This window comes from Lactuca serriola, chromosome 8, assembly GCF_051521515.1.
Source record: "Lactuca serriola cultivar US96UC23 chromosome 8, Lser_US96UC23_V15, whole genome shotgun sequence".
NCBI lineage: Eukaryota > Viridiplantae > Streptophyta > Magnoliopsida > Asterales > Asteraceae > Lactuca > Lactuca serriola.
The window spans coordinates 251,194,470-251,266,558 of NC_136415.1; positions in this window are offsets into that span (position 1 = coordinate 251,194,470).

Genomic DNA, 72,089 nt, shown 5'->3' on the forward strand with positions numbered 1-72,089 from the left:
ATTTCACACTCATAATCATTGAGTAGCTCTACCCATCGTTGTTGCCTCATGTTAAGCTCATTTTGATCAAAAGTATGTTAGAGGCTTTTGTGGTCGGTGAAGACAATGCACTTGGTTCTGTACAGGTAATGCCTCCAAATCATTAATGCAAAGACCACTGCTCCTAACTCTATATCGTGACTTGTATAATTGAATTCATGGGCCTTCAACTATCTCGAGGAATAAGCAATAACTCTTCCTCACTACATGAGCATACAACCTAGCCCTTGATTGGATGCATCGTAGTAGACAACAAAGTCCTCCGTCCCTTCCGGAAGAGACAAGATAGGTGCACTGCATAGGGCCTGCTTCAATGTTTGGAACGCAGTGTCTTGCTTCTCTCCCCAACTAAAGGTTACACCTTTCTGAGTTAGGACGGTAAGAGGCTTAGCAATCCTGGAGAAGTTTTGGATGAACTTGCGATAGTAGCCAGCAAGACCCAAGAATTGATGGATTTCTGTGGGTGTCTTTGATGCTAACCAATTCTCAATTGCTTTAATTTTGAAAGGTTCCACATTTATACCTTCTTCGCTAACCACGTGACCAAGCAAGGTTACCTTTTTTATCCAAAATTTGCACTTTGAGAATTTTGTGTATAGTTTCTCCGCCCTTAGAGTTCCTAACACTTGCCTCAATTGTTGTCTATGATCTTCCTCACTCTGCGAATAGACAAGTATATCATCTATGAAATCTATCACGAACTTGTCTAGGAAGGGGCGGCACACTTGGTTCATCAGATCCATGAATACCGCAGGTGCGTTGGTTAGACCAAAGGGCATCACTACAAACTCGTAGTGACCATATTAAGTCCTTAATGTTTTCTTAGGAACATCACCCTCATGGACTCGTAATTGATGGTACCTTGATCTCAGGTCTATCTTTGAGAAGTAGCTAGCTCCTTGGAGTTGATCGAAGAGTTCATTGATTCGGGGTAGAGGATAACGATTTTTAATGGTGAGTTTGTTTAGTTCGTGATAATCTATGCACATCCGAAAGGACTCATCCTTCTTTTTCACAAATAATATCGGGGCTCCCCAGGGTGAGAAGCTTCGTCTGATGAATCCCTTGTTGAGCATCTCATTCAGCAGGCTGGATAATTCCTGCATTTCTGTCAGCGTTAGACGGTAGGGGGATTTGGCTACGAGGGTAGCTCCGGGGATTAAGTTGATTCAGAACTCAAATTGGCATTCAGGAGGAACTTCTGGAAGATCTTTGGGGAAGAAATCAAGAAATTTGCAGACTTCGGGGATGCTCTTGAGGTCTTTTAACTTCCTGCTTTTAGTTTACGACATGGGATAGGAATGCATGACACTCCTTTCGCATATATTTATGGGCCTTGATGCACAATATGATATGAAGGTTTGTACTGAGTTTATCGCCATAGATGATGAGGGATTCGACATTTGGTAGATTGAGGCGAATAGCTTTTTCGAAACAAAGAATATCTGCATGATGAAGAATTAACCACTCCATGCCGATGATGACATCGAAGCTCTTAATGGATATCGGCATAAGATCAATGGGAAAGGAATAAATCGTTTAGGGTAAGGGTACAACCTATGAATACATAGTTAGTGCTCTCTTTCTTTCTGTTAGCCATCTCGAGGGTGAACGTTTTGTTTAGAGTTTGGGATTTGTGTTTAAGAAGGTGCTTAAATGCACGACTAACAAAAATCCTCTCCGCACCACTATAAAAAAGAATGCATGCATAAGAGTTGTCAAGGAGGAACGTACCTGTAACTACGGTGGGATCAACGACTGCCTCCTTCTGTCCCATATTTAGCACTCTCCCAATGTTGCCAGCTGTCGTTGCTTTAGGGCAATTCCTCTTGAAGTGTCCAGTTTCACCACAACCATAGGAGGCTTGGCTTACTACATCTCCAGGATCTTGATTGGTTGGTTGGACTTCTGCTTTGCAAAAACGGGTTGTATGCCCCTTTTGCCATAATTATTGCATTGCATGTCATGGAAGGGTCCGTGATGATGGAAGTTACACTTACCGCACCTTGGGAGGATTCCAACATATATACTAGTAGGTTCTTTAGTTGTGGAAACAGCAGCAGGAGTGGTAGCAGCGTGAACTGTCACTATCTGTTTTTTCTTGGAGGGCTCTTGCAAAGGCTAGCCCTTGCGCTTGTTCCATAGCTTTCTTTCCACCACACTCTTTAGGTGGTTCGGGAGTGGCTGCTACGGGTCCATGGCTATCCTTGTGATCTATCAAAGTCTGTGTCAGGCGCTTGGCGTTGTTGAACGTGACGGGTTTAGCAGCCAAGATGTTCCCATGAGTTGGGGTGTCAATCCCCATATGTATCTCTAACCTTTCTTGCTCTCCGAGGTGACCATCCCGGGACACAGAAGAGCCAGGTCGCTAAACCTAGCAGTGTATGCAGCTATGTCGGAACCTTTCATCTTTATATTCCACAACTCTTGTTCCAGCTTTTGCATCTCGCCTCGCGGGCAGTATTCAACCAGCATCAGCTCCTTCAAATCGTCCCAACTCATGGTATTAGCCACTAGAAGAGTCATGGATTTGACTTGGCCGTTCCACCAAGTTAGCGCTCTATCGGTGAAGGTGCAAGCTGCAAACTTCACTTTTCTTGTCTTGGGGCAAGCACATATCTCAAAGATTGATTCGGTCTCGGGGATTTGTCTTGGGGTAAGCACATATTAGCCAATGGAAGAGTCAGGGATTTAACTTGGCCGTTCCACCAAGTTAGCGCTCTGTCGGTGAAGGTGCAAGCTGCAAACTTCACTTTTCTTGTCTCGGGGCAAGCACATATCTCGAAGATTGATTCAGTCTTCTCGAACCAACGATTTAGTGCGATGACTCCTTTGGTGCCGTCGAAGGATCGAGGTTTGGCGTTGGTGAAGTCCTTGTATGAACACTCCTTCGTGTGTCCGTGACTGTCAGCGAAGTTAGACGAGTTGGCGCCACTACCCGACCCGCTAGTGCCACTCACATTGATCTGCGACATGGCAACAACCACAACGGCTATCACTGCTGCCTGGAACATAGCATGATCGTACTGAGGAGGTGGTGGCGGTGGATTTGTTGGAGGATTGTTGTTCTTTCTATTGTACTTATTCTTCGGAGGCATCTTTCTCTGATAGATACAGTGTTTTATCAAGCGATTTTACAGAGGAAGTATACTAATACAAGTAAACAATCGCTAGAAAATAAATAGCAACACTTGGAATAAAATGTCTACAATTTGTTTGGCTCTAGATAAAATACTCCTCTAGTATTTTAGGTTGTATGTTCTGTTCTATTATTCACTTTTTGTATGGAGTTTGGTAAATTTTAGACTTGTCCCACACCACTATCACACCCAAACACATGTTGGTCGTATCTCAAATAAGTATAGTTGATCAGGCTATATTTATTCCAGATATAATTACATAACTGTCCAGGTTTAACAACAGTGTCCAACATCTAAATACCTTTGTTTTGTTCCTCTTGTGATATTGTTTCTGGTATGTAGGTATACTTGTATACTTCTTATAAAATACTTATATTTTTAAAAGTATACTTTTAGTTCAGAGCGCTTTGGCCCCTTAGTGTTCATAGTTGTATACCATGTAAGGTTTAATATACTTAGTTCACTATAAACAATAGCTCTGATACCAATATGTCTTTAACGACCAAAATTTTCAACCAATTTAAAACATTTTATTTCATTCAAAAACCATTAACTGCATATATCTTGTTTTCAAAATAGTTTAAACATCAGAGTATCCCCCAGAACCATATCACAAAGATCATAAAATATGAGGAGCGGTACGATCACTCCTTCGCCTTGCCACAATCTCCTGAAGTACCTGAAACAATACACTGAACTGTAAGCCCGAAAGCTTAGTAAGTTACCCCCAAAATAGCAACCACACATAAAAATACCCATAACATATCACAAATAGAACAACCATGCACATCGGGCCAACTATGTGACTGGTCCGCCCGCACCGGGCCTTCAGTCCACCTGGTCCACCCTCCGAGTCTAGCCATGTACATCGAGTCTACAATGTGATTGGTGTGACATCCCCAAAATCACGGCCAGAAAAGACCGATTTCATTTATGCTTTTTAAAATAATTTCAGAGTAAATCCTTTTGATTTAAAAGTGTTGCGGAATTTGTTCCCAAAACAAAACATGATAAAATAATATTCATCAAAGCATTTCATCAAGAGCTGCATTTTCATTATATAATTGAAACTCGGGATGTCATGTTCCGATACAGACCATAAAGCATAAACGATAACATTACAAGTCATTCAACAAATATATACATATATAGACTTGTAAACAAAACAACTCGATGATTCATCCATCTTACGCCCTTGCGCCACTTCCTGTAATACAAATAAAACTGAGTGAGTCAGGCTTGGGAGCCTGGTGAGCATATAGGGTTTTCAACCCACAATAAATAAATTATATTTAATTTCACCAACCAATCACTATCCCGATTACCCATTCCCGTTATCCTCACTTTACGTCCCTAGAATAACATCTATCTCAAGGGACCTAATCTAGGATTTTCATCGGGACGGACATTACTGCTAAGGGGTTTCCTCAACAATAGATATCCTAAAGGCAACCATGAGGGGGATAGAGTACACCGGTGAACACATCGTTCACAACACCTACAGGTTATGAACCTGCTAGCGTTCCACAAGACTGTCTAGAAAGAGTCTGTGGTCGTTATCCATACTCCGCTGAATAACTAGATCAACAACAACAACAACAACATCGAGGCCTCTCATCTGTTTATTACACACCAACTATCTACCCATGTTCTACCCAACATATTAGTAGATAAAAATATATATTTTCATACATAGTTTAAAACCTATATATCATTTTGATTCAATACATATTCCACAAAACAGATGAGGCACACCCACATAACACGTATTTCATAGAAAGTACATCAGATCTATGAGATAGAAGAGAATGAATATACATTCACACTTATAACAACAAAATTATACACATAAACAACAATATACTTAATACACTCAAACCATACTTGTATTATTATCGTGTTTATGAAAGTGTATCAACATTTAAGTGGTAAAGTATCTCGCAGTCGTAGTCCTTGAGTAATTCTAGCCAGCGTCGTTGCCTCATATTCAATTCTTTCTGATTAAAGAGATATTGGAGACTCTTATGATCAGTAAAAAGTTTGCACTTCGTGCCATAGAGGTAATGCCTCCATATCTTCAGAGCGAAAACTACTGCTGCCAACTCCAAATCATGAGTCGGGTAGTTCTTTTCATGCTCCTTCAGCTGTCAAGACGCATATGCTATCACCTTTTCTCTTTGGGTCAAAACACAACCCAATCCAACCCTAGACGCATCGCTATAAACAGCGAAGTCTTCAACTCCATCGGGTAGAGAAAGTATCGGTGCCTCGCATAGCTTCTTCTTTAGCTTCTCGAATGCTCCTTTATGCTTATCACTCCAAGCATAAGTAGCTCCTTTGTGGGTCAAAGCTGTTAATGGACTAGCGATCGAAGAAAAACCTTGGATAAACCTTCGGTAATATCCGGCTAATCCCAAAAAGCTTCGGATCTCCGTGGGACTTTTCGGTTGTTCCCATTTCATCACAGCTTCGATCTTCGCTGGATCAACCATTATCCCTTCTTGGTTAACCACGTGACCCAAGAATTGGACTTCACGAATCCAAAAATCACATTTGGAGAACTTAGCATACAGCTTCTCCTGCTTCAAAACTTCTAACACTTCTTGCAAGTGTCTTCCATGCTCCTCCTGGCTTTTTGAATAAATCAGAATGTCATTTATGAACACTATCACAGATTTATCTAGGAACGGATTACAAACTTTGTTCATTAAATCCCTGAATGTTGCTGGAGCATTGGTCAGTCCAAACGACATAACCAAAAACTCGTAGTGTCCATATCGTGTTTTGAATGCAGTCTTCTCTATATCCTGCTCTCTTACTCTCAGCTGATGATATCCTAACCTTAGGTCGATCTTTGAAAAATAACTTGAACCTTGTAGTTGATCGAACAGGTCATCAATCCTTGGCAACGGATATCTATTCTTTATTGTTACCTTGTTCAGCTCTCTGTAATCGATGCACATTCTCATACTTCCATCTTTCTTCTTCACGAATAACACCGGAGCTCCCCAGGGTGATGAACTAGGTCTTATGAAACCTTTGTCCAATAACTCCTGAAGTTGCGTCATTAGCTCCTTCATTTCCGTCGGTGCTAATCGATAAGGTGCTTTTGCTATTGGCGTCGTTCCTGGCAACAAGTCTATTCTAAACTCCACTTGTCTATCAAGCGGTAATCCAAGAAGATCTTCGGGAAATACTTCCGGATAATCACACACAACGGGGATATTCTGCATCACCTTCTTTTCCTTCATAGCATCAATCACGAATGCTAAGTATGATGTACACCCTTTGGTCAAACATTTTCTAGTTTTCATTAGGGAAATGATTCCAGAATTTACTCTGCGTTTGTCCCCATACACCATAAACGAATCTTTCCCAGGCGGGTTCACTTTAACTATCTTCTTCTTGCATAAATTTTCGGCATCATTGGCGCTAAGCCAATCCATTCCAAGCACGATGTCGAAACCATTAAGTTCGATAGGCAATAATTCCTCGTGGAACTTATTCCCATTCAGATCAATTAAGATGTTTTTCATACGATGGCTAACAGGTACAAACTTGCCACTAGCAACTTCGACTAGTAAGGCATTATCTAGTCTATCAATAGGCAAAGCTAGTTTTCTACCAAATTCATGTGATATAAACGAGTAGTTGGCTCCAGAATCAAATAAAATTTGGGCAGGCAATTCGTTAACGAGAAAGGTAACTGAAGCGACATCAGCTTCATCTTTAGCAGCTTCCAGTGTCATCTGGAATGCTCTCGCCTTTGGCTTTGGCGGAATGTTGGGTCTAGTTGCCTCCTTCTTCTTTGGGCAGTCCCTCGACATGTGTCCCTCCTCACCACAACCATAGCAAACCTTCTTAGAGAGGGTACATTCATTGGCATAGTGCCCTGGCTTTCCACACTTGTAGCACGTGGCCACTACCTCACATTTTCCCTGATGCTTCTTCTTACATTTATCGCACCATTTTGCTTCGCCTCCACTTCCCCTCGAACCAGACTTCGAGAACTTGTTTTTCTTGTTGGACCCTGAAGTTCCATCGAACTTCCTCTTTTCACCAACATCTATCCTTTCCAGACCCTTTTCCTTCTGCTGGGCCTCCACATTCTTAGCTGCACGAACAACCGTTTTCAGAGTAGTTGCCATCTTGACTGTCGACTAAAGTCGGCAGGCAGTCCATTAGCAAACCTCTCAATCTTGGAGAGTTCCGTTGGCACTAGGTACCGAAATAACCTCATTTTCTCAGTGAATGCAGTAGCATAGTCAACTATGCTCATCCTCCCCTTCTTTAAGTTTTGGAACTCATTGTTTAGATCAATCAGATCTATTTTTGAACAATACTACACCCTTAGTTGTTCCAAGAACTCCTCCCATGACATTTTCAGGGCTTCTCCTCGTGGCATAGTATCTGCCAACAACTTCCACCAACTCAAGACTCCAGTCTTCAGTTGTCTAACTGCAAAGACGGTCTTCTGTTTGTTGCTACAGTCGCAACTTTCAAATACCATCTCCATTTCGGAGATCCAATCCATTATCTCAACAGGCTTTGGGCTCCCAGAAAGACTTGGCGGCTTGGCGCCCAAGAAGTTCTTGTACATTCGCCCATCCTTGTTGTTACTCCTTTCTGGATCGTTCCTTCGTTCTCCTTGAGTCCCAACTTGACTCATAATGCGACTATTGTTCCCTTCCTCCGATTGCTTGGGAATGAATTCGGGTTCCTCAATAGGTATAATAGGTTCGTCCCTATTATCATGCAACATCTGTCGCATCTCATCCCTTTGTTTGGCTAACATAGCCCGAATCATGGCTTGCACCCCAGCCATTGTTATTGGTTCTGGTGCTGCTGCAACAACAACTATTTGCTCAATCACTGGCGGTTGATTCCTGTTTTCATCTGCGTTTCCAACGCCACTCCTTGTTCTCACCATTTTTGATCTACACACCGAATAAGGTGAAATTAGATCCTCATTCATGATAGATATTCAAATCATCCTTATTACTCCAAAACGTTTACATGCTAGTTCTAATATCGTATACATACGCTTAGAATTCAAAACACATAAACCTTCAGATCCGGTTGGCAACAAACCGTAGATCCGAACAAATAATATCATATATGGTAACATATAATATTTAGCACATAAAAGCATTTTAGGCAACTTTCCTAAAATAAACTAGTGCTCGTGTCTAAAATCCAACAGACACACATCTCAAAATTCCAATTAGCATTCTAACTTTAAGTCTAAAAATCCTACAAATTCCTAGTTCGCTTAAAGTAATGCTCTGATACCAACTGTGACATCCCCAAAATCACGGCCAGAAAAGACCGATTTCATTTATGCTTTTTAAAATAATTTCAGAGTAAATCCTTTTGATTTAAAAGTGTTGCGGAATTTGTTCCCAAAACAAAACATGATAAAATAATATTCATCAAAGCATTTCATCAAGAGATGCATTTTCATTATATAATTAAAACTCGGGATGTCATGTTCCGATACAGACCATAAAGCATAAACGGTAACATTACAAGTCATTCAACAAATATATACATATACAGACTTGTAAACAAAACAACTCGATGATTCATCCATCTTACGCCCTTGCGCCACTTCCTGTAATACAAATAAAACTGAGTGGGTCAGGCTTGGGAGCCTGGTGAGCATATAGGGTTTTCAACCCACAATAAATAAATTATATTTAATTTCACCAACCAATCACTATCCCGATTACCCATTCCCGTTATCATCACTTTACGTCCCTAGAATAACATCTATCTCAAGGTACCTAATCTAGGATTTTCATCGGGACGGACATTACTGCTAAGGGGTTTCCTCAACAATAGATATCCTAAAGGCAACCATGATGGGGATAGAGTACACCGGTGGACACATCGATCACAACACCTACAGGTTATGAACCTGCTAGTGTTCCAAAGGATTGTCTAGAAAGAGTCTGTGGTCGTTATCCATACTCCACTGAATAACTAGATCAACAACAACAACAACAACAACATCGAGGCCTCTCATCTGTTTATTACACACCAACTATCTACCCATGTTCTACCCAACATATTAGTAGATAAAAATATATATTTTCATACATAGTTTAAAACCTGTATATCATTTTGATTCAATACATATTCCACATAACATATGAGGCACACCCACATAACACGTATTTCATAGAAAGTACATCAAATCTATGAGATAGAAGAGAATGAATATACATTCACACTTATAACAACAAAATTATACACATAAACAACAATATACTTAATACACTCAAACCATACTTGTATTATTATCGTGTTTATGAAAGGTAGTATACACTCACTTGACCAGAAGACGATCAGACATCACTACGGCTTGTAGAAGTAGTAATCCTCAGCAGATCTGGAAGATCTCTACAAAAATCGAACTTCTTGCGGGCAGAGCTTTGGCTCGGAAACCGCACTTCTCGGGATCTTCGGGATCTTGGGACTTGCTTCGGGGCTCGGGAATGATACCGGGGCTTCGGGCTACTTCTGGCATTCAAATCGATGCAAAACGGGAGAGGGAAGAGAGAAAAATAGCAAAGGAGTCGGCTGCCCTCGCATCCTATTTACAGGGCTGGAGCCTCGGAGTACGCGGGGCGTACTGCGTTATGCGGGGCATACTGCCTCAGAATCGTCATTGCTTACGTACTCAAAGAGCTCGAGTGCGAGGCGTGTCATGCTTCACTGTACGCGGGGCGTACGCTAGTACGCTTGACGTACGCTAGGATGAGTCCGATGACTCCTCTTCGGATAATGCCGGATTTAATAATTAAATTTAATTATTAATTATTTAATAAAATTCGAAAATTCATATCTTCTTCATACGAACTCCGTTTTCGACATTCTTTATATCCACTTGAAGGTGAGACTACGCTCTACAACTTTTGTTTAGACTTCGTCGGCTAATTTTGACTTTATTTTTATTATTTATTTTTAATAGGCCGGGACAGAAAAACTTCGTTATAAATTCATAACTTCTTCGTTTGATGTCCATTCTCGCCTAACTTTTCATCGCTTCGATACCAACAACGAGATCTTCGATTCTCGTTTAGATTGCTTCGGCTAAAAACCGCTCGATCTCAAATCAAGTATTTCAGGCTGCATACCGCTAAGCCGAAACTTCGATAAATCATAACTTCCTCATACGAAGTCAGATTTGGGCGTTCTATATATATTCGGAAACCTCGTTTCAACTACTACAACATTATCCAAAGATATCAAGTTTATTTTACACTTAAATTTTGACGCTTATTTTTATTCTTAATTAATCAAACCACATAATTAAGCAATTAAGCACAAAACACATAATACTCAAATAATATACTTCTATTATTTCAAAACGGGTTACAAAGGTTAACCTAGACTATTATATCAACATTAACGACAGGCCCAGAAACACAGACGTTACAATTGGCCCGCCTACACCGGGCGTTCAATCCACCTGGTCCACTCTCTGAGTCTACAGTATGACTGGTCCACCCACACCGGACCTTCAGTTGGCCTGGTCCACTCTCCAAGCCTCGGCACGTCTAGTCCGCCCTCTTGGGGCCTTCAGCCTATCCGGACTGCTCGTTGGGCCTTCGGGATATCCGGTCCGCCCTGGGTATGTTGGCCTACAGCACAAAGCAGGACCCGCCTCAACCCAACCCTTGTCAAACAACCATGTGCACATAAAACAATTAATCACATAACACATCCTTAACCAGACAAACAGTCTAACAAATCACATAGCATATCAACATCCTAACCAGGATTCTGACCTAACCGGTCACTTGCATAACATTACCCTATATACCGGGTACCGACCTGAACCATGTCACTAACATAACACCATCCTAAATACAAGGATGCAGATCTAGCAAAACAATAAGATAACAAACAATACCCGGATTTCCATCCGATAAAGGGTCGGCCTTGGTGCCGTCGACCCTGTCGATATAGTGAGGATAACTCACCTGCAATTGCCAACTGAAGAGATAAGACCAAGCTGCTCCGACCACCGACACGAACTTCACCACATAACACTACCAAAGAACCAATTCTATAAATACAAATATTGCCAAAATACCCTTGGAAGTCAAACTGTTCAACTCCTGGTCAGAGTCAAAGTCCTCAGTCAAAGTCAACCTTCTTGGTTGACTCTACTCGCCGAGTCAACCCGTTGACTCGTTGAGTTCTTATACTCATAAAACTCCCATAACACGACTCAACTCGCCAAGTCGCCCCAAGACTCGTCGAGTTCAACGATCTCGGAATTCCATCCTGTCCAACTCATTGAGTTTCCAACCGACTCACTGATCCGAAGTTTAACCACAAGAGGTTAGGGTTCTGCGACCTGACTCGCCGAATCCAAGGCAATCTTCAACAGACTCGCCTAGTTGTTCTTCCAACTCGTCGAGTCCATGCTCATGTTCATACATCTCGTCGAGTACAGCCATGTGACTCGTTGAGTCTCTCCAGATCTCAATCCATACAGAGGCTTTTCGAGCCATGTAGGGGCTCCAATCCATAGATCCACTCTTCTACAATCTAACCCTCACATAAAGTGGCAAACTTTACTTGAAAACAAGGAGTTATAGGCCAAAAACACTATAGGTCTAGGGTTAAGGACTAGGGGGCTTCACCAACAACGCTTAGACAGGAGCTTTATGACATTTTGGACCATCACAAGCCTAGATCTGAGGTAGCAACCTCTGATCTAAGCCTCTAACTCGAAATAGCTCTCAATCATAGCAAAAATGCCCCTAATCTCGGATGATAATAGATCTAGATGCAAAAGACCCCAAGAAACATATTATTACCTCCAAAATAAGCTCCAACTGAAGTAAATCCCGGATCTACACCACTCCTTTGCAGCAAGCCTCTTGATCTTCAAACCCCTTTCCAAGATTTTCTCCTCCAAAGCTCTATTCTCTCTATTAATGGAGGCTCACTCGATTCTAGGTTTTCTGGATCTCAAAAGGGTAGCAAAGAGGTTGAGGGTGGGTTATAATGTGCTTTATATAGGGCACAACCCCCGGGATTAGGGTTTTCTCATTCCAGCACCAACTCGTCGAGTACAGCTTCCGACTTGGCGAGTTGGCCACTTAACCCGCAATTAAATCCCGCTACGACTCGATGAGTAGCATACCTACTCGTCGAGTAGTTTCCTTAATTTACACTAAGCACCCTTCAACTTCCTGCTTCTGAACTTGGGATGTTACACTGTCACACCCCCAAACCGAGACGGCAGAAACATTTAGGGGTAGAGGACATCATATAGATACAGTATCACAACAATTTCATCATAGTAATCAAGGTAAACACAGGCATTACATTTAATATATAAGATATATACATCTATTTGATACATAATTTGTATAGCGAAAAAGTATAACAAAAGTATAAAAGACATGAATCTATAAGCTCTGTCTTATGAAAAGCCTGCGGGCGTCCCTGTCTACTGATTCCCAGAGAATACAAGCAATTTTGAAAGTGTATCAACATTTAAGTTGGTGAGTTCATAAGAATGTTTTTGTAGTGAAAACCTATCTATGAATATTTGAAAATGTTTGTATGATTCTCAAGAAAATCCAATATTTTCTTTAGTAATGAATAATAGTTTTAACCCTAAGACCAAAATGTATGTTCGTTACTATGTTCTATAGTAGTATACAAAAAATCTTAGTTTGTATGTCTGGTTACCACCAGCTGTATTGTATAGTGTGTTCTGTATGAAAACCTTTGTATGAAAACCCTAGCTACCACCAGTATGTATAGTAGTTTTATTACTTAAAATAAAACCATGTATTTGTATTCCTTGGAATCCACCAATGTAATTCGTATTAGTTCTATTAATTAAAATAAAACTAATGAAGAATGAAATCCCGTAAACATATGGTTAATTTATACTGTTGTGAGTTTGGTATAACCATGCTTGATATCACCTAGTGACCTCTACGACATTCTTCAAGCATCGGAACGGTATGATATTTGTCACCCCAAGCATGTCCGCCTAACTGTAGCTAGTAGTTTAGGTATGGGATTGTCAGTCCCGAATAGATGTATTCACAAATATCACGTTCTCCCTCCAGGAGACTCTGGTTATACTGTGGTAGGATTTAGTTCCGTACCCCGAAGGGCACAATTGAAGTAGTGCCTCACAACCCTGTATTAACTAATTTACGTGTAGTGTTGTAGTGTTCTATTGTATTTGACACTGTATGTATACCTGTAGAGTAAAAATAATTACACTTAAATAATTATTTAGTATTGTACTCTTGTGTTCTCTTATGTTCAGAAAATAGTATTTTGTGTTGAATACCAAAATATACCTATTATAGTTTGCATGTATGTTATGTATTTGATTCACGTATTGTACTGAAAACTTTGAAATTATGGTTGTATGTTGAAAACTTCCCTTACGCTCAACATGTTACAAAAGGGATAAAATATATAAATATTTTATAAAATGTAGTGATCTCTTGGTTGTAATAGTTTCATAAGTTTCAATTCTGTTGAAATCATTTATATAAGAACACAAAATTTCCTTATATTTTTCTTGTATTCCCCCTAAAAGCGTTAAACACAGTAAAAGTGTAGGGGTATGAACTCACAGTTGATTATGTGCACGTGCTCGACAGCAAAACCGGAAAGATGACCCTCGAGTTGGAGTACACGGAATTAACAGTATCCTATTGATAATTAAACACATAATTCTATTTGAATCAGCGAAACTGTTAATTGAAGTGTTATAAAACACTTGATTTTGGGTTAGGAATGTTATCGAGACTTGTTTGAAGTAGAAAAAGAGGGTTTTCAGCCAAGGTTCTCGGCTCAAGGCTGTTTGCGGCCGTGAACTGGTTTTGCGGCTATGAACTAGGTTTGCGGCTGTAAACGCATTTGCGGTTGCGTGAAGATTTGAAGATCTTCTTGGTGTTCTTAGTGAAAATATGAAGATTTGAAGGTTTGTTCTTGAATATATGAATGTTCTTGGGAGGTTCTTAGGAGCAACTTGAGAGAGTTTTCTAGTGAAAAAGGTGAGAAATGTAGAATCTCTCCAGGAAAAAACCTTTATACCGGTTGGGTTTACGGCCAAGAATGGATTTACGGTTGTAAACGTTTTACGGCCATAAACGCGTGGTTATATGAGTTTTTTGATTTTCAAGGGAAATCTTCATTTTTTGAGCATTTTTGGTTCCGAAACTTATATAACCTTTAATTATATATTTTAGATTATTTTATAACCCACATGGACTTAACGGGACAAATAGAATTCGAAATTTTACTTAACTGAAATTGACTTTTGTTGACTAAAAAGTATCAGGTTGTCACACATAAAGAATAACAATTATAGAACTACGAGTTGCTAAAGAAAATATATTTTTTCATTCTTTTTCTAGAAGAAATACCACGCATATTTACAAAAACCAAAGGTTATCAAACATGATAGTAAATATTTCGAACATGTGAAAGAGGCTTTGATACCACTGATGGGTTTTGATGAGGCTAAAAACAATCTTTTTTATAAAAACAATTATAAGCGGAAAACATAAGCGGTTTTAAAATAACTATTATTTTAAGACCATTTTAAAACAAAACCACAAATGATCCAATTACATGATCTAGAAAGAATATAAAAAACACATAGGATGTTTAGATGACAAACTTTGAAGACTTTGATTCCATTTGACAATTGGGGAGTTGATGAAGATGGAAAAAGCCCAAAAGAGAGCTTCTCTATATGACCAACAAGATTAAGTCACTAAATATTTGTTGTCTCTTGTAAAAATACTTATAAGCCTTCAAGAACTTATCAAAAATAATTCCTAAAGGAGAAGCACTTGATAATGATCAAATACTTTCACTTGTCTTCCAAAGAAAGAAAGAGATGGAGAGAGGAGATACTCTCGGATTTAGCTAGCAAAAAGAGAATGAGATGAAAGATTAGCTTCAAAAGTGAAGCCTTGCATGCTCTTATATACACATACATGAGATCTAAAGGCCATAATTTAATTTAATATAAAGGTAAGCCCACTTTAAAGGTAAGGTGTATGTAAGATGAAGTTTGACATGCAACCACAGGCCTCCTATTCTTGCTCTTGGACTAAGAAAGAAAGAGAATGAGATTAGAGTGTTCAATACTTCATGTATTATCACTTAAATGTACAAGTTGAATCTAGTGATCTTTAATGTGTCCAAAAACTTATATACAACATATTAAATCAAACCATATGATTAATATATATAGTCATACTCTTAGAAAATATTGTTTTCATAAAATAACAATTTTCCAATTGTATATTATTTTCACAAAATAATAATATCTCGTAATTTCATTATATTTATTAATAATAGAATTCTTAATAAATAATCAATAAGTGACAACTTGCATAAGGTGTGACCCTATAGGATCATATGTTATTGGCAAATAGATTCAACAATATAAAAACATACCACTGTACTCCGTTATCACCATTTTCATTTCATTAAATCTAGAAAGTCCATTCCAATTGTCTTATATGTATAGGTGTGCAAAAATTTTCTTTCATTTTCTTTAGTAATTCATCCCAATTTAAACTCTTGGAGACTCATAATTTCAAATTATTCCACCACCTTTTTGCATATTGTGTAAACTTGTTTGCTTCAAAAATGGTCTATTGAGTGCCTTTGCATTGACATGTCACAAATTCCATCTCCATCCCAATATCCATGTGTGGAGAGAAATATGATCTTGTTTCCCATAATAACTTTGCATGTCACGCCTATTAAAGTCTCTAAAACTACACCCTTTTCTTAATCATTTCTTCCTATGTAAGGAAGCCTTTAAAGTCATCTCATTTTCCATGTTGTTGTAGGAAAAGCTAAAATTATCCTTACTTTTTTCTTTCATTACCTTAGCATAGATTCTTCTAATAATTTTTGTTAGCATCGTCTTCGATTTGTTTCTAGTGATTCTTAAACATCCATTGAATTTGTTAAACTGTTTTCTCTTATGATTTTGCAATAATGTATGTCATCATTGCTTGGAAAGTAGTCAATAAACATGGTGCATATTTTACTACTATAGTGTCACTAACTATATTTTCATCAGTGGTGGGTACAAAGTTATTTCTTGTATTTATCATTCTGAAAAATTCATAAGTTAGTCCTATGATAATGAATAAAAATCTAGAATTATTGAAACATAATTCATATATTATTACTCTTAATGAGCACTACATTTTAAGTCCAAGTACTAGTTTTTGGATTTAGTTCACTTAAACTAATGGTCCGATGTTGCATCTTATATGGAGTCTCATAAGATTGTGTACAAATCATATTGGAAAATGTATAACTTCACATAAATTAGAATTCCAATCTCCAAATTCACGATATGAGGAGAAATCAATTATTTTAATGGTGAAGTAGTGATGATTTGATGTTCTAGAACAAGATACTAGTGCTAAAACACATAAAAATAATGAGAATAGCTTAAAATTTAAGATTTAGTGATTACCCCAAATCCTAGCTCTGGTTTTAGAAGATTGGGGATGAGACATTACCTTTCTTAAGCTCTAAAACAATCAATTATAATTAAGTCTCTACTCCACCATCAAATTACATATCTCATCTCATTTACACCATTAAAATTGTTATGCTTCCCTCTCAATCTCTTAGATATAGTTTTTTTGTAAATAAGGGGGAGAAGAGCAGATACTAGCTTATATATCTTTGATCTTATAATAGCTTAAAACCCTTCTAGTTATTATTCTCTTACTTTGGTCACTAAATAAACTAGTTTTTTCAAATGGAACTTCTAAGGTTTAGACTTTTTCCCCCATCACCTAAAATTCTCACAAGTCCCTAATAGTTTCACTTTCTGCCCACAACTTTGACCAATTTGTCAAATTTAGTCATTCCTTATTCATTTTCCCTTTTAGTCTAAATTAACCATTTTCATTGAAATATTAAATCAAAAAATTTTAGTAACTAATTTAATTATTCATTTATTTATTTAATTAAGCTTTAATTTTCTTAAAATAAGACGTTACAACTTGGGCTATCTTTCAGCTTGCGCATTCAGAAAGCTTGATTATCATACATTTTGAGCTACCTTATTTCAAACCCAAAATCTACATGTTTCTCCAACATTCCTCCTAGAAACTTCCCCTTGACCCCTATCTTTTGTTTTTTTGGCTCAACCTGGTCTTATATATAAGTATCAGCTCCAAAACTCCTAACTTGTATTAGATTAGAGTTTAATTCCATATTAGCACTCCTATTATTTCTAATTACACTAATTGGTCTATGACATACTACCAAACATACGGTTTTTTTACATCCTCGGAATAAAAAATGTATCACACAATTTAATTTCTTTTGCAAAAGTAAACTCTAAACAGACAATTCATATCCCATAAATTGGTGCATGACTCATTTTATGTCTTAAGATAAGATATGTATTCAACTTATCCCAACCCATCAAACCCTTTATTTTTATAAACATGGCTCATATCCATGGAGTTGATTCACTTGGAATCATCATCATATTGTCAATAAAAATACTCTAGAGAATGCAGAACATTTTTTTGGATAAAAAAATTTCAATTAATTAAAATGTGACCATGGAGGTTGCTCCTTAAACGGTTATCCACCCAACTTGTCCATGCACCTTTATTGTTTAACTTCACTAGGCATGCACCAATTTATGACTTATGCAACAAAGCAAATTCTTTTTGTTGGATTTGTTATGACTACCGAACTTACACTTGTTGTCATTTCCGTTTTTTCCTTTAACTTTGTAGTTTTTTTACTTATTTTATTTAGAAATGGTTTCCAAGTTTAACAACAGGCATCTATTTATTTTGATACCTCAAAGAATGTTTAAGATCTTTGTAAGATGGTGGCAGTTTTGTCTAGTGTGAATTGACTCAAAATGCTAAGAAGTTAATTTTACTGTTTCTATGGCATTCCTTGAACCAACCATTTTATAATTCTTAACATCTATAACCAAAAAACCTCAACTAGAAGCATCTTCACGTGACTTCTGTAACTCCTCGCACTTTCAACATTTTGGTAGGTATTAAATGAATAATTAGATATACCATTTAAGATGTTGTTTTCAAACCTAATCATCATTCTATTATTTACTTACGTAATCATCATTCTATTATTAACTTTGGTTTTTAGTGAATACCAAAATATTATGTTCCATAACTTCTAGCATAGGGTACTTAATAAATACACCACTTTCAAGGTTATTAGAAGAAAGTGAAATTTCTTTTTCTAACATCTAAAATCGTTCCTTTCATATTTACAAAATTTAATGTGATTTCTTTCATATATTCATAGTTAACTCATGATTATAAATAAAACTATTAATTAATATTAGAAAATACACTCAGTTTTGACGATCAAACAATTAATGGAAATTCTAAGGCATGATGTAAGTTTCATTATCCTTAATTGATAATGTAACCTTAATCATGGGTTATACATATTTCAATATAAGATAATCCATAAAAGGTGTTTTTCGGTTTTAGACACGAAAAGGAAAAGCAACAAAGTATAATCATGTAGGATTATTCTAATATCTTTGGAGTTCCAAAAATGGTGTGTTATGAGTATATATACACATACTATCTACAAATAGGAAAATTATCATGAAAATAACGACTTCAAATGATTACCAAAATGTTTTGAACTTCAAAAGTGAATGGTAGATTGACTTTCCCACAAACCCTAATCAAACGTTTTTAACTGCATGGCAAATTGGGCTTCGACTTATACCATGTTGTCTAATAACAAGGATGGCCGAAAACACGAGCTAATCCATTTTGGTTGTAACACCCCTTTTCTAGGATGGATCAGCTAATGACTTAAGGGGATCAAAGATGGTTTTTTTTTTTTTTTTGGAAAAAACATGGTGCATGGATGACCACGACGTGGCATGGCTTTTATGGAACACACATTTTTGGAAAGCACCACGACATGGAAACATGATTGCCACAATGTGGGAAGTACTGCAACCAAAGCCCATGGATTTTTAGGGTTTCTCTCATATTTAAACACCTTAAATCTTGGATTACGACATCCCCTTCAGCCCCCATCTAACCATTTCGAAACCTAGCCTCTCTACCATGGTTGTAATCTTGGTGACTTGATCTTGAACTTGTTCTTCTTGATTTGGCGAAGCTTGTGAGGAAAGGTGTCACACCCACAAAGCGGATGGCGGAAACGTCCGGGGGTGGAACGAGAATTACAGTATCACAATAATTGTATACAATGAAACACAAGTACATAAACAACCATCATATCATATGATTATATGAGTTACATGAACTAAATGTTACTTAGTATCAAAATACATTACATAATTTGCAAGCTATCATATATAGTAATTCTCGTAATGATATTTGGTGTCTTGTCTTCAAAAGTAGCTCCACTGATCCGAGCTTAATTGTTTCCTGAGATTACATGCCATTTTAACGTCAACATAAAGTTTGTGAGTTCATCAGAGTTTAGTTGTAGAAAAATCCGATATTTTTCTATAGATGAAAAATCGTATCTCCGTCTTGTAAAAAGATTTGTATTTGTACGCATTTAGCGTAAAAGAAGAATGTATGTATGTAGTATGTATCCAAAAAAACATTTATAAATTAAAAGTTCCCATAACTTCTAATCTTATAAAAAGTGTGATGTGTCATGTGATTTTTTATTATCCAAAAATTGAGTGTATAAATAAATAACCATACTTATAAATGTAGTGTATAAGTAAATAACCATACTTATAAATGTAGTGTATAAGTAAATAACCACACTTATGAAAGTAGTGTATAAGTAAATAACCATACACCCCCCGGCTCAGGGGGGACCAGGAAAGGTCTTTCATTTTCCCCCCTAAGTCGGCCCTTGCCGCCTTCCTTAACAAGCTCTCGAGCCTCCTTTGCGCCGCCTTCCTAATAGAATCTGCCGAGTTGACCCCGAAGGCCGAATTCTATGGTAGAGAACGTTGTAATAATAATTGGGCCATGAGAGACTTTTTTAAGTATTGTAAAAGAAAGGGCATGCTGATAGAGCTGGGCGGGGAGGCGATACTAGTTATCAAGTCAGAGAGAGGCCTGGCCCGTAAGCTGACCCCCTTAAAAAGCCATTACTTAATAAGGATTTGTTACGCGCGATATGTCGACGACTTACTACTGGGAATCGTGAATGTGGTGTATAAGTAAATAACCATACTTATAAATGTAGTGTATAAGTAAATAACCATACTTATGAATGTAGTGTATAAGTAAATAACCATACTTATAAATGTGTTTTGTATACGTAAATAACCATACTTATAAATGTAGTAAATAAGTAAATAACGATACTTATGAATGTAGTGTATAAGTAAATAACCATACTTATAAATGTGGTGTATTAGTAAATGATCATACTTATGAATGTATGTTGCACTAGGATTTCAATATTCGATGTTATGGTGAGCCCCTATAATCGAGCTATCGACTGTAATGCTGCTCACCACGAAGCTTCTTCGCATATCGTGAAATGTTAAGACAATTGTCACCCTTGACCCGTCGATCGTGGTTGTAGCTAGCAGCCATAGGTGGGGGTTGTCAATCACTTATAGAGCTATACACAATTCTTCTGTTCACTTAAGGTTTAACGATTATAAGGTCTGGGACATAGCGTAATGGTTGAAGAAATGTCTCGCATAACCTGTCAAAAGTATGTTGTTCTAGGTTGTAAATGAAATCGAAGCTTTTCCATGTTCAAAATGTTGTTCTAAATGTATGTTGATTACCCAGTGTGTACTTGTATTACCCAATGGATAATGGTTTTATCCAATGGGTAATGGTTTTATCCAATGTATAAAAAAAGTTTTAATCTTTTAAAACTAGACTTTTGGTAAAAATGTTAGTTTGTGTTTATCCATTGTATAATAATTTTATCCAATGGATAAAGATATTATCCACCATACAATAGCTCTAATATGAGAAACTTATGCATACGAAAGAATAAGAATAAGACTTGTGTGCTTTCTTTGAAAACATGAATATATGTATATATCTTCATAAAAAGAAAATAAACATGCATGTAAGAGTATTACCCAACGTTTAAAAGTTTTATCCATCATATATTAGATCTAGGACCTTTGTGCAAAGTCATTGTACCTCATCTATTTTGTTTGCATGGCATGTAACCTCCCCCGAAAGTGTAAAATGAGTGAAAAATAGTAGAAAAGGGGGTATGAACCCGCCTTTTATGCTTTCCCTAGAAGATGGTATGAAGATGAGATAAAAATAAAGTGGCACCTTCTTGAAACTTTGAGATCTTTCCCAAAAATACTTGCAAAACACTTGCCAAAATGCCTTGAATCACTAGAGAGTTCTTGGAGAGTTTATAGAGAATGAGAGTGAATTGAAGATGAATCAAGGGAGGGGGGAAGGCCTTTTGGCTGAAATTTATAAGGGAGAGGGAGAGAAATGGTGGTGGTTGCATGGGGTAGTAGCACATGCATTCTTTTTAATATAAAAACTTAGGGTTCTGGGTTTTGGATTATAATATTCAAAGTAGAGTTTATTCTAGATTATAATATATAAAGTTTGATTTCTTTATATTATAATACATAAAGATGACATGATGATGTTGGGATATGGTGGATTATGTTGGAAAGGAAGAGATATAATTTGTCTTCTTCTAGTTTTTAGAAAAACTTAGCCCTTTTTTAAACGTTTGGCCTTTTTATAAAGAGAAAACTGCAATAAAGTCCCTACATATTGGCCTCATAATCGATTTAGCCCTTATATATTTTTTTTATTCAATTAAGTCCCAAATACCGGTAATCGTATTCAATTTAACCCTTTGACCCAGTCAACAGGTCATCCAACTTTCAAAAATTACATTTTCGGCCCAGATTTCAAAATTTATTACAAATTTGGTCCAAAATTTACATTTTTGGCCTAGATTTTAATTTTTTTTACAAATTTGGTCCAAAAGTTACCCTTTTTGCCCAAATTTTAGGATTTTTATTATGAATTCATCCTAACTTTAGTTTTCTTTACAACTTTTTTTCTCAAAAGTTTGTTTCTAATATGTTTTTTCTTTAAAACTCATATTTATATAAAAAAAACATATTTTCACATAAAAATCTTATTTTTTCTATATAAAAACTTTTTTGTATATGAAATATCTAATTATAAAAATAGGTTTGGATTATTTGTGTGATTTCTCTTAAAAAATCAATTAAGAAATTAAAAGTAACCCTAAATTATACTATTAAATTATAGTTTGTCAAAAACTAGTTACACTTATTTTAATATTATTTATTTGTTCTTTAATCACATTTATTGGAAAAGTTTAAATAATAGAAGATGTTACATATTGAAAACTTCATATTTTTTGTTTCTCACTGAATACATGTTCATACATATAGTTCATCATCACTTTGGATTTCTTTATTTAAACTTCTTTGTAAAATCGGATTCATGTGTCAATTTTGTTTTTTGTAATAACAAAAAGTAACTATCTAGAATGGAGCAGTTGTCATTTGTCGATAAGGAGGTTCTTGGCAGAAAATGGCATTTAACAAATGTAAAAAAGTATTACAAACGTTGATAGTTACAACTCCTACTGAAATCAATATGGATTGTCATATATGAGATTAGAACAACTTTACATACCTTTTCTTATATATATATATATATATATATATATATATATATATATATATATGTGATCGAAGGTATGATTTACTTTACGAAGATGCAACAGATTAAAAAATACATATAAACAACTATATTAAAATCTCATAGAAAAAATAATACACACTAAATAGAACACACATTAAAATCTCTATATTAATAGTATAATTTAGGGTTACTTTTAATTTAGGGTAACTAGTGTAACTAGTTTTTGACAAACTATAATTTAATAGTATTATTTAGGGTTACTTTTAATTTCTTAATTGATTTTATAAGAGAAATCACACAAATAATCCAAACCTATTTTTATAATTAGATATTTCATATACAAAAAAGTTTTTAAAAAAAGTTTTTATATAGAAAAAATAAGATTTTTATGTGAAAATATGTTTTTTTTTGTATAAATATGAGTTTTAAAGAGAAATCATATTAGAAACAAACTTTTGAGAAAAAAAGTTGTAAAAAAACTAAAGTTAGGATGAATTCATAATAAAATTCTAAAATTTGGGCAAAAAGTGTAAATTTTGGACCAAATTTGTAAAAAAATTTAAAATTTGGGCCAAAAATGTAAATTTTGGACCAAATTTGAAATCTTGGCCGAAAATGTAATTTTTGAAAGTTGGATGACCTGTTGACCGGGTCAAAGGGTTATATTGAATATGGTTACCGGTATTTTGGACTTAATTGAATAAAAAAAATATAAGGGTTAAATCGATTATGAGGCCAATATGTAGGGACTTTATTGTAGTTTTCCCTTTTATAAAAGTGTGGTGAGATTTGAGTCATTTGTAAGGTTTAATAACTAATAAAAATATTGTTATTTAATATTATTAACAATAATATTAACACCTTATGATTAAATTGTTTTTTTCAAATTCGTTGTATAAAATGTGATCGTTAAACGTGATAACTCCCATTTTCTTGATGTATGATCCTTTTCTGGTAATTAACCGGAGTATCAAGCTAGATACTAGATCATATGATTCTTGAAATGTGTTTATGGCTTTGTGAACACGTAAACCTCGTGTCATGAATATTACCCAACACCCGACAATATTTGTGTGTTTTATTGAATTGCTACTTTACCATAGTTTATTCTTTGTAATTAAAGCGTTTATTTCATAATTTATTCAAAATAGTGCATATAGTATTATAATATTCGATAATAAGTTAGGGATGTTATGAAAATCACATTTCGCATTTTTGACCGAATATACGCACAAGTGACTTTTGTTGACCCTTGTTGACTTTTGTTGACCAAAATATGATGGATGTCACATCATCCCTCCGTTGAAAAGAATTTTGTCCCAAAATTAGTTCTAGATATCAGGCTCCTAGTGATTCGGAAAAAGTTGGGGATACTTTATTTCATTTGATCCTCGCGTTCTTAAGTATACTCGGGTACCCACTTAGCGTTCCAGCAGACCTTTACTATTGGAATGCGAGTTTGTTTACTTTGTTTGACCTCTGTATCCATGATTTATATCGGTTCCTCGATGAAATTCAGACTTTCGTTCACCTTGATCACGTCTAACGGGATGACAAGAGTTTCTTCGGATAAGCATTTCTTGAAGTTCGACACATGAAAAATGGGATGTATATTCCTAAGTTCTTGTGGCAATCAGAACGCATTCCTAAGTATACTCGGGTCCCCGCTTAGCATTCCAATAGACCTTTACTATTAGAATGCGACTTTCCTTATTTTGTTTGACCTCCCTATCCATGATTTAGATCGGTTCCTCGATGAAATTCAGACTTTCGTTCACCTTGATCTCGTCTAACGGGATGACAAGAGTTTCGTCGTATAAGCATTTCTTGAAGTTCGACACGTGAAAAATGGGATGTATATTGCTAAGTTCTTGTGGCAATCGAATCTCATAGGCTACAGGACCTATCCTTGCAAAGGATTTCGAAAGGACCTGTATACCTTGGGTTGAGTTTACCTCATTTTCCAAAACGCACCATCCCTTTCCATGACGATACTTTTAACACTACTCGGTCGCCAACTTGAAACTCTAAAGGCGTGCACCTCCTGTCTGCGTAGCTCTTTTGTCGATCTCGGGATGCTTTCAGTCATTCTTATATCTGGATGATCTTCTCTGTTGTTTCATGTATGATCTCTAGGTCGATGAGGGTGTTGTTGGTCGCTTGACCCTTAGCCAGTTGGGTATCTCCAACTTCAACCCAACATAATGGTGATCTGCACTTACGTCTGTATAGTGCCTCAAACAAAGCGACTTTGATGTTGGTGTGGTAGCTATTGTTATAAGAGAACTCATTTAGTGGTAGTTGAGCGTCCTATGCTTTGCAAAAGTCCATAACACATGCATGAAGCATATCTTCCAATGTTTGAATGGTTCGCTCACTCTCTTCCAATGTTTGAATGGTCCGCTCACTCTGACCATCTTTTTATGGGTGGTAGGCTGTACTCATATCGAGTCGGGTCCCCAAGGATTTTTGCAATGATTGCCAAAATGTGAAGTGAACCGGCTGTCTCTATCTAAGATTATGGACAATGGAACCATGTAGCATTACGATCTCTTTGAGATACGTTCTTGTCATCTTTTCCATCTTATCCTTCTCTTTGATTGGTAGGAAGTGCGTGGATTTGGTTGGTTTGTTTACGATCACCCAAATGGTATCGTGTCCACCCATAGTCTTGGGCAACTTTGTTATCAAGTCCATGGTAATTGGCTCCTACTACCATTCAGGTATTTCTAGTTGTTGTAATAGCCCAGAGGGCTTCTTGTATTCTACTTTGACTTTAGCACAGGTTAGGCACTTACGTACATAAGTGGCAATCTATGCTTTCATGTTTGGCCACTAATATAACCTTTTCAGGTCCTGGTACATCTTGTCTGCCCCAAGGTGAATGGAATATTTTTCTTGTGTGCCTCGTTCATGATAAAATCCCTAAGTTCGCCGAACTTTGGTGTCCAGATTTGATTCATGAAATACTGAATTCCATCATCTCTGAGCTCAAAGTTCTTATCCATTCCCCGCAGTACTTCCTTTAGGGTGTTTTCCGTTTTTAGGGCCTCAAGTTGAGCATTCTTGATTTGTGTGGATGTGTTGAAGGCTCTTGTGGTCGGTAACTACTGTACATTTTGTGTTGTACAGGTAATGTCTCCAAATCTTCAGGGCTAAGACTACGGTTCCAAGCTTAAGATCGTGGGTAGTGTAGTTGACTTCATGTCTTTTGAGTTGCCTAGAAGCATAAGCGATGACCTTTCCTCTTTGAATGAGTACGCATCCCAACCATTTATTTGAGGCGTCGCAATACAAGACGAAGTCCTCCGTGCCTTCCGGAAGGGATAGAATTTGTACGCTACACAATGCTTGCTTCAATGTATGAAAGGCATCCTCTTGTTTGTCTCTCCAGTCAAAACTCACCCCTTTCTGGGTTAATATTTTGAGGGGTTTAGCTATCTTAGAGAAGTACTTGATGAATCTCCAATTGTAACCTGCAAGACCCAAGAATTGTCGTATCTTTGTCGGCATCCTTGGTGCCTTATAGTTCTCTACTCCCTTTAACTTGGATGGGTCGACATATATTCCTTCTTTGCTGAATACATGTCCTAGGAAGTCTAAATTCCATAACCAGAACTTGCAGTTTGAGAACTTTGTGTAAAGTTTCTCTCTTCGTAGTAATTCTAGTATTGATTGCAAGTGTTTCCTATGCTCCTCTTCACTTCGTGATTATGTCAATATATCATCGATGCATACGATCACGAATTTGTCTAGGTACGGTCTGTATATGCGATTCATGAGGTCCATGAATACTCCTGGAGCATTGTTCAATCTGAATGACATTACTACAAACTCGTAAAGGCCATATCGACTTCTGAATGTCGTCTTCGGAATATCTTCTTCCTGAACTCTAAGTTGGTGGTACCCTGACCTCAAATCAATCTTTAAGAAGTAGTTGGATCCCCGTAATTGGTCGAACAAATCATCGATCCTGGGAAGCGGGTACCGGATCTTGACGGTCAGCTTGTTTAGTTCCCGATAGTCAATACACATTCTAAAGGATCCATCTTTCTTCTTCACGGATAATACTGGCGCTCCCCAGGGTGAGAAGCTTGGTCTAATGAATTCCATATTTAATAATTCGTGTAGTTGACTAAACAATTCTTGCATTTCCGTCGGGGCCAATCTGTACGGAGACTTTGCTATGGGGGCTGCTTCTCGGATTAAGTCAATTTTGAACTCGACTTGTCGTACAGGTCGTAATCCCGGGAGGTCTTCTGGAAACACATCAGGAAAATCACGGACTTCTGGTATGTCCATGATTTCCTTCACCGTTTTCTTCTGGTCCACTATGTGTGCTAGAAATGCATAATACTTCTTCTACAAGTACATTTGCGCCTTGATGCAAGAGTTGATTTGGAGGCCCTTGCTTTGTTGGTCACCGTATACCACGAGGATTATATTGTCTGGTAGGTTGAGTCAAACCGCTTTCTTGTGACACATGATGTCGGCGTGCTGAGTTGTTAACCAATCCCTGTCGACTTTTACATCCAAGCTCCCAATAGTCATATGCATGAGATTGATTTGGAAGGCATGGTCGTTTAGTGTTAGGGTGCAGTTTACGTAAATTTCTTTGGTGTTTTCGTTTTTCCCATTAGCCATCTCTACCGTATAGATTTCCTTAAGTGTTTGTGGGTTCTGATTTAGTAGTTTTTTGAACTTATGACGAACAAATCTTTTCTTGGCACCACTATCGAAAAGTACGTAGGAATAGGAGCTATTGATAGGGAATGTACCAGTTACAGTGGTGGGCTCCTGCATTTCTTCTCTTGTTCCCATGTTCAACGCCATGCCTTGTCCTTCTCCACCTAGATTCTTTGTTTTTGGGCAGTCTTTCTTGAAATGTCCCGCCTCTCCACATCTATAGCAAGAGCGGGTTGCTCCTTAGTTGGAAGTTTGGATGGCCAATTGGGTTGGGGCCCTACAGAACTTGGAAGTGTGCCCATTTTTCCTGCAATTGGGGCAATACATCTCCCTACAGGCATTGATATGGTGATAGGGACACTTGTCACATTTTTGGAGGTTCCCAGAGTATTGCTTCGTTTAGTTGGTGGATGCAGGTGTGATGACAACGACAACTACCACTGTCCCTTATTTCTTATTTGGACCCTGTTGGGTTCTTTCCTTCTTTTTATCCCAGAATTTCCTCTTGTTATCTCTCCCTTTGGGAGGGTAGGATTTCTGAACCATGGTTCCCTTGTCGGATGCCATGTTCGGTAAGTTGATGAGTAATGGGCTTCGCACTGTCGAAGTTGGTTGGTAGAGAAGAAATAACCATCCCTTGAATTTGTGGGACTAGCCCCCAGATGTACCTCTCTATCTTCTTGTACTTAGGAGTAACCATTCCTGGGCACAAGACCGCCAGGTCATTAAAGCAATTAGTGTAAGCTGCTATCTCATAACCTTTCATGGTGAGATTCGAGAATTCTTGTTCTAGGCATTGCATCTCGCTTCTCGTACAGTATTCTTCATGATGGGTTTTGAGCACTATAACAATCCTATGGTGCACATACAACCCTAATGCTTTGGATCTAAGTTTTCTCAAGTTATACATGCGATTTTCATTTTTCCAAAGCATGAACCATAACTAGTATACAATTTAGAGATTTGCAACATAAAACAAGTTAAATGAATACCTCTTTGTTGTAGCTTGTAGAACTTGGCGTTCCAAGAGCTTAGTACCTCAAATGTGTTACCTCACATAAGTCACAAACACCAAAAGCAAGATGACGCTTATGAGAGAGAGGTTAGGAAGCACCAAAATCGGCTAGGGTTTCACCTTGAGAATTTTTGGCTGATTTTGGGAAGGCTAGGGGTTCAATTTATAGTGTAGAATCCTTAGGGTTTCTTACATAAAACCCTAATTTACTTAAACCTTTAAGTATTCAAATAATCCATATGATAGGCCCTTTGGACTAACTCTTCATGGACTCTCACATAGATTTAGCCCATCCCTAATCAACATGGATCATTAGCCCAAACTATAAGTATTACTGATTTACCTAATCAGTCCCGGTAAATTCAATTAGTCTCTTTTGATCACTAAATTAATTCCAAATTAATTCTTTATCAATACGAATTAAATAATATGATTTCTCAATTAATATATTATCCTTATAATATACTAATAAATCACAAATGACCTCTTTCTCAAATATCCATCCTATCAAATTGCTCCAGTGAAGGCAACCCAAAAGCACCATGGTACTATCGGGTCAAGTACATACCAATTATAATTATGGGCTTAGACACCTAATCCAACACTTCAGTCATCATGACTTTTAACTCCTCCCAGCTCATGGCATTTGTGGTAGTAAGGCCTATAGTCTTTACATGGCCTTTCCACCATGAAAGGGTGGAATCCATGAAAGTGCTCACCGCAAACTTTACCTTGCACTCGTTTGCATAGGAGCTTATCTCGAATACAGATTCAGTCTTTTCAATCCAGGGTGTTAGTTCGATTTCCCTTCCATTTCCATAGAACTTCTAGGGTTTGCATTTGGATAAGTCTTTGTAGGAGCCAATTCGGGAATTTCCCCTGCTGTCATTATGGGAACTGTTTTTTAGTATCCTGACCCCTTGTGTCTATCAGCATGGTATTTGGCTACTACGGTTGCTACCCTTTGTGCAATCATTTCTTCGATTGTAGTTGTGTCCATAGATATCAGTGTTGGGGTTGGTGTTGGTCTCGTACGGATTCTTGAGCTTCGTCTGAGTGGCATGACCTCAATAGGCTAACCTATCTATCTGATGCCAAAATAGCATACAAGATGTCTGGCCATCTCACTCATCTTACGAGTAGCTTCTTCTACGCTTTGCTTCGTGGCCGCTGCTCTAGTCTCAGCTGCTAGGGCTTGTCGCTCCAAGGCAACGACCCTCTCCTCTAAGGAGTGTACATGGGTTGTAGTGTCCACCTACTCACCCATGAGTGTAGTTGTGTCGCCCCATCGTGGAGGCGCATCCTGAAAAGAGGGAGGTGGAAGGGGATCATCTATGCCCCTAATGGGATAAGGCTTGTCAATGATCCCCCCAATGTCTATCTCCTCGTGTGACTCCTCCTTATAATCCTCATCAGGATCCTACTCAGTGTCTTCCTCGTGAATCTCCTCTAGTTCTTCCTCGATCCAGTCATTAGCTGCCATAGCGGTGTAATAAGGGTCTCCATGGTAGAATCTAGTCATGTCCAAGAACGAAAGGGTGTATAAGTGTGTCCAGTATGTGATTCCTAATATAGTTACTAATACGACAAATTTGTTAGTGCAGACTCTTGGCAGGATTATAAACTGTTGTTATGTAGATTTACTCTAGTTTTTATATTGTTGTCCACTATGCCCATACTTAGTTAAGTGTTGGTCAAACCCTAGTCAGATGTAGTTGATCAGGCTACGTCTACCTATGATTTGACAATAGGTTATACTAAGTCTATTCATAGTGTCCAACCGAAACTTTGATGTTCTTGGTTTGTTTTATTGCGATACTGCCTTTGGTTGTATATGTATACTATATATAATATTGTTATTATATTCTAAAATATAATTATAAGTTCGAATTTTTAGTCAAAGGTATTAGTCCCCGTATCTATAGTTGTATTTCTTACATTGAAGAATATACTTAGTTTGCTATAGACAATTGCTCTGATACCAATCTGTCACACCCCCAAACCGGATGGCGGAAATGTCCGGGGGTGGAACGAGAATTACAGTATCATGATAATTATATACATTGAAACAAAAGTACATAAACAACCATCATATCATATGATTATATCAGTTACATGACCTAAATGTTACTTAGTATTAAAATACACTACACGATTTGCATGTTATCAAATATAGTAGTTCCCGTAATGATATTTGGTATCTTGTCTTCAAAAGTAGTTCCATTGAACCGAGCTTAATTGTTTCCTGAGATTACATTTTGTTTTAAAGTCAACATAAAGTTGGTGAGTTCATAAGTGTTTACTTGGAGAAAAATCCTATATTTTTCCATAGATGAAAAATCGTATCTCCTTCTTGTAAAAAGTTTTGTATTTGTACGCCTTCAGCGTAAAACAAGAATGTATGTATGTAATATGTATCCCAAAAAACATTTATAAATTAAAAGTTCCCATAACTTCTAAGCTTATAAAAAGTGTGACTTGTCATGTGATTTTATTATCCAAAAATCGAGTGTATAAATAAATAACCATACTTATAAATGTAGTATATAAGTAAATAACGATACTTATAAATGTAGTGTATAAGTAAATAACCATACTAATAAATGTAGTGTATAAGTAAATAACCATACTTATGAATGTAGTGTCTAAGTAAATAACCATACTTATAAATGTGGTGTATAAGTAAATAACCATACTTATAAATGTAGTGTACAAGTAAATAACCATACTTATGAATGTGGTGTATAAGTAAAGAACCATACTTATAAATGTGGTGTATAAGTAAATAATCATACTTATGAATGTAGTGTATAACTAAATAGCCATACTTATAAATGTGTTTTGTATAAGTAAATAACCATGCTTATAAATGTAGTCTATAAGTAAATAACCATACTTATGAATGTAGTGTATAAGTAAATAACCGTACTTATAAATGTGGTGTATAAGTAAATAACCATACTTATGAATGTATTTTGCACTAGATTTTCACTATTCGATGTTATGGTGAGTCCCTATAATTCAGCTATTGAATATAATGCTACCCGCCACGACACTTCTTCGGATATCATGAAATGTTAAGACAATTGTCCCCCTTGACCCGTCAATCGTGGTTATAGCTACCAATCATAGGTGCAGGTTGTCAATCCCATATAGATTTATACACAATTCTTCTGCTCACTTAAGATTTAACGATTGTAAGGTCTGGTACTTAGTGTAATGGTTGAAGAAATGTCTCACATAACCCGTCGAAAGTAGATCGTTCTAGGTTGGAAATGAAATCGAAGCTTTTCCAAGTTCAAAATGTTGTTCTAAATGTATGTTTATTACGCAGTGTGTAATAGTATTACCCAATGGATAATGGTTTTATCTAATGGGTAATGGTTTTATCCAATGTGTAAACAAAAAGTTTTAATATTTTAAAACTAGACTTTAGTAAAAAATGTTAATTTGCGTTTATCCATTGTGTAATAATATTATCCAATGGATAAAGATATTATCCACCATACAAAAGCTCTAATATAAGAAACTTATGCATATGAAAGAATAAGAATAAGACTTGTGTGGTTTCTTTGAAAACTTGAATATATGTATATATCTTCATAAAAAGAACATAAACATGCATGTAAGAGTATTACCAAAAGGTTAAAAGTTTTATCCATCATATCTTAGATCTAGGACCTTTGTGTAAAGTCATTGTCCCTCATGTATTTTGTTTGCATGGCATGTAACCTCCCCCGAAAGTGTAAAATGAGTGAAAATTAGTAGAAAAGGTGGTATGAACTCACCTTTTATGCTTTCCTTAAAAGATGGTATGAAGATGAGGTAAAAATCAAATGGCACCTTCTTGAAATTTCGAGATCCTGCCCAAAAATACATTCAAAACACTTTCCAAAATGCCTTGAATCACTAGAGAGTTCTTGGAGAATTTAGAGAGAGTGAGAGTGAATTGAAGATGAAGTGGGGGAAGGGGAAAGCCTTTTGGCCGAAATTTATAAGGGAGAGGGAGAGAGATGGTGGTGGTAGCATGGGGAAGTAGCACATGCAATTTTTTTAATAGAAAAACTTAGGGTTAAGGCTTTTAGATTATAATCTTCAAAGTAAAGTTTGATTTGGACTATAATATATAAAGTTTGATTTCTTTGGATTATAATACATAAAGATGACATGATGATGTTGGGATATGGTGGATTATGTCGGAAAGGAAGAGACATGATTTGTCTTCTTTTAGTTTTTATATAAACTTAGCCCTTTTATAAAAGTTTGGCATTTTTATAAAAGTATGGTGAGATTTGAATCATTTGTAAGGTTTAATAACTAATAAAAATATTGTTATTTAGTATTATCACAATAATATTAACACCTTATGATTAAATTGTTTTTCTCAAATTCGTTGTACAAAATGTGAGCGTTAAACATGATAACTCTCATTTTCATGATGTATGATCTTTTTCTGGTAATTAACAAGAGTATTAAGCTAGATACTGGATCATATGATGTTTGAAATGCGTTTATGGCTTTGTTTGCACGTAAACCTCGTGTCATGAATATTACCCAACACCCGACAATATTTGTCTGTTTTATTGAATTGCTACTGTACCATAATTTATTGTTCGCAATTAAAGCGTTTATTCGATAATTTATTCAAAATAGTGCATGTAGTATTATAATATTCGATAATACATTATGGATGTTATGAAAATCACATTTTTCCTTTTTGACCTAATATATGCACAATTGACTTTTGTTGACCCTTGTTGACTTTTTCTGACCAAAATTTGATGGATGTCATAAAAGGAACGCCTCTTGGTGTAAGGAAACATAGAGCAAGACTGGATCCATCATCTTCTTCAAGTTTCTAGGTACTTGAAGGTATAAAGCTTGCACCTAGATGTTGTTCTTTTGAGATTCATATTCATGGTATTTATTGGTTGGTTTTGGTCCCATTCTTGGATGCTCTTGGATTTTGAGGAACTACCGAGCTTGGTATGTCATTTTTTTTGCTCTTGGACCTATGTTGAGTAAGAATACGATCTTAGCTTGAGAGCTCTTGGTCACATGTGCAGTTTAAGACACTTGGCGTCTTAGTATGCTAGACCGGTACGGTCTTGCCTATAGATCGTATGATATTGTTAGGGGTTATGTTTAGTTGGGGTAGGCCAGTCTTCAGGATTATTTATGACTGACCAATGACGGACTTAATTGAATAGTGGTCAATGGCAGGGTAACTAGGGAAGGCTAGCTGTTAAGCGTATGGATAAGCTAGTATATGTTATGTGTTTATGTTACATGGTTAGGTGGTAATAATATCTTAGGTTATATGTAGTTTAAGTTACATAGCCTGAGAACTCTTGGTCTAATGCATGATTGTGATGTTTTTGTCTGATTCTTCGCTCTAGGGTGGGTCATCTGTTCAATTGTCTATCTGATCCCTAACTACATACGACTTTATGTATTGTATGAAAGACGAGGGTCTGAATCTTGGAAATTTTATGGAAGACCAGGATATGACCCCTGACAATTACATGGAAGACCAGGATCTGACTCTTGGAAATTATATAAAAGACCAGGATTTGGACCCTAGCAGTTATATAGAAGACCAGGATCTGGCCCCTGGCAGTTGTATGTAAGACCGGGGTTTGGCCATTGGCATTGCAAGAAAAGACCATGATTTTCCCCAAGGCAAGATGTGATTGTAAGACTATGATTTGGCCCATAACTTTCACTCGGGGATGGATCAGGCCCATTATTTCATGCATAATGGTTATGTATGTTTATGTGGATAAAAGATTTGGTTGATCGGCGCTAGAGACAAACACTTTGTCTGGATGCATTATATGTATGATGGAATATGTAGTACTCTGGGGAACTCACTAAGCTTTATGCTTACAGTTATACATTAAACATCTTACACGTCGTACATGACAAGAGTTTGGCCAAACCGTACACACACGTCGAAGATGTTCGTTTTTGTGGTTTTGTAAATTTAACTCTGATAATGTATGATTTCAATCAAACAAACGTTACTCAACGGTTTTTGAAACAAATGTTTAATTGGTTATTTATTTAAAAATAAAAAATCTCTTTGTAATTTTCGGGACGTTATATTGGTCCTAAGAAATTTAATATTTTCCTTATTCCTTCATCCAAGGGGCGCTTCCCATTGGCCCCTCGTTCATTGTTGTCAGAATCAAATGACCTTATACAAATTTAAACTTGATACCACCTGCCTTGTAAGATTATAGTATATTTGATTCCCTTTTGACATGTATAGCTTCCAAATACACTAAATGGGGATTAGAATTACAATCACTAATAAATCATGTAACTATTAAATCATAGAATTAATAGTTGTATTAGTTAAGATTTTTGAAGACTAAGGTAAAGGAATTTTGGTTAAGTTATTCACTATATTTATTATGTTGTCACGTCTTGGAATATATTGTAAGACATTAACTATTGCACCAGAGGACGTTATAGGTATGTTGTGACTTCTTATTATTATATTTGTTTTTAAGATCATCGGTTATGGGGGGACACGCCAAGTAGCTCCATCTCACCTACATCTCCTTCTACATAACTACGATCTCATTCCACACCATTATTAGACTTTCTGCAACGAAGAGAGAATGAAAAAGGGTATAGAAAAAAAAAAGAGAATCTATTGGATGTGGTCTTTCATGGTATACACCACAAACGTTAACGATCGTGGTTTTAAGTCAGCACCACAAGACCTCCAGAGTGGTATGCATGTTGTACTCTTTCAGCTCATCACTATGTGACCCTTATTCCATGTATACCCGACGACCTAAATAGTGTTAGAATATTTTCATGTAATGTCTACTCTTGTTTCTATAAGCTTGATGTTGTTAGTCACTTGTCTGTCACAACCAGGAATTCTGATACGTTGTAAACACTTAACAAAGAATGACATTGTAGCTAAAACTTGAAAACATGTATGATGTTTATTCAATGACAACAAAATTCCATCAAATACCGTATACAAACATTCAAATAGTCAACAAAATTTGGAAACCCTAAAAATCCCGGTTTAAGTCCATTTTGGACTAGGATTTTCTTATTGGGCCTAATGGACCAATAAGCTTCCAATTTGACTATTTTGGGCTTAGAAGTCTTCAATGGACCCTAATTGGACCCATTTGGATGAAACTTAACATTTTGGGCCTCATAAGCCTAGAATGGGCTAGTTCATCTTTAATGGACCTTATTAGGTCATAACAAATCTAATTAGCCCTAATGGGCCATAAAACTCATACTTTGATTAATATTGGGCCGTGAACCATCTCCAAAGACCTAATGGTCCAAAAATCACCAAAATGGGCCCATAATATGGAATCAAGCACAAAAGGGGCCCAAACTATTCTTTCTTCACCCTTTCTTGGCCCAAGTTAAAAAAAAAGGAATGGAAGGAGGAAGGATTAAGAACATGAGAACTCATGATTATCTAGCATATATCTAGATCAATTCATGCATCTAGAACACTATTACCCATCATGCAAAATTTTCTAATCTCTTTATCCCTCTCTCTACTTATGGCCGAGAGCCATTTCCCCACCATCACACTCCTTCATTTTCAACACCTTACACTCTCAAAGATTATTATTCTTCTTCCTCCAAACTCTCGAAATATTGTTTGGTTTCAAAAGGATTCTCACAAGAAAATCATCATTCTTTGGTAATTTTATACATGTCTAAGTTATATAACTCTTCTCTCTTGTAAGATCACTTCTTCTAAACAAGCTTTTGGTGATCATACTCCTAGAAAACTCCTTAAGCTCGAATTCTACAACAAGGTGTTGCTATGGCCGAAAAATAGCATCAAACTCTTCCCTTTTTCTTCAAAACGAAAACAACAAGCAAAGGTGAGTTCATACCCCTCTCTTTTCATTTTTCATAAGTTTTATGAGGGAGAATACAAGTAAAATGTGTAGATCTATGTGTATGTGTATGTTATGTGTGATTTCATGTATTTATGTGGTAAATATGTAACAAAAATGAAAGAAATCTCGAGATCTATGGATCAAGAAGGAAGATAAACATGATCTAAGATATATTACACTAAAAAAGTCAAGAAAGTTACCCTCTAAGTTGATAATAAACATATTGCAACATAAAACTCATTTTTGGACTATATTTGTCAAATAAACAAAAGTTGGGTTGAAAGTTGTCATTCACGTTTTTCTTGAGGACCAAAAGAGTCAAAGCAGTAAAAATAAACGTTTTTATGAATATTATACTCTTTAAAGGGCTAGAAATGTAATTTGTAGCTTAATGGGCCAATTTTTGGGCTTTTCGGCCCATAAAGCCAAAAATTGCAAAAAGTTGCCAAAAGTTTAGACTTTAATTGAAAAACTCTTTACTGGAAGGGCTGAAACTGCCAAAGAGTAAATTTCGAGCTAAAAACATCACTTAAACAAGTCTATGGGTCAAAAATGACAAGAAAGTGGTTTAAGGGCCTAAAATGTCTATTTTTAAAATAAGGGACTAAAATTGTCATTTTTATTGAAGAAGGGCGGTCAAACCAATATTTTGAACCAATTATTTTATTATTAAGATATTTGAGTCAAAAAAAATACCAAACTACAACTTATGAAAATAGAAAGATGAATATACATATAATTCCAAATATTGTTATAAACAACCGACCGGCCTCGTGCCGATACGAAATTAACAATCTTTTAATCAAACTTTCCGACAATTATACTATACCTAAAAAAAGTAAATGTTCCAATCTTTGGGCTTGAAAGTCTCTAATCATGCTTGTTGGGCCTTCGTGGCCCATTAACATAACTTTTGAGCCCAACGATAAAAATAAATGTTTATTGGGCCTCCTGTGACCCAATTACATACTTAAGGGACCCTCAATGTCTTTCACGTGCTATTGGGCCTCAGTGGCCCATTAGCATTGCTAGTGAGGTCCAAATAAATCAAATGCGAAATGGGCCATCGTGTCCTTCGTATACCCAACAGCCTTAAATAATACACAGAATTAGCAGGACCTTGTAATCCTCTTCTCCTCGTTTGTTAGGCTTACCTTCAATTCAGTAAACAAATACAAGTCGTTAATCAATGGTAATCAAATTCAATTTGGATTCAGTGAGCAATAACGAGCGGCACCTTTATGGGTCGTTTGTAGTCTGTAGTTATAATCAAAGTCTCCTGGAGGGAGGGCGAGAGTTTGTGTATAGATCTATACGGGGGTGACTCCCCCACACCTCAGTTGTTCGCTACAGTTAGCCTCGGCCAGTCTAGGGTGACAAAATCTTAAGATCAATTCCGACGTTCGTTAGAATGCCAAGACAGACGAACTAGTCATTATCATGCATGGTTATAACGACTCACATAAATAAATCCAATACTATCCGAGTAATCAAGGAAAGGCATAATCATTCGTTGTGATGGTATAACAATTCGAATCAATTATATTATATTATGTTATTGGAAAACATCGGGTTTTTCGAGGAGATCAACACCATTCACTTGTACTTTCCAATAGCTGTCATGCAAAACTTCTCATTTATACACGCTTTGAAATCACTCACATACAAAACTATGGATCTTCACACTTTGGTATTAAATAAATTTCTTTTAAGAAAATATCGGATTTTCTGGGTTTTATAAACTATACAAAACATTTTCAAAACAACTTTGCTTATGAACTCACCAACATTCCATATGTTGCCGTTTTTCAAAATAATTTGTATTCTCAGGTAATAGGTAAGCTGAAGAGTAATACCAATTATGTTAGGGTGTTATGTATTTGAAAGCTTTCAAACAATTTATGATATGAATATGTAATATTTAGACAATGTACTTGATGTGAACAATGTCAGTTGTAATGTATTAATGCATGGTGAAGTTTATGTTATGTTTCATGTATATTCATTGTGATAATATTCAATTTGAGTCAACCGAGCCCTCTGACGTTTTCGCCGTCTAGCTCGGGGGTGTGACATTGTCTCAGACGGAAGATGACATGCTACTACACACCACACAATTTGTCAACGACATGTGTCATTACTCTGTTCGAAGTTGTGGGCCTTATGCCATAATTTCTTTCCTTATAAATAGTTGGATGAGGTTCATTTGTAAGTAACATTTTTGGATTTTCACTTTGTAATTATCTCTCTAGAACCATATGCATATTGAAATATTTCTTAGCCATGGGCGTGTTTGGCAAATTAGGTAGTACCTGGAAGTTGGAAGTTGCAAATTATAGTTTTTATTTGTTATATGAGTGTTCGATAAAAGTATCTGAACGATGTTGATATGTATAAAATTAAGTAAAAATACAATTATTTAAAAAGGATAAATATATAAATATATTTCTAAGAGCAATTCTGGAAATTAATTTTAAGAAACTCAATAGTTTTTTTTAAACGCCACGTGAATTAGTTTTTAGACTTGAAACTTTGACTTTGAACTACAAGTCAAACACTCGTACATCCAAATAAAGTTTTTGTTTAAATCAATTTTTCTTTCTTAAAAACCCAAAAAGTAAAAGCGTTCAAACTCTCACGGTCATGCCACACCCTCGCTGCTCAGGCAGTGGGGAGTGGTCACACCCAACCCACCGAAAAAGTGATGCCACATCAGTTTCACTACCAATCCACCAAACACTGGAAATGGTTACCACTCCACAAACTCTTCTTTTTTTATTTTTTTTAATATTATATTAAGTAAAAAGCATAATTTATAAGATAAATTAATTTTTTGAAAACATAAAAAATAAAACCACGTTTCATTAATTAAAAAAATAGAAATTTAAAACTTAAATTACTAAAATTAAACATTACATTGGTTTTGTGGTTTTATAAATTTAACTCTGATAATGTATGATTTCAATAAAACAAATGTTAGTCAATGGTTTTTGAAACAAATGTTTAATTGGTTATTTATTTAAAAAATAAAAAATCTCTTTGTAATTTTCGGGATGTTATATTGGTTGTAACACCCAAAGTCAGAAAGGCCAAGAAAGGAAAGGAAACTCTAAGTTTAGGGGACGACTCGACGAGTCCAAGGAGGAACTCGGCGAGTCCGAGCAGGATCCGGGTCGAGGAGTAAGTGACCGACTCGGCGAGTCGGCCAAGGAGACTTGGCGAGTCTAGTCTGTGCGAAGAAAACCCTAAATCTGGGACTTTGGGCACTATTTAAGCTCCTTATTCTCTCCATTAGGGTTCCCTAGAGTCTTCCTCATTCAGAAAATGAACCCTAAGCCTCCATTGTTGTGCATTCAAGCTTCCAAGCCATTTTTGGGTGATTTGAAGGAAGAAGAAAGAGGGGAATCAGTGAAGCTTCAAGGATTGGCTTCAGATCTGGAGTTTGTGGAGCCTTTCTGAGGTATTGAAGGTATTAAGTCGTTTCCTTCCTTTAGATCTTCTATGGTTGTGAGTTTTGGGGCTTTTTAAGCCATGATTAGTTGTCCATTTGAGTTAGAAGCCGGATCTAGAGTTGCTACCTCAGATCTAAGCAGATTTTGGTCTTGGGAAGCATAAAGTTTCAGCCCTTGAGTTGATTATGGAGCCTCCTTGCGTTAAACCCTAGTTTATGGTGTATTTTGCCTATATCTCCTTCTCTACACATAAAGTTTGCAACTGTACGTAAGGAAAGGGCTTGGGAAGGGTAGATCTACAGTTTGGAGTCCATGCATGACTCAAAAGTCCTCTGCATGTATAGAGATCTGAATAGACTCGGCGAGTCCTTTGAGTGGACTCGACGAGTAGCATGAAGACGAGGAGGAACTCGACGAGTGGGATGAACAACTCGTCGAGTCAGATGAAGTTGGGCGGGAACTCGGCGAGTTGGATGAACAACTCGGCGAGTCTGTTGAAGGTTATCTTGGACTCGGCGAGTCTGTTCTTGGACTCGGCGAGTCAGGTCACGAAGCCCCAAACCCTTCAAGTTGAGACTCGAATCATTGAGTCGAATGGAGACTCGGTGAGTTGGACAGGTCAGGACTCGGTAATCGGTAGACTCGGAGAGTCATGGACTGACTCGGCGAGTCGAGTCGCGAATAGAAGGACTCTGAACATATGAACTCGGCGAGTCAATAGGGTGACTCGGCGAGTAGGGTTGACCTGGAAGGTTGACTTTGATCAAGACTTTGACTTTAACCAGAGTTGATTGGTTGTCTTTCGGGGGTTAGTTAGACTAAGTGTTGCATTGATGTTGATAGCTCGGGGAGCTAGTGGAGCAGGAGTTCAGTGAGTTGTCGGGCAGTAGCTAGTGGGATCATCAGCAAGTCCAGCCAGTGCATGGGAGTTTCCCTTTGTGTGAATGGGTCTACGGCCACAATGCCAGCCCATGTAGTTATGAGTAGAACACCCGGGGGTTAGCCCTTGGCACAGTATGCTAGTATGCTATTCAGGACAAGGTCCAATGATAGCGGGCGGGTGCCCAAGGAATGGTTTATGTGATAGTTTATACTTGTTGTCTGTGTGATACTTGTATGTGCCTGGTAGGGAGGTGAGTGTGGGCGAGGTCCCGTACCTCACCAATAGCAGAGTGTGGATGGTGTTCCACATCTCATTAGCAGCAAATCAAGGGCGAGGCCCAAGATAGGGAAAGAGTGAAGGAGGGTTGGGCCCGTATCTCACTATCAGTAGGAGCATGGACGGGGTTCCCTGACTCATTAGTAGAGTTCGGTTGTTAGGATCGGAGGGTAGTCAGACACCCCAGATACGTCTGACAGTATGTGATGTTATGTTTACATGCTAGCATGATCTGTTATATGAGTTAGAGGTAGTAGGAGGGGAGCAGTCCCCAAGTTCGGTTGTTAGGACCGAAGGGTAGTTCAGACACCCCAGATATGTCTGATAATCTGTTACGTTATGATATGTATATGTGATAGTAGTAGAGTTCGGTTGTTAGGACCGAAGGGTAGGTCAGACACCCCAGATATGTCTGATAATATCTTATGTTACGATATATGTGCTAGTAGAAGTAGGGGGTGAAATAGTCACCGAGGATCGGTTGTTAGGACTGATGGGTAGTCAGCACCCCAGAATGGCTTGACAAGGGTAGTCAACACCCCAGAATGGCATGACACGGGTAGGTCGGCACCCCAAAATGGCCGTACCGGGTAGGTCGGCCACCCCAGAATTGCCCGACAGTATGTATGATATGTGATTGCATGGGATGATGGGGGAACTCACTAAGCTTCGTGCTTACGGTTTTCAGTTTTGGTTTCAGGTACTTCCGGGAGCGGATGATGAAGCTCGGGATGATAGCATGGCACACACCATAGATTAGTCAGCCTGGGAATGTTTTACTCTGATAACGAACATGTGTTTTGGAAAATATTACTCTGATTATGTTTTGAATCGATGATTTTGCTTTAAGTGATGTTTTATTAAAAGAAATTTTTTGTCTTGAATTTTGGGACGTTACAAGTTGGTATCAGAGCCTTGGTTTCAGGGATTCGGACATGCTCTCGGGTATGTCTGAACTCAAACTGAGGAATTGGTATAGAAGTTTTCAAAATGAAGAGGACAGTTTTGTAAAAGAGAGTTTTGGGAAAGAAAACAGTTTTATAAAAGCAAGAAATATTTTAGAAAGAAAAGAACTTTGCAAAGAGAAAAAGGGTGTGGTGCATGCAATCAACCGAGCTCAAGTAAGTACCCCAAAATACCCATACAAGTTTATGATATGTTTATCAGTTAGTAGAACAGCATGCTAGATTAGGACTAAGGATCTAGGGAGCATGCCTTATGTGCCTGTTATATGTGCTTTGAGCTGCATGATAGTGCTGATTAGACAGTAGTGGGATAGCCTATTTAGGTTATGCTTGGGTTTATGAGTTTGTGTTGCATGCTAGTGCAGATTCTACCTATGAGATCATGATTGCTTGTGTATGTTGTGGTTAGATTTTCCCCTTGTCTGAATGCTGCTTGCTTTATGCATTGTGGGATTTTGAGTGATGGGGGTTAGCCATTAAGTGGATACGCCACGTCACATGTGATCATGGTTGAATAATCTCAGAGTGTTGGATTTGGCCCTATTACGCAGCTCTCGTTTGAGTCTAACCGTTGTAGGGATGAGTCTTTTACTCGAAGGATTATCTGAGCCTCGTCACATGCGATCGTATCCAGGTGATGGCTAATTGGCATCGCGAGGAGGCCTTCAGCAGCTAAGGACTGGTTTGAGTTGAGTCAGAGGTTTCCCTAGGGTCAACCAAGGATGAGGTAGTGTTGGGAGCAGAAGTAGTAGAAAGGGACCTGGTGGGGTCAAGGCAGTTCTTGAGGAAAGTACGGATAGATGTGGAAGGTAGTATGGGCCCGTACTACTGAAGAAGAGGATCCGTACTCAATTCGGGAAAGGCCGAGACAAGACTGGGAACCTGGTAGTGCGTGTGTTTGGTCTCGCAGCAGTGATAAGTATTCTGATAGTGATTATGTTATATTTTCAGCATGGTGACGTTGCGAGAGATACCAGTGGGCAGTTCAGGTGCCAGAATGGGATATGGCTCTGACTCTGGAGTCAGACAGATTGAGGATTGGATGAGAAAGTTTATTTCAGCAGAAATTATGCGCAACATCATTGATCAGACTCCTGTGATTTTCGATTCGGTTAAGGAGGCTATTGTGGAGGTTTTGGATAGCCGCTTCGGGGCCTTCCGGGCCGAGATTTTAGCAGAGCATGTGGTACTCATCCGGAGCCCGAAGCTTGCGGGTCTCAGGGATCCTTCTGGAAGGAGGATCCTACCACTAGCTTTTGTAGATTGGGGTCAAAAGTGAATGGTGCATCATGTTTTCAGGAGGGTCATTTACAAGATTGGATTGCTGCAGAGGTTTCGTGGGCTCTCCAGGAAGAGTTACCAAACACCATTGGGCGTATCAACGATAGAGTGGTCGCCGGGATTGAAAGGCGGACCTCAGCTATCCAGGAAATGGGTGAAATGGTCACTATGACCCATGAACGGGAGATTGGCTCAGATAGTCAGCTAAGGAAGAGGAAGCGGTCTTCCGGTCTAGTTCGGCAGGATGGGCAGATGGACACTATCATAGTTGGTGTCAGGGGCCCGCAGGGTCGAGATGGTTGCACGAGGAAGAAGGGAGCACGGGTTGGAGTGCGCAGCAAGTCTAAGTGTGGCAGATGCGGATGGAAGGGTCATAGACGCCAAGAATGCACAATAGGAGTAGAGTTATGCCATCGTTGTCATCAGCCTGGTCATGTCAGGGCAAATTGCCCTGCTCAGCGGGAGGAGCAGCCTCAGTATCATCGGAGGCCTCGAAAGCAAGGAGGATTTGGGGGTTCTTTAGAGCAGGATGTGGGTATAAATCTTCCTCTTTCTGTCAGCTTATGTTATGATTTTGTTGTTATGGTTCTGCATCATTATCGATATGAGTATTTTTTTTAGCGGCTTGAATGTGATCAGGTTATATGCCATCTGCATACCTTGGATATTTGTATGGTAGTTAGGGGATGTGCTCTATTGAAGAAGGTTGCAAAGGATGCAGTAACTGTAGCATGCTTGGAAGGGATTTGGTACGTCTCGCTAGTTCGGAGTGACATAGTGTTAAAGATGGAATGCTTAGATCCCTAGCCATGGCGAACTTGGGTCCCTTAGCAGATTGATTATGGAATGGTAGCAAGGATTTCTTTTGATTATTGAGCAACAAGGGGTAAGCAGGATCGAAGTGGGGGAGAATCCTCCGAGTGTGCAAAGGTAGGAGCACGCAGACCCAGAATGAGTGCGCGACCTCCGAGAAGGAAAAGAAGTGGTTCAGCGTTTGATGGATTGAGGACTTCAGGGTTGGGAGTTTGAGAAACTCCCCATCAGCTAGTGCGTGTGATGGCATTGGTTAGTTCATGGTTGGGAATTCAGGATGTGAATCGTCCGTAGGACTCGAGGGAGTCGGAATGAGGATCTTGAGAGCTAATGGCACATAGGTGCCTTCGCATTAGTAGTTATTGGTAGAAAGTGATGTAAGACTACGGGGCAGCTGTAGCATTCACTAGCAGTTAGTGGTAGAAAGTGATGTAAGGCTACGGGGTAGCCGTAGCATTCACTAGTAGTTAGTGGTGGAAGTATTGTAAGACTACGGGGCAGCCGTAGCATTCACTAGCAGTCAGCAATGGATGGTGATTTAAGACTACGGGTAAACTGTAGCATTCCTTAGTAGTTTCGATAGCGAAGTTGGGGTGAGGCCCTTACCTCCTAGTGATCGGTCAGGGATCAGGAATGGGTAGTGGAAGAGAATGATAGGGAGTTTGCCTATATAGCTCTAGAGAGGTGAGACCTTGGGAGAGGCCGCTCCAGGATATAGTTGGGAGAGACCCATGGGCGAGGCTTGAGCGAGAGTGATTAGACTAGTGGGACTAGAAGGATAGAGGCGGGTGGGACCCGTGGGCAAGGCCCGTGAGTTTTTGCAGCGCAGGTGGGACCTGGTAGGGACCTTAGTGTCAAGTTAGGGGATCGGGGATCCCAGGGTTGTAGTTCCAGAATGGCAGAATAGGTTGAGCAGTTATAGATGGTCGAAGTTTCTTCGGAAGTCGCTGGGAGCGACTAGTGGTGGTGTTGGGATTAGCTACCGGTGGGAGCCGGTAATCCAGACATTGATAGGTTGGTAGGAACCAGGGTGGTCTCAGTTCATCCGGAAGGCAGACAAGGAATAGCAGAATTTCCAGTCAGTAGTACTACGGGTAAGTAGTGTATGGTGGAATTCAGTTAGTTGAATCGAGGGGTGCTCGGCACCAAGTTTTGACAGAGAAGAGTGTCAGTGGTTACTGGCGGTGATGACCCGTAATGGAAGTAGCGGGAATGATGGATTGGTGAAGATAGGATCTTCACAGTGGCAGGGGAAATAGTTGGATGTGGAGCATCGCCTTAGGAAGGCAAGGGAATTGCGTAAGGAAAGAAGGGGTCAACCCCTATGAGTCCAAGTGCAATACTCGTAGACTACCAGAATGATTGTCGGTTGAGTAAGTTGTGTTTCTAAGTTGTTCAGGGTCAGGTTTGACCCGAGGTTTTATCCGCGAGGATTATGTTAGTCAGAATGACCAGGTGGAAGACCAGCGAAGGTAGGCAGCTGGTGTTGGGATAATTTGTAGAGTATGGGAAGCAGATCGCAGGCGGTTGGCCATAGCGAACTTCGAGGATGAAGTTTAGTTTAAGTGGGGGAGAGTTGTAACATCCAAAGTTAGAAAGGCCAAGAAAGGAAAGGAAACCCTAAGTTTAGGAGACGACTCGGTGAATCCGAGCGGGATCCTGGTCGAGGAGTAAGTGACCGACACGGCGAGTTGGCCAAGGAGACTCGGCGAGTCTGGTCTGTGCGAAGAAAACCCTAAATCCGGGACTTTGGGCGCTATTTAAGCTCCTTATTCTCTCCATTAGGGTTCCCTAGAGTCTTCCTCATTCAGAAAACGAACCCTAAGCCTCCATTGTTGTGCATTCAAGCTTCCAAGCCATTTTTGGGTGATTTGAAGGAAGAAGAAAGAGGGGAATCAGTGAAGCTTCAAGGATTGGCTTCAGATCTGGAGTTTGTGGAGCCTTTCTGAGGTATTGAAGGTATTAAGTCGTTTCCTTCCTTTAGATCTTCTATGGTTGTGAGTTTTGGGGCTTTTTAAGCCATGATTAGTTGTCCATTTGAGTTAGAAGCCGGATCTAGAGTTGCTACCTCAGATCTAAGCAGATTTTGGTCTTGGGAAGCATAAAGTTTCAGCCCTTGAGTTGATTATGGAGCCTCCTTACGTTAAACCCTAGTTTATGGTGTATTTTTCCTATATCTCCTTCTCTACACATAAAGTTTGCAACTGTACGTAAGGAAAGGGCTTGGGAAGGGTAGATCTACAGTTTGGAGTCCATGCATGACTCAAAAGTCCTCTGCATGTATAGAGATCTGAATAGACTCGGCGAGTCCTTTGAGTGGACTCGACGAGTAGCATGAAGACGAGGAGGAACTCGACGAGTGGGATGAACAACTCGTCGAGTCAGATGAAGTTGGGTGGGAACTCGGCGAGTTGGATGAACAACTCGGCGAGTCTGTTGAAGGTTATCTTGGACTCGGCGAGTCTGTTCTTGGACTCGGCGAGTCAGGTTGCGAAACCCCAAACCCTTCAAGTTGAGACTCGAATCAGTGAGTCGAATGGAGACTCGGTGAGTTGGACAGGTCAGGACTCGGTAATCGGTAGACTCGGCGAGTCATGGACTGACTCGGCGAGTCGAGTCGCGAATAGAAGGACTCTGAACATATGAACTCGGCGAGTCAATAGGGTGACTCGGCGAGTAGGGTTGACCTGGAAGGTTGGCTTTGACCAAGACTTTGACTTTAACCAGAGTTGACTTGGTTGTCTTTCGGGGGTTAGTTAGACTAAGTGTTGCATTGATGTTGATAGCTCGGGGAGCTAGTGGAGCAGGAGTTCAGTGAGTTGTCGGGCAGTAGCTAGTGGGATCATCAGCGAGTCCAGCCAGTGCAGGTGTGTTTCCCTTTGTGTGAATGGGTCTACGGCCACAATTACAGCCCATGTAGTTATGAGTAGAAGACCCGGGGGTTAGCCCTAGGCACAATATTCTAGTATGCTATTCAGGACAAGGTCCAATGATAGCGGGCGGGTGCCCAAGGAATGGTTTATGTGATAGTTTATACTTGTTGTCTGTGTGATACTTGTATGTGCCTGGTAGGGAGGTGAGTGTGGGCGAGGTCCCGTACCTCACCAATAGCAGAGTGTGGATGGTGTTCCACATCTCATTAGCAGCAGATCAGGGGCGAGGCCCAAGATAGGGAAAGAGTGAGGGAGGGTTGGGCCCGTATCTCACTATCAGTAGGAGCATGGACGGGGTTCCCTGACTCATCAGTAGAGTTCGGTTGTTAGGATCGGAGGGTAGTCAGACACCCCAGATACGTCTGACAGTATGTGATGTTATGTTTACATGCTAGCATGATTTGTTATATGAGTTAGAGGTAGTAGGAGGGGAGCAGTCCCCAAGTTCGGTTGTTAGGACCGAAGGGTAGTTCAGACACCCCAGATATGTCTGATTATCTGTTACGTTATGATATGTATATGTGATAGTAGTAGAGTTCGGTTGTTAGGACCGAAGGGTAGGTCAGACACCCCAGATATGTCTGATAATATCTTATGTTACGATATATGTGCTAGTAGCAGTAGGGGTGAAATAGTCCCCGAGGATCGGTTGTTAGGACCGATGGGTAGTCAGCACCCCAGAATGGCTTGACAAGGGTAGGTTAGCACCCCAGAATGTTCCTACCGGGTAGGTCGGGCACCCCAGAATTGCCCGACAGTATGTATGATATGTGATTGCATGGTATGTTGGGGGAACTCACTAAGTTTCGTGCTTACGGTTTTCAGTTTTGGTTTCATGTACTTCCGGGAGCGGATGATGGAGCTCGGGATGATCGCATGGCACACACCATAGATTAGTCAGCCTGGGAATGTTTTACTCTGATAACGAACATGTGTTTTGGAAACTATTACTCTGATTATGTTTTAAATCGATGATTTTGCTTTAAGTGATGTTTTATTAAAATAATTTTTTTCCTTGAATTTTGGGACGTTACATTGGTCCTAAGAAATTTAATATTTTCCTTATTCCTTCATCCAAGGGGCGCTTCCCATTGGCCCCTCGTTCATTGTTGTCGTAATCAAATGACCTTATACAAATTTAAACTTGACCACCTGCCTTGTAAGATTATAGTATATTTGATTCCCTTTTGACATGTATAACTTCCAAATACACTAAATAGGGATTAGAAATTACAATCACCAATAAATCATGTAACTATTAAATCATAGAATTAACAGTTGTATTAGTTTAAGATTTTTGAAGACTACGGTAAAGGAATTTTGGTTAAGTTCTTCACTATATTTATTTATGTTGTTACATCTTGGAATATATTGTAAGACATTGACTATTGCACCAGAGAACATTAATGGTATGTTGTGACTTCTTATTATTATATTTGTTTTTAAGGCCATCGGTTATGGGGGGACACGCCAAGTAGCTCCATCTCACTTACATCTCCTTCTGCATCACTACCATCTCATTCCACACCATTATTGGTGTTTCTGCAACGAAGAGAGAATGAAAGGGGTAGAGAAAAAAATAGAATCTATTAGATGTGGTCTTTCATGGTATACACCACAAACGTTAACGATCGTGGTTTTAAGTCAACACTACAAGACCTCCAGAGTGGTATGCACGTTGTCCTCTTTCAGCTCATCACTATGTGACCCTTATTCCATGTATACCCAATGACCGAAATAGTGTCAGAATATTTTCATGTAATGTCTACTCTTGTTTCTATAAGCTTGATGATGTTAGTCACTTGTATCAGACGAAAGATGACATGCTACTACACACCACACAATTTGTCAACGACAGGTGTCATTACTCTATTAGAAGTTGTGGGCCTTATGCCACAATTTCTTTCCTTATAAATAGTTGGATAAGGTTCATTTGTAGGTAACATTTTTGGATTTTCACTTTGTAATTATCTCTCTATAACATTTTTGGATTTTCACTTTGTAATTATCTCTCTATAACCATATGCATATTGAAATATTTCTTAGCAATGGGCGTGTTTGGAAAATTAGGCAGTACCTGGTAGTTGGAAGTTGCAAATTATAGTTTTTATTTGTTATATGAGTGTTCGATAAAAGTATCTGAACGATGTTGAAATGTATAAAATTAAGTCAAAATACAATTATTTAAAAAGGATAAATATATAAATATATTTTTAAGAGCAATTCTGGAAAATAATTTTAAAAACTCAATAGTTTTTTTAAACGCCATGTGAATTAGTTTTTAGACTTGAAATTTTTTACTTTAAACTAAAAGTCAAAAACTCGTACATCCAAACAAAGTTTTTGTTTAAATCAATTTTTCTTTCTTAAAAGCCAAAAAGTAAAAGCGTTCAAACTCTCATGGTCATGCCACACCCTCATTGCTCAGGCTGTGGGGAGTGGTCACAGTCAACCCACCGAAAAAGTGATGTCACCTCAGTGCCACGTCAGTTTCACCACAAATCCACTAAACATTGGAAATGGTTACCACTCTACAAATTCTTTTTTTTTAATATTATCTTAAGTAAAAAGCATAATTTATAACATAAATTAATTTTTTGAAAACATAAAAAATAAAACCACATTTCATTAATTAAAAACATAGAAATTTGAAACTTAAATTACTAAAATTAAACATTACATTGTCTAAATAAAATAAAAATTAAAAAACATAGAAAAATTCTACTCGTCGTCGTTGTCGTCACTGGCATCATCTGACTCGTTGTCACCGTCCCCATCCTCCTCTTCGTCACCGTCCTCATCCTCCTCGTCTTCATTGTCATTTTGCCCTTGGAATTGTCTTTCCCATATGTATTCGGTCAAATCACGTCGTAGATTATGATGCGTTTCATGGTTTTGTATTTCCACAACCCTTGAGAAGTATGTCGGGTTGCCAACTTGTATAACTGTTGGTGGATAAAGTATATCGTTTGTGGTATATGAATAAATAACCCTACCCTCTTCTATTATCATGTTATGTAAAATAACAAAAGCAATCAACACTGTCGTCAATTTTTCCTTGTCTCATGTTCGTACCGGATTTTTGATTATATGTCACTTTTGTTTGAGGACTCCAAACACTAGTTCTACATCCTTCCTTGCAGAATTCTTGTGCTAACTTCAACAATTTTCGTTTATCGTCGGCCGAAATGTGTATGACTTGAAAAATGTAGCATATTCTAGATATATCACATCACTTAGGTAATACCCATACTTATATTCATTTTCATTGACAACGTATGACATGTCTGGTGTTTTACCCTGTAAAATAACGTTAAATATCGAAGACGCTTGGAGCACATTCAGGTCATTGTTCGGCCTCGCCATACCAAAGAATGCATGCCAAAACCATAGGTCATGTGAAACAACCCCATGATCACCTCATGTGAACTGACCACATGTAACAACGTAAATTTTCAAAACAAATTTTCATTTCTTTAAAACATAATTTCATTCAAGAAAACCATAAAATTCCAATGTAACATAGTCATAATACAAAACATATCAAATCCGAAAATCAAACATATCCAAATCCGCCTCTGTGTGTGTGTACGAGTCATGCAGGCGCCTTCCCACGGTCCTCACTAGTACCAGAAACACATTACACATAAACACTGTAAGAAAAAAGCTTAGTGAGTTCCCCAATATACCACTGACACACATACGCCTTTCCAGGCCATACTCCACACGACCTTCCAGTCCTTGTGTCTCAGGGGACTTCCGTCCCAACCCGGTAAACCTTCCGGTCCTACCCGTGTTGACCTTCTGGTCCATAACTCCCTGACCTTCCGGTCCACATCATAATGCCTTCCGGCCCATATCAAACATAACATACATATCACATACATAGCGCATACGAAACAGACAACTCATAGCATACAACACATATATCTCATAACATATCAAACCTTCCGGTCACACATAGGTACCCTTCCAGGTACAGTATAGTGAGAAGACTCACCTCATATGATGTCTAGAATCTCACGTGCTCGATATCTCTGAATCTCAAAACGACGACCTAGCCTCGCCTAATCACAACAAATAATCATTCCAAATCATTAACGGCTCTCAAGGCTATGCTACACCCCTTTCTACAATCCCACAGAAGGGTAAAAGACCATTTTACCCCTCCCTGACTCAAAAGTCCATATGTTGACCAAAACCCTAAAAGTCAACAGCAAGCAGTACGCGGGGCGTACCAGCTCCTGTACGCAGGGCGTACCCTTGCACTCCAGAAACGGGGAACGCGACCCTCTACGCGGCGCGTACTGGGATTATGCCCAGCGTAAATCCCAGTTTCTTACTTCCTCATTTTAATATCTTAAACAGTTAAGACATAATCCTACATTCCAGATCTTGTCATTCTAATACCTCTTAATCCATAAAGTCAAAACCTTTAAGCTTTTGCATGGCTATAAAGGTTCCCCAAACCTTGTAACACCTTTCCTTTATCCTCCAAAAGTCTAGATCTCATGCATGGCTCAACATTCACGTCCAAGATTGCATTTTTATGAACATACAACTCATATAGTCCTGGAATATGATAGATCTAGGCCAATTGAGACTATTTGCTCATAAACTCTCCATCTTGGGACCAAAAACGCTAGAAATTGGTCCAAGAAGCACACCACACAAACAACAAGGCAAGATCTAAACTTTTTACGTCAGGAAGAAGCTCCAACCTTTATAGTCCTCAAATCTACACTTGTCCACCAACTTCTAGCTTCCACAATGGCCTCCTCTTCTCTTTCACCACCTTGAAATGGCACTTTGAAGCTTAGAACACTCACACCCAAGCTAAAAACGAAGGGAATACTCTCTTAGGGTTTCCTTCTATAAGATGGTGGCTGAGGGACTAGACCATCTCATTCCTTTTATAGCTCTCAAGTCATATTAGCGTTTTGAATCTGGGTCGGTTATGCCTCACGTAACCTCAGGTACTCCCAGCGTACCCGGATGAATCTGCGTACAAAATAAGTACGCGAGTATGCGCAGCGTACTCCTTAGTACGCCCAACGTACTCACAATCTTAGCACTTATCACAAAGGGACCTAATATGACAACTTGGAAAAGAAGAAGGGTTAGATGGTTGAACCTGAATTCCGGGATGTTACAATTCTCCCCCACTAGAACCAGATTCGCCCTCGAAGTCTTATACCGAGAGCAACTCCAGATGTTGCTCCTGCATCTCTGACTCTGACTCCCACGTCAGCTCGGACCCCTTCCGATGCTGCCATTGAACCTGCACCAATGTCACCTCTTTGTTCCTCAGAACCTTGATCTTCCGATCCCGAATCGCAATTGGTCTCTCGACATAATTCAGGCCCGCATCCACCTGAATATCCTCTAGTGGCACTACCGCCGACTCGTCGGCTATACACTTCCTCAACTGAGACACGTGGAAGGTATTATGAATCTGGATCAACTCCGCAGGTAGCTCCAATCGATATGCTACTCTGCCTACCCTCGCAATCACTCTAAACGACCCAATATACCGGGGCCCTAGCTTGCCCCTTTTCCAAAATTGAATCACTCCTTTCCAAGGGGACACCTTAAGGAGTACAAAATCCCCAATCTAAAACTCGAGCTTGGATCGTCGCCTGTCTGCATAACTTTTTTGGCGACTCCGAGCGGTTAACAACCTCTGTCTGACCTGTTGTATCTACTCCGTTGTCCGAAGCACTATCTCCGTACTACCCATCACACATTGCCCTACTTCACCCCAACAAATGGGGGTCCGACACCTCCTCCCATACTGTTGGATTAGTGTCTAAGTCCATAACTATTTTGGTATGTACTTGACCCGATGGTCCCTGGTCCTTTTAGGTTGCCTTCACCAAAGCAACTTGATGGGATGAATTATGGAGAGAGAAGATTAATGATGATTTATTAATATATTATGAGAATAATATATTAAAGGAGAAATCATATTTTTAATTAATATTAGTCAAGAATTAATTGATAATTAATTTTGTGGCTAAAAGAGATTAATTAAACTTAAGGGACTGGAACTGTAATTATAAGATAATTGCATTTGGGCTATGGATTACCTTGGAATAATAGGTTGGACGAATTCTAGGGGGAAACCGATTAGAAATCGTCCAAGGGATATTCTAAAAGAGTCCATGGGCTACTTAGGGCTTAAGAAGTCAAATTAGGGTTTCCTAGTTGAAAACCCTAATAGCCTACATGTATATATAGTACCCTTAAGCCCCAAAAACGTGGCTAAGTGTTCCACTAGGGTTTTTGGACGTTTTGGGCAGCCTCCTCTCTCCTTATTCTTCATCCTCTTGCTCTTGGTGTTTGTGAGCCATTAGAGGAGTGACAATTGTGACTCTAAGCTTTCTAAAGTCATTACAAGGAGGATTTGTGTTTGTTATTGCTATATAACAATCAAAGGTAATTCTCTAAACCCTAATTTCAGTTTATAATATGTTAGATCTAAGATTGTAAGTCTTAGATACATTGCATGTACAATAGAGAAACCTAGATCCAAGCATTAGGGTTTGCATGAGCACATAGGATATTCTTTTCGCCAAAACCCATCAGTGGTATCAGAGCCTTGATTGGTTTCTGTTGTATGTGATGCTATGTTGAATTATTAACTGAAAATCGAATTCTGGCCTTCTGTTCGAACTGACTCGGCGAGTCACTACATGGACTCGATGAGTCTGCTCTACTCGGCGAGTCGGAGCGTCAGACAGAGGGAATTTCGGGATTTCTTGTTGTTTTGCTTGAGGATACTTGCCTTAATTGTTTTGGATCTTTAATATTCGAATCTTATCTTATAATTGAGAATATCCTTGATTAAACAAAAGATAATTACCAATTGATTAGATAATAACTTCCTTATATGATTAAAGATTGATTATTTGTATTAATTGGGTAACTTATCTTGCAAGAAATTGAAATTAGGTCAAATACAGATAATGAAAAAATTAATTGTTTAATTTCTATTATTTGTTATTTGATCCTTGTGTTGTGAAAAAGTTTCATTTGTGCCCATGTATGTTTTATGGTTTAAATTTGAACTTAAAGGTTTTGTTTTGAAATTTAAATAGATGAAACCCTAATGTTTTGAAATGTTTCAAAACATGCCCTCAAGTTTTGGAATTTAAAAGTTGATTAAAAGTTTAATTTAGAAATGTTGAATTCTAAAACCCTAGTATTGTTTTGAAAAGTTCAAATCACACCCTTATGGTTTTGTTAATAATTAAAGTGTATAATTAAAAGGGATTTAATAAAGCCATAAAGTTTTGGTTTACAATTTAATTAAATTAAAAGTATAATTATTAAATTAGACCACCTAGTATTTTAAAAGTGTAAAAATACACCCTATACTATATATATCATTAAAAGTCTAATATTATATATGTATGAGTAAATAGTTAGTCTTATCGTTAGTAGGCCTCATTCACGAAGCTGGTCTATAAGGGGTGTTTAAGGAAATTGCCTATAAAATGACGATTGAATGGGTATCCACTCTTACCCACCGCACTCTTGACTAGTGGAGGGTCGTTAGCCGAACGGGTAGGATAGGACAGAAACCTTACATTATAAGTATAATGAAGTACAAAAGTAACTAAATGCTTTTACAAATTCCCAATCTTAGTTACTTTAGGCAAAAGTGAATTGATGCAATTCCATGAAATTAAACTCTGTGCCATTGCGAAGACGTTAGTGGAGCGTGTGTGGTTAACCGGCACACTAAATGGTTCTAAGCAAAGGTAGCAAAGGGTGACTCAATGTTTTTCATAGTTCGGTGGAGCGTGTGTGGTTAACCGGCACATCAAATAGGTGACTGTAACATGTGGGGGCACCATGTAATTCTGCATGGTTATTCACACCCGCTTTGAGATCCTCGGTATCTCAGTCACAAACTAGAGGGGCATATCGAGATTTAAACATGCCATTGAAAAGTTCAATGAATCTCAAAAGATCTAGGAATTTTCAATAGATTTAAAACATAAAATTTTTCATTTTTCATGATGGAAATTAGTGAATCGTCATTCACTTACCTTCAAATATTTTGCAACTAGATTACGGCATCTCTTTTTCTAGGTTGTAGAGTATTGTGTTGGGTCCTAGTCTTAATATCTCATTTGGGTGATTTATTAAGGACTCAATCAATCAATTAACTTGAATTTAATTTTTCTCCCGTTTTGTAGATGTCAAAGTATGACAACTATGCTCTTCCCAAATCCCGTTGAACAAGTTTTTCACATGAAGATGATATTCCACGATTCGATCGAGGAACATGAGATCATGCTTCACTTCCTCCACCTCCTCCTATTATTCTCCCTAACCCACGAGTTCATAAGATTGAAAAAAATTCAAACTCACTCAAGCCCTTTTGGCAAGAAAACATGTATAAGGAAAGTCAGTGTGTGCACACGTCCTAGAGATGAAGTCACACATTGATAGGTTAAGAATGTTGGGATCTGTTGTCTGTGAGGAACTGGCTGTTGACTGGGTTCTTCAGTCACTTCCTGGCTCATATAGTGAGTTCATAAGAGAGTACTAAATGATGAACCACGACGTAACCCTCATTGATCTCACCTATATGCTTATTGCTGCTGAATCAGCAATGATTTGGCGCACTGGAAAAGTAAAGTTGATTGGTGGATCTGCCTTCCAGACCTCTATGGATATAGGCAATGGCAACGAAAGGCATGCCATGATCGAAAAGTTTGATCATAAGAGAAAGGCAAAGTCAGAAGTAGTTCCATGTGTTGTTCCAAAAGAGTCAATTTGCTTTTATTACCAAGAAAAGGGCCATTGGAGACGAAGCTACCCTATTTACCTAAGAGATCTAACAGATGGGAGAGTCAAAACGTATGGCTCTGCTTTAAGTAAAATCCATTAAGTAACTCTTTTAAGTTCCTATTCTAGATTCTTGATACATGATGTGATAAGATTACAATTGATGTTTTGTAGGATCGAAGAAAGGAAAGGAAACTTAAGGGAAGAAGTGAGCAGAATCTAATCGTGAAGAAATGGATTTCGATCACATTGCTTGAAGATTGGATTCTTGAGCTACTACTTAGAGTTAGAATAGATTGCTAAGAAATATGTATTAACATATTTTTTTCAATGAATTGCATTGTAAGGACAATTTTTTCCGCAATAAAATAGATTTTATATTTATCCTTGCAATGGCGTGTATAAAAAAAATTAATGTTTGAATGTTTCTATTATTAGCACTAATGGATTTGTTTCTTAATTATGTTATTTGTGGAATTGTCAAGAATTTACCAAATAGGGAAAGTTTCTCATCACCCAAGTTTCAATTGGACAGAAACTTGGAATCATACAACTTGGTTGCATGATGAATGAGAAATTTCATATTTGGAAATTAGACTAATTCGTTGACGAAGTGTCAAGTGAAGGACTAGGAGATCGAGTACACAAAGTTGTGTATTGATCAAGTCCACCACAAGAGTAACAAAGATATTCGTCATGATTTACTAAGGTTAAGTAAATATGATTATACTTATAAGATTAAGTATAATTCTGAGTTGATTGAGAGAGTTTCGATCAATAGCAGAACGAATAAGAAGAATCAAGTAGGCAGAAAGATAAAAGTTTCTCTATTCTAAGAAGAAGGGAGAGTACCTTTTATTATGTTTTATGATAGGTCTTAATGATTAAGAACCATATCTCAATTGATCCTCTAAGTGAGTCTTAGTGCAATTGCATGTCTGAGAAGAGGAATCAAGAATTGAAGAAATGGTTAAATCAAGAAGTCAATCATACTTCGTTCCAAACAAGTCTTAGAGCTAAGATTGTGAGTTGAGTGACAAGTCTTAAGAAGGTTTATAACATTGATCAAATGTGGAATTTGAAAAAGTTTTCTTATTCTTGTACATTTGAAATTGGAAAGTTATGATGTCTTGGATAAGACAAAGACTAACTAGAACCAATGTTGTGAAGTGTTTTGTCTTGATAAAAGCTACACTAACTCTTGAATATTTGTTTGTCAAGAAATGTTTGTTGACAAGAGAATCTTATATGACAAGGAGTCAATAGGAGTCTTAATGGTCTTGAAAGGTTTCGAGAACTAATCAAGAATAAACCTTATCAATCATCACTAGCACACAACTTAAGGTTTACAACCTATCGTGTTGACACTATCTTGTTTCTGTGTCGTTCCAATTGAGTTAATTATGCATGTGAGTTCTATGAGTTCTCATTTGAATGCATAAAAGGCAAGGACCTTGATCAATGAAAAGTACATTGATAAGAAAGGGTGAGTCGCTTAACTACTTGGAAGACATGGTGGGCAGCCGTGTTACCATAAGGCAAGAAATCAAGATTAAGAAAATTCGGTCCATATGAGTTTGGATTTGTCGCAAACTTTGGTTTTGGGAAAATTCGCATGGATAGGAACACATACACCATTAAAATCTAAGTGGCATAAGATTACCTCCTTCAGGAAAATGACTGTGAGGAAATGCTTTCACTAAGAGAGATTTTAAGAAGATAGTGATTGTGAAATTGTATTCTCGAATTCGATTATGGTTATGGTATCCCTTTCCATAATTCGAATTGTGAAATTTGGCAATTAGTCTGAATTGTTTAGACACACATATGAGTTATCTAAGGAAAAGATGTATAAGTTTAAGAAGCTTAGATAAAGGATTATCATGTCAAAGCTAGGAGCATAAGTGTTATGCTTATTTGATAATAATCATCATGATAGTGGGAGCATAAATGTTGTGCTTGTATGATTATTAAGGCAAGTATTGCAAATTAGCAATATTAATTATAGAAAACAAGAGTTATACTTTGCAAAGTCGTAAGGATTGAATAGTTGTTTTGCTATAATTAAGGGAGAGAATATTATGCTTCATTTCAAATCTAAAGGATTAGGTTGTGGAATGTTTGTTAGGTCCAGTTAGTGTTGCGTCTTGGGCTCGATTCTTAGTCCATTTAATCTCCGATATGGGCCTGTCCATCCGTGAGTTGTTTTGTAGGGTTTAATATTTATAGACGCTTGCATGCATCCTTGAACGTAAGATTTTGATAGAGATTTTTATAGTGTTCATCGTTCTTATCTTTTGTAAATCTAATATCCTCTACAGTGGAAGTTCTTCATCGAGCTCTGTTGAGGATTGAGTTAATTGAATCATTCGACACATTCAGATTCATTCTTGTGTTTTATCTTACTGTTTTTGCTTTCTTGATTTACCTGTGATAAGATCTAATCGATCAAGGAGTTTTATAAACTCGTCAATTGGTATCAGAGCAGGAGGTTGTGTAATTCATACACATCTCTTCTGTGAAAGAAGTGATTAGGGTTTGTTCCGCATTAACTGATATTTATTGAGCCGTCACTCCATAATTAACGTATCTCATTATTTATTCGTTTTACCCTAATATTACATATTACAAGTCTGATCTTGCAACAAGTTAAACGATCAAGCATGGACGATTCTCAATCTAATCCTATCAACATCTCAAACAGTATTGGATCTACAACAAAGATTCCAATTCTTTACACTCAAGATTACGAGGTTTGGGCACATCATTTCGAAGACTACGTCATCGGATCTGAAGATAATGGGTATCTAATATAGGAAGCTATTGTGTCTGGACCATTTGCTCATCAGGAACATCCAGAATTATTAAAACTCAGAAGGAGTATAACGATCTGTTAAAGGATGTGAAAGACGTTGCTCAGGATGAAAAGGAGAAGTTTCAGTGCAACATCAAAGCATTGACACTGATTCGATTCGCTCTTCAATCTGACACGTTTAGGTTGGTGAGTTCCTGCAGTACCGCTAAAGAAATCTGGGATCGGCTGCGAGAGCTGTATTCCACAGATGAAGATTTGGAGCACTCTATTCAGACCCTGCTTTTGTCTGAGTTTGGAGAGTTCAAGCAAAATTCTGATGAGTCCGTTACTCAGACGTTTGATCGCTTCAATCATCTTCTCAGCAAGATGATCAAACATGATATCGAAAGGAAGCTTATTTAACAGAAAGTTACCTTTTTGAATGGATTAAGATCCGAATGGAGATCTGTTGTGTCCACAGTTAAAGCTCACGAACAGTTTAAATCATATTCGCTGGCGAAACTGATGGGAATTCTGAAATCCCAAGAAAAGATAGTGATGCAAGAGAAGAGTGTGGTCTCAAACTTGGGGTCCTTGGCCTTCCTGTCTAAAAGTAAGAATGCAGTAGAAGACGAAGATCTGAACCTGGAGGACTATGATCTAACTTCAGAAGATTACGCTATGATGGTGTCCAATCCAAAAAGATTCATCAAGAAGAGGTTTCCTACCAATAAGAATCGAAATTGGCAGGGAAGCTACAGTTCAGAAAAAGTAAGGGAGGAGCCGAAGACTGAAGAACCAAAGAAAGAGGTGAAGGTTGAAGCGGATTCTGGTGTCAGCTGCTATTACTGTGGAGGAAAGAATCATTACGCCAAAGATTGTGTTTTGAAGAAAATGACGGAGAAAGATGAGGAGAAAGATGAAGAGGCAATCCTGATGAAAAAGCTAGAAGAGATTAAAAGGAAGAAAGTTGCTACTAATCCTTCTATGAATGCTCTTATTGTACAGGGTTCGGCAGAGGATGATGAGTTTGGTGGCGTACAGGTTTGGTCGACTGACTCAGAAGATGATGAGGTGCGAAAGCCTTCTCATGGAAAGGCTTATGTCGCAAGAGGTGGTGAAAGCAGTGGAAAGTGTATGATGGTGAATGACGTATCTCACATGAGGGGATATAATACTGATGGTGGAAACGAAGACGCCAAGGAGCGAGAGGACTTATGTTTCACAGCAAAACCTCTCAGTGTGCAGATTAGTGAACTTGATGAACTGATCAAGAAGGTACAATCTCTTTTTATTTCATTCAAAATTCCACAAAAATCATATGAAAAGGAATTAAATAACTTAAATTCAAGAATCTCAAATCTGGGTAGTTGTTTAACTCAAACACGGGTCACAAATTCTAACCTAACTGACCAAATAAGCAGGGTGTCATCCAAGAGTGAGGAGCAAAGGATGTGGATTGAGCAGAAGGAGTCGGAGCTGATTAACTCTAAGGATGAAAACATTTATTTCCAAAGAGACAATTTGAAACTGTTAAAACAAAGGAATGTTTTTTGTTTGATTGCTAAAAGACTTTATGCTAACATTACTCAACTGCATCTGAACTGTGAAATAGGGCAGAAGATACATCGCATGATTTTACCCTTCCTTGAGTTTAAGGAGGATGAAATCGATGCTGAAGCATACAACTGTGAAAGTGTTGTTTCTTCTGATGATGTGAATCCTACTTATATGTACGGTCTGGACAAAATAGAATCTTTTATAAAGTCCAAAGACCATAAGGACATGCTTAAAAATCTTTTGGATGAAAACGATAAGCTGAAACTAAGGACCGAAACCATACAAAAATTCGACTCATTAAGTGCCAATTTAAGTTCAGAAAATAAAATTGATGTTGAAAACGCATCTGAACTTAATGAGGACGATGATATGAGTGAAATTTCTATAGAGGTTGAAGTTGACTGTTCTGAGTTTGTCAAGAGCGAACCCGAAAATCACAAAAATCTAATTTCTAAAAATTCTCTGGAATTCGCTTGTTTGTCCAAAAATAAGTCCCCAACCCTTAAAGAAAAAGCTCTTGTGTTTTAGAAGGTTAGAACTACTCCAAATCAGGTATATAAAGTCACAGGAGTAACTGAACATCAAAAAGCCGAACTCACTGCCATAGTGAACAAAGATAACACAGATGGCTGTGATGAGTTTTTCTAGTCGGCTCCTATAGATAATGCAGACGAAACAGTTGGTCTGTCAGAGCGAACGTCCTGGAAAACCAAAGGAAGATATGTACCAGAGCCGCTGAATAAGCCTGACAACTTTGACGTGCCAAGTACAAGTGGCACAAAAGAAATACCTGTAGAAGAAGTCACCTCCACAAGCGAAACCTCATTTATGAAGAGTGAACCGGCTGTCAAGAAGCTCAAACAAAAAGCCAATATCCACAGACAACCGAAACAGGTGAAAAATCAAAAGCAACAGAGAAATCTTAGATACAAGAAGAATCTCTCAGAGCGAAAGCAGTTTTGGCGTTCTCAAAATCCTCATTACTCTTACAATGACAAAAATTCTAAGTCAGAGAAAAAGGCTTTCGGACCACATGAAGCTCAGAACCAAAAGGATAGGTTCAGTCCCGAAAGCAATAGCAACCGAAAAGTGAGTTTTAGTCCGCCAAGTAATAACAAGCAAAGACCTAGTTTCAGTCCTTCAAGCTTTTACAATAAAAGATTAAGTTTCAGACCACCAGCCAACAACAACCAAAAATCCAACTTCAGCTCATCATCGAGCAGCTACCGAAGGTCCATGTTCGGTCCCTCAAATGACCATAAACAAAAGGGTCATTTCGAACCTCAAGTCAGAAGAAATTCCCATTCTAAATTCTCTTTTTCTAATTCTTCTCATTCTCAATTCTCTTCTAAACCCAATTCTGTTCCTGTACAAAATTCAAAATCATTAACGAACTTGAAAGGAAAATCGAAGATTTCCTCAGTCCAGGAAGACCGAAAGCAGAATAATGCCCGAACACCAGAATCTGAAACCAAAATGACTGTAGCTAACCCTAACAAAATCAAAGTGTTTACTATTAAAAGAAAAGATGAAACAACATATAAAACGAACATATCTTGTTGATGTTTCTCTTACTATTCCTGTTCCTGTGAAAAGCTCACGTGGACCCAAGAAACTTTGGGTTCCTAAATCTGCTTAATTTTTGTAGGTTATAAGTGACGAGCAGTTCGACGAAGAATGGTACATTGACAGTGGTTGCTCACGTCACATGACAGGAAGGAAGGAAGAGCTAAGGGAGTTTCGATCTCTTCAAAATGGTGGGAATGTCAAGTTCGGTAACAACTCTTATGGAACGATAAAGGGTTATGGGATGATAACCAATGGAGACTTCACAATAAGAAAGGTGGCGTACGTTGAAGGGTTGCAACATAATCTCATCAGTGTATCTCAACTGGTGGGCGGTACCGGTCTCAAGGTTTCATTCGACGACGAAGGCTCAGAGATTATAGAGAAGAAATCCAACAAGGTCATTCTCAAATCAAACCGAAAGGGCAAAATGTTTCCTCTCAATCTCAAACCAATCAAAGGAAATCTACCTATATGTCTTTTGTCCAAAGCTCATTCTGATGAAAGTTGGTTGTGGCACCGAAGGCTCTCACATCTCAACTTCAAAGACATCAACAAGCTTGTCACCGGAGGTCATGTTCGGGGTCTTCCCTTACTCAAGTTTGATCGAGAACACTTGTGCACTGCATGTGAAATGGGGAAACAAAGTCGTCAAAGTCACCCATCAATTATAAACACAAAAGTTGTTGAACCACTTGAGTTGCTTCACATCGACTTGTGTGGTCCATCATCAATCGAAAGCATTGGCGGTAGCAAGTATATTCTTGTTATTGTTGATGATTTCTCACGTTTTACATGGGTGTTCTTTCTGAAGCACAAATCTGAGGCTACTCCTAAGCTAAAGATGTTTATCAAGCAGGTTGAAGTGCAACTGAGAAAAGTCGTTCGCAACATTAGGAGCGACAATGGACTGGAGTTCAAGAACAAAGAATTTGAAGACTTTTTGGCAGAAAAAGGAACCAGTCACAACTTCTCAGCCCCCTACACGCCTCAACAGAATGTAATTGTCGAAAGGCGAAATCGATCCTTGTGTGAGGCGGCCCGAACTATGCTAAGTTTCGCTTCTCTTCCATTATATTTTTGGGCTGATGCTATTGCTGCAGCATGTTTTACGCAGAATAGGTCTTATCTCAACAAGCGTTTCTCTCTTACTCCTTATGAGATCATCAATAACAGGAAGCCGAACGTAAAGTTTTTCCATGTGTTCGGCTCACGATGTTTCATCTTCAACTCCAAAGAACATCGTAACAAGTTTGACGTTAAAGCTGATGAAGGAATTTTTCTGGGATACTCTCTTACTTCAAAAGCTTACCGGGTTTTAAATAAGTGTTCTAGAAAGATTGAAGAAACTTATTATGTGACTTTCGATGATAGCTACGTCAAGAAGCTAAAGACTACTGAAGAAGCAATTGGAGAGATCTTCTCTCCAACAGGTCAAGTCGCGGCCACGATTGCTAATTTGTTCGATCAGTTTGTGGACTTATTCAATGAACCTGAGAAAGCTAATCTATCGGAAGCCAAGGCAACAAACAACAAAATCGATCATCTGAAGCAAATCGTCGAAGATGCAGCCAAACAAATGGGTGAAGGAGAACAAGTTCCAAACGAACCTCCTCAGCACGGCACTTCAGTTGAGGGGGAGAATCGATTTTCTTCAAATCAACCGAACTCACACTTTCAGGGGGAGAATTCTATTCCTCTAACACCCGAAAGCCCTGCTACACCCGAAAGTCCTATAGCACCCGAAAGCTCTGCTACACCCGAAAGTCCTGTAGCACCCGAAAGCTCTGCTATACCCAAAAGTCCTATAGCACCAGAAATTCCAGCCACACCTAAGAGTTCTGTTGCACCCGAAGGTATGAACCAACCTGAACACCAAAGAGATTCATCAGTCGAGGGGGAGAATTCCGACATGTTTTACGATGAAAACAGTCAATCTGAAATGGAAGAAATGGTAACCTTCGAATTGGATCCATCTTATGATCCAAATTATCCTCCTCTTATTAAATGGACCAGAGATCATCTTGTATCTCAGATAGTGGGTAATGTCTCTGAAAAGGTCCTGACCCGATCCCAACTGAAGGCAAAGCAATCATCTCTATTCTCCAAAGTAGAGTTCTGCATGTATAATTCTTTCGTATCCAAAGTTGAGCCGAAGACAGTTAACACAGCTCTTGATCATTCCGATTGGGTACAAGCCATGCAAGATGAACTCAATGAGTTTGAAAGAAACAAGGTATGGCGCCTTATTCCAACTCCTAATGATGCCTCAGTCGTTGGTCTCAAATGGGTATTCAGAAACAAAATGGACAAGGAAGGGAATGTAATTCAAAATAAAGCTCGTCTCGTGGTGAAAGGATACTGTCAGGAAGAAGGAATTGATTACGAAGAAACTTTTGCTCCGGTAGCAAGGCTGGAATCTGTTCGAATATTTCTGGCCTATGCTGCACACAAGAACTTCGAGGTCTACTAAATGGACGTAAAATGCACGTTTCTGAATGGAGAACTTGAAGAAACGGTTTACGTGGAGCAACCTCCTGGTTTTGTAAATGAAAAGTACCCAAATCACTGTTATATTCTGGACAAAGCAGTTTACGGTCTGAAACAAGCACCTAGGGCATGGTATGAAACGCTAACTAAGCTCTTAAAGATGTCAAAATTCAAACAAGGTTCGGTTGACCCAACCCTCTTTCGTAAGAAGGAAGGTAACCACCTTATGATAGTTCAAATTTACGTTGATGATATCATCTTTGGCTCAACAAATCCTAGTTTAACAGCTGAATTCAGAAAGCTAACGGAGACTAAATTTGAAATGAGCTCAATGGGTCCGATTAACTTTTTCCTTGGTTTAAATATTAGACAGGGACCCGAAGGCATCTTTATCAACCAGGAAGCATACACCAAAACTCTTCTTGCTAAATTCGGCATGATGGGAGACTCAAAGGTCAAAGTTCCAATGGCGTTCGGTACCAAGCTCACACCATCCTTGGAAAAACCGGCAGTCGATATTACGTTATACCGCCAGATGATTGGTACCTTGATGTAGCTCACTGCTAGCAGGCCTGATATAATGTTTTCTGTGTGTTATTGTGCTAGGTTTCAGGCGAACCCTCGTGAACCACATATGCTTGCAGTGAAAAACATACTCCGGTATCTGAAACGAACCACCTCCCTAGGTCTATGGTATCTATCAAATTCACGTTTCTTTGTTCAAGCCTACTCAGATGCAGACCTTGGAGGATGTGGTTTAGACAGGAAAAGCACCACAGGAGGCTGCCAATTCCTAGATGGGAAGTTGATTAGCTGGCAATCAAAGAATCAGACATGTGTTTCTCTGTCTACAGCCGAAGCAGAGTACATTGCAGCTGCCTCTTGTACATCTCAAGTGATTTGGATCCAAAGCCAGCCCCGTGATTATGGACTCAATATGAAAAAGATCCCACTATATTGTGATTCAGAAAGTGCAATTAGGATCTGTCATAACCCAGTGCAACGCTCCAAGACAAAGCATATAGCACTGAGGTATCACTTTATTAAGGATCATGTGGAAGATGGAAACGTCGAAATTCACTTTGTTCGCACCACTGATCAACTGGATGATATCTTCACCAAAGCTCTTCCTGAAGCGAGTTTCAATAAAATTCTACAAGGGCTAGGACTAATGGAATCAGAATCTGTACCAAAAACTACTTCTCAAATCTAAAAGTAAGAAGCGAAATGAACCGAACGTTCGGGTTCGGTTAACATGTGTGCCGAAATGCACCGAACGCTCGGGTTCGGTTAACTTTGATCTAGCTTTCACTAAAGAATTGACGAATTCAGCCTTACGACTGTACCTGGAAATCTCTGCATTTTATCTTTGTGTGATTCCTATGAAATTGTTACATCCCATAACATTTCTTCCCATGAAATCCAATTTTAATTTTTTTGAGATTTCACCTATAAATTTTTTTTTCACCATGTCACTTAAATTCTTTTCAAACCTACTTGTTCAACAGACTTCATTGGTCTCACAAGTACTTCAGTCGATGTCTGTCTTATGTCAAGATCAGTCCTCTGAACTGAAGTGACGCCACCCAAATTCGCCTGATTAAAAGAAGCCTTTCAACACTTCTCAATAAGTGTCTGATCGTAATTCAACGGGAACCCAAACAAACACTTTAAGGTCTCTCTTGACTTTGAAGGAAGAGATTCGTGCCCGGGATCCATTGTTTCGTGTCTTTATTGACATCACAATTTCCCACATATGTGTTGCTTTATTTCTTTTTCTTTTACACACTAAGCACGAAAATATTTTTGATTTTCCATAATTCTGGTTTCCTTACTTACAAGGCATTTTTTTTGAACGAGTTGTGGCTCACTATGTTACACGTGGTCATTCTGCTTTATGATGACAGCTAACACAAAAAGGGATAAGCTGTTGACTCAGCCGGGAGTCAAATCGCTTTGATTTTTAAACGGCGCTTGAAGGACAGGCGTGCGAAGTGGAACCGTTTTTTTCAAACGACGCCTGATTGGAAGGCGTGTGAATCGGGACAGTTTTTTTTCTCTCTCCTGCGTAATCATCGGGGCTCCAAACTGTCACGCGTCAATCACCTAAGGAAACCCTTCGTATTTCCTTCGAAGATTTGGGAACAGATTCTTCTCTCTCCTCTCGCCACAGTATAAAAGGTATCTTCGACCATTATTTACCTCTTTACTGCACCTAAAATTCAGAGAGCAAGAAAAGCTTTTATTATTGTACTGTTCATCATCTCTCCCAACTTCTTCACTTCAATGGCGGATTCATCTTCTGTTCATGCCACTTCCCACATTCTGCCAATTCGTCCTCAACAGAGTCTGATCATCGATCTCACTCCACATGTTTACAATGCCTTTATGTTCCCGATCATCGAATGTCTCAAATATTCGCCGCTAGCTCCTGCTCTCACCAAAGTTGAAGCTGTTCCAATGGAATGTTTATCGCAAATCTTCGCCACATCTCATTATGATAAGTCTGTCGATAGAATTTTCTTCGACATTCTTGATCACAAGGCATCCATCTCCAAGCAGCGATTCTGTTCGCTTTTAGGGTTTGAACCCGATTCATCTAAGGTTAACCCTGAATCCATTCCAGTGGGTCACTTGTTTTCCATGTTCTATAACATGGGATACACTAAGGTTCTGACGACGGTCACTAAGTTCAAGAAATCGTGCTTGCCTCCTCAATGGAATGGGTTATTTACAGTGTTATTCAAGGGGTTATCGGAACGCAGTGCCGGTTCAGACGGAGCGAGTCGTCTGTTCATCACGATTCTTTATGGGGTATACAACGGCATCAACCTGGACTATGGGTTGGTTTTATGGCAGCAGCTGATTCAGAGTCTTGCCTCTACATCTCGCCATTCCGAGATCTCCTATGCTCGCTTCTGGACTCTGATCACAAAATGGGTGATGGACAAGTATCACGTCCCCATTGTTGCTGATTATCCACTCTCTTCGATAGGTACTTTCCATACCACGAAGATAATTGTCTCTGATGCATCTAAATTTTAGTTCATTGGCTCCATCCCTGAGTCGATGTTTGGAGCCGTTCCTAGCGACAGCCGCATCATCAGAACCTACAAGGAGTTTCGTCGCTCTGGTCCTAGAGAGCTCACTCCTGATATGATTAACTCGATCCATGAGGCTGATAGGCCCGCTCCAAGGGGAAAGAAAAATGAAAAGGGAAAAGACAAGCAGGTTGGCAAGGGAGCGAAAGGCCCTTCTCCGAAGAAACGCAAACCTACTAAGGCAGCTCAATCTCCTCCACTGAAGAAGAGGAAAACCCAACCTAGGCGAAAGTTGATACTTGCTTCCTCCTCAAGCGAATCTGAGGAAGAAAATTCAGACTCCGACGAGTCCCCCTGTGGTAACACTCCTCCACGATCGCCTACCCCATAGGTGCATGTTTCCAATTCTCTTGTCTCTTCTCCACCAATCACCATTTCTATTTCCATTCCCCCCATAACCTCCACCACTCAAATACCACCAACTTCTATCCCTGTACCCCCTCCCATTTTCATTGAAGCTACCCCAACAACCGCTAAAGTAAGAACCAATGTATCTGATACGGGGGCTCGTACTAAAGCACCCGAAACCACTCCCACTACCGAACATACATCACAACCCGAACCTACTTCCACAACCGAGCCTCCACCCTCACCTCCACCCTCATCTCTTGCTCACTCCGCAGGCAATGAAGAACCTTTTCTTGGTGGGGAGGACATGACATTTGATTCGGTCTATTACAGTCCGTATCAGGTGCAAAGTGACGATGATAATGATGCTCCTGTCACCAAAAAGCATATCAAGGAGCTTCACGAGAAGATTGATTCGCTCATTGCTTCCTCCTCTTCTTCACCACAGTCTACCCTCTCTGAGGCCGCTATTCAGAAGATTGTCGATGCTTTCTCTAAAGCTCATGAAGCCTCCATCAGTTCAGCCATTGCTGCTATTGACGCCTCCACCAAGGCATGTGCTGCAGCGACCGAAAAAGTCGAAAAACTATTTGCTGATGCTTCTTCTCTTTTGCAGTCTTTACAGGAAACTGCCGATGCCAATAAAACGAAGCTTGACCCTGTTGTCAACAAGCTGGCTACCTCAGTTGCCTCAGAACTGCTGCCCTTCGCCACTCTTCGTCAAACTCTCACCGATGACAACTCAGCGTTTAAGGCGACTATTGAGGAGCGCCTCACTAAGCTACAAGAAGATCTAGCTGCCGAGAACTCACTCATGGACGCTCTCGCTCGAAAGACCACTGCTCTCAAGGTCAAGAATCTTCAACTCTCCAATTCTCAATAGGAGATTGAATCTCTTCGATCTGAACGAGAGATTGTGTCTTCATGTGTTTCGGATGTCCACGCCGCCCTTTCCAACATCCTTGAAGCACATGATCCAATACTGAATTACTCAGTCAGGCGTACTCTCGCCGAAAAGCTTGCTCCTGCCCTTTCTCTCCTGAGCAAAATTGAAGGGCTCCTTGAGTTCATGTCCATTCTGAAACAAGGGGGAGAGGATGTATCTCAACCGCCTCCCACTTCTACAACAACAAAAACAACTGAACCTCCTTCAACAGGCCAAGCCTCAGGTTCGGGTGTCAAAGACAAGGGGAAGGAAATTGCTGAAGAGAGCGATGACGATAAAGAGACGATTGCAGATCTCTTAAAGAAGCAAGGTCGCGACAAGGATGCTGATATGAGCGCTCGTGTTGCCAGAGAAGCTGAGGAATATGAAAGAAAAATGAAAGAAGCTCGTGACCTTCTTGAGAGCAGGAAAACCCTCTTTCCTCCGTGGACTCTTGAGAAGCTGTTGAAAGCAGCGATTGAAACTCCCAGCATTCTGTGGCTTGAACCGGTGATTTCACTGGATCGCATCAATTCTGTCGATTCACAGTTTGATATGCCACTGACCCGAAAGGCCTTCATCTTCCATGCCTTTGATAACGTTGCTGATATCCCTCATCCTCATCCAAAGGTTGATAGGGATCTCATCGAATTCTACCAGAAGGCTACTCAACCACAGTATCAAACTTGGAGCGCTCAGAAAATAATCAACGTTCGGGTCCTCAAACCGTTTAGAGAAGGGAACTTCATGAACGTTCGGTTCAAGGTGCTGAGGGGTTCTGCTAAGACCGAACATGCCATATCGCTAGCTGATCTTCCCAATTTGAATCCACATGATTGGATAATTTTGCACAACATCCTCCTCACAAATGAAGCAGAATATGGTCCAATCATTGATCACTTCAAGAGGATGCTTGTATGCTACATAATGGAAGTTGCCAAGATGGATCAGGAGATCGCTAGTGTCTTCAAGAAAAAGCCCACTATCTCACCTGTTGGCTCTGCCAGTGACCTAAACATGATGCAGATGGGAAAGATTGACCCGAAACGCAATTATGTCATGTTTACTAGAAACGAAGGCCAAAAATTCTTGTTCGCTTTGGCAGAAAAACATCTCTACACCACTGCATGCCTGGAACATGTTTTAGGAATCATTCATCGTTGCAAGCAGAATTCGGCAGATGACAAGAAGTACTTCGATGACATGATCCAGTGGTACATTCGCTTCAGACAGACAATCCTCGCTCTTATCCCTCGTCTGTTTGATACCACTAAGAAGGTTCCTGCAGCTGGACCCAGCAAAAAGAAGTGATAGTCTCGCTCCAATTGACGCAAAGGAGGATATTGTTAGGTCCAGTTAGTGTTGCGTCTTGGGCTTGATTCTTAGTCCATTTAATCTCCGGTATGGGCCTGTCCATCCGTGAGTTTTTTTGTAGGGTTTAATAGTTATAGATGCTTGCATGCATCCTTGAACGTAAGATTTTGATAGAGATTTTTATAGCGTTCATCGTTCTTATCTTTTGTAACCCTAATATCCTCTACAGTGGAAGTTCTTCATCGAGCTCTGCTGAGGATTGAGTTAATTGAATCATTCGACACATTCAGATTCATTCTTGTGTTTTATCTTACTGTTTTTGCTTTCTTGATTTACCTGTGATAAGATCTAGTCAATCAAGGAGTTTTATAAACTCATCAATGTTAATAATATTAGTCAAGAATACATAGCATGTAAGACATTATGCATCGTATCCCATATGCTTCGGATATAGGATTGATTGCAAATGCTATAATATTTGACCATTCTAAAATTTTCCAAATGTCTAGCGCATTTTGAGGGAAAAATTACAAGAATCGGTTTTGACTAAAATAATTAAACAACTATCAAAGGACGATCCAAAGCTCGCTAAGGACTGGTCGCTTGTGAGTAGTTGGAAGTATGGTATTGGATGGACCATATCGACATTATTATGAATAGATAAGATTCTATTAAGAATGAGTTGTCATATAGCAAAATATGGAAATGTTTCCATATTGGGAGTTGGATATTTAGAATCTATGTCTGGATTAGAAACTTTTATGCAAGAAGGATGTTCAAAGGAATGTACTTTGAATGAGACACATCATATCTATAGAATTGCTTCTGATAGAGAATGGCCAAGTCTTGATGATTTTGAGCTATGAATTTACGAAAGGATCATTGCATAAAATGTTAGAATCTAGCATATTCTATAAGTGGCAAGAATTTGATATTCTTATACTTATGATTGGAAATGTGTTCATTTGATCCATTTCACAAAGTAAGGATTGTAGGTAAACATTGTGTGCATGCTGAGAGCATGGGACAAGTGTAGTAATAATTCAAGTAAGAAGTTGATTACCCGAAACAACAAATAATGAGTAACCAATATGGTGATTAAATAAAATGTTTTATTTATATCCAGAGTTTGGGGCCATATGGGATTAGTATTGTTCTTGTGTTTCACTTTGCATGTTTTGACTTCCTAAATAATTAAATTGGTTCAGAATAATCAAATTATTCGAACGGACCACGGTCGTTCATATGTTGGAAGTAGGTATGAATGAAGACTGTCGTGAATTGGTGTGTGGATTGTCTAAAGTGTATTAGACATAAGCAAATGTTTGCTGCAACGTTCATGAGTGCTTATGAATATGATTTGAGCATTGGATTAAACCCACGCTCACTTTAATCACTTCATGGATTTTATCACGAGTGATTGGTGAGACGATAACATCTTATATTCTTGAAACCGAGATGTGTGAGTTGTATCTTACGAGTCGGATACACATTGATAATATGTAAACGCACCAGTAACTTGGTGTCATAAAACATATTGTTGTGTGTGATTCGGTGAGTGAGTACAAGCAAACATTGAATCAAAGTTTATCCGTTCCTTTTTATCCAAAGTAGGATGAAAGAGATATCTTTGGGCCCCTCGATGATTTAGTGATGACACTAAGTGCTTGGCCAAGCCGGGACTAATTTGATGTGTTCAATTCTAGTCTGTTGTCAGTCGTCATAAATCAGAAATCAAGAAACAACACATAGACAGAGAGAATGATTTCAGTCCATGTCTCACGTCTATACGATATCTAGAATGGAGGAATATGCAATCCCTTATCTAAAGGACGCGTATCTGATAAGATCAGAGTTGACAGCGGCTTTTGAAAGCTATGATTGCAGATCAGGAACTGAAGTCATACGCAGAAAAGTTATTAGACTTATCCAAGTGGGAGACTGTTGGATTAGTGTCAAAGTCCATAACTATTTTGGTATGTACTTGACCCGATGGTGCATGGTCCTTTTGGGTTGCCTTCACCAAAGCAAGTTGATGGGATGAATTATGGAGAGGAAGATTAATTATGATTTATTAATATCTTATGAGAATAATATATTAAAGGAGAAATCAT